The 71837-nt window shown below is 41.5% G+C and overlaps 2 protein-coding genes across 3 annotated transcripts in view; both read left to right on the forward strand.

Annotated features, from left to right (window-relative positions):
* Positions 1–13553: 13553 nt before the first annotated feature.
* PTPRE (protein tyrosine phosphatase receptor type E) lies at positions 13554–48461 on the forward strand (the record flags this gene model as incomplete). 2 transcript variants are annotated; one of them, XM_080347661.1, is made up of 19 exons in its annotated part: positions 13554–13656; positions 20387–20489; positions 20758–20831; positions 22612–22748; positions 27508–27598; positions 27985–28061; positions 28179–28215; positions 28775–28872; positions 29835–29954; positions 31522–31682; positions 35981–36116; positions 36531–36680; positions 38358–38451; positions 39212–39288; positions 40246–40380; positions 41417–41542; positions 43274–43434; positions 47197–47332; positions 48387–48461. In XM_080347661.1, 19 exons carry the CDS (start codon positions 13554–13556, stop codon positions 48459–48461), a joined length of 2091 nt encoding a protein of 696 aa, XP_080203787.1. The 2 variants fall into 2 exon arrangements, with proteins under 2 accessions (XP_080203787.1, XP_080203788.1); XM_080347662.1 differs by lacking the exon at positions 13554–13656 and having other exon boundaries at positions 20431–20489; positions 43283–43434.
* Positions 48462–61901: 13440 nt separating this feature from the next.
* The window catches only part of MKI67 (marker of proliferation Ki-67), a gene marked incomplete at both ends in the record, with an annotated part of 19405 nt that continues 9469 nt past the window's right edge, over positions 61902–71837 (forward strand). The window contains 8 exons of the mRNA XM_080348280.1: positions 61902–61993; positions 63368–63449; positions 63535–63650; positions 63890–63959; positions 65316–65394; positions 67767–69272; positions 69591–69829; positions 70528–70951. Coding sequence (XP_080204406.1) covers positions 61902–61993; positions 63368–63449; positions 63535–63650; positions 63890–63959; positions 65316–65394; positions 67767–69272; positions 69591–69829; positions 70528–70951 — 2608 coding nt within the window. The remainder of the gene's footprint in view (positions 61994–63367; positions 63450–63534; positions 63651–63889; positions 63960–65315; positions 65395–67766; positions 69273–69590; positions 69830–70527; positions 70952–71837) is intronic.

The following is a 71837-nucleotide window of genomic DNA, read 5'->3' on the forward strand; positions in this document are numbered from 1 at the left end:
TTCTAATTCTATGCAAAAGGTTAATTTTGGGCAGAGTGCCCAAGGGGAGCAGCTGCCTGTGCTCCGAGTGTCACACGTGTCCCAGGGAGGACTTATTTCCAAAGGGATGAAAGTAATTCGCTTTTCTGTTTTAAATCTTCCAATATATTTCCATTTCTCCAAATCCAGGGCAAACTTAACGTTCACGAAAGCTTCAGACTTTGACAGATGCTCCAAGGGCTCAGCTCAGCCCAACGCTGCTTTCTTGTGCTTTCTTGCATTTTCCCAGCCCAACGCTGATCTGAAACGGTGGAAAATTCACTGTGTTCCTACAGAGGTGGTTTCAGTGGTGCAGGGTTCTTGCTGCCTTTAACCTCCCCAACTGCTGCAGAGCGCAGAGCTTGTTACTAATGTCATTTTTCTATCTGGTGGCTTTTCCAGCCTACATCAGCGGTTTTCTCTTGGGGTTAACTTCTTTTTTATTTTCCAGTTGTTGTTCCTCTTTTATGATACTATTAATAATTATTTTTTTTTCAGGCTTGAGCAAAGATGAATCTTCTCCCCCTGCCAAGAAACCTTAATCTTCTGTTATGCCATAAAAAGTTGCAGATAGCTTATTCAGGAGGGATTTTTATTTTCTCAGGGCAGCAGAACAGTGTGTGTTAACGCTTTCAGCGCTTTTTGTGGTGATGCTGATTGTGTAGTCAGGGCAGTCATCTGCCCTCCCACAGCGTTTTTTTGGAGGAGTGTGGGGAGAGCCCCAGGGGTGCGGGCACTGGTCATTGCAGGGGTGCGGGCACTGGTCATTGCAGGGGTGCGGGCACTGGTCATTGCAGGGGTGCGGGCACTGGTCATCGCAGGGCTGCGGGCACTGGGCATCCCGGGGTGCAGGCACTTGTCATTGCAGGGATGCAGGCACTCAGCATCCCGAGGTGTGGGCACTGGGCATCCCAGGGGTGCAGGCACTTGTCATTGCAGGGATGCAGGCACTCAGCATCCCGGGGTGCGGGCACTGGGCATCCCAGGGGTGCGGGCACTTGTCATCGCATGGATGCAGGCACTCAGTATCATGGGGATGCTGCCCGTGGTTTTGCTGGGCAGGCTCAAGTGCCTGCACCCCCGAGACTCAACGTGGGTTCTGAGAGATGTTGATACCGGAAATTAGTTCTATAGAGTAAATCAATCTGCTAACTTAGAGACTGTCACAGGAAAAGAGAAATACCGAACACTAGTGACAGATGCTACAATATATATTTGATGCAGGCTGAGCTATTGCTTTAGTTGTTAGTGCAGGGATGCTGAAGGAGCAGCGAGCAGCCGTCTGTCTCCAAGACAGCAGTGTCTTTCAGATAAATAATTGGAGTATCAGGCTTTTGATGAATGCTCAGCAAGCAACTAAATATAAAAACAGATGTTACCCTTGAATCTCTGTGCACGTTTCCGCAGTGCTATTAAGATACGACACCAGTCACAAAGCAGGTGTTACATGGAATTATCTGGGGCATCAGTTCAACATCTGGCACATTTTGCTTCATTAGTTTTGTAATTGTTTCTTACGCATTTAATTTGCCGGGTAGCCTGGCTGGTCAATGGGAACTGCTTTGGGTTGGAAGCTGCAGGTTTTCACAAATAGCATCCAGTCATCTATTAGTATTTAGTTACACTTTGGTTTAGTAGCTGTTTCACTGTGGCTGCTGTCAGTCTCAGGAAAATATTTGATGATGTGAAGGAGAAATGTTTTGGTGAAACTTACAGTAGTTAGAGTTTTACTGCTTCTTTGTCAAAAACTGGAGATTATATGTATACACTTTCCTAAGTGGAAGCTGCAGAGGGAAAAGGGCTGCAAAGAGGATGGAGTTTGGCTGTTCTGACGCTGATGCTTTCTGCAAGCCCTTGGGATGTACAAAGGGACCATGGTCCTCTGCTCGCCTTGTGTGCTGGGTTTGGAGATCAAAAACTCCTGTTGCTTCAGCTTTAAAAATCATCCCCAAAGCTGCATTATCATCTTGCTCTCTTGTATTTTGAAAGATTCTGGTTCATGGTGTTGTCAATGTTTGGATACAGCTGGCTCAGAGTGAAGTGGTGGGTACAGCCCAGTAGATGCATGGGGTGACCTGACCTCCCAACACCAGACAAGGTGTTTAATTTACTATTAACTTCAATGTTGATAGCGTCCATTTCAATCTTCAGCTGTGAAAAAATACTTTTACCACAGTGGGACATGGGGCTCTTGGCCACCAAGCCCTGAGGACCTTGTCATGGGGGGGTCAGAGAAGCAGAAGGAGGATCAGGAGGGAGCTCGTACATTATGTGTTATGGCCAAGACTAATGCTGATACTGAGAGCAGTGTCTGAGTTCCCCGTGTCTTGATGCACCATGAAATCCACCTTTTAACTTGGGAGCTTGAGCATCCCTTTTGCTGCAGAGACACAGTTTGGGTTTGAATTGCTGCAGTGCAAAGCTGTGTCAGACACTGGATGTACCAGTGAGGTTTGCCAGCCCTGCTGGGCTGAACGGCGTTAAACCAGAACACTGCTGCCTTCCTTTCTGTATTTATTACACATTCTTGGTTTGTTACGAGTGAATCCTCAACCATCCAGATGTCATGTTCTCCTTTTCCGCTTTCTCTGAATGTCTAGACAGGGCACACACTTGTGCTTTTGTGTTTTCCCTTCCTCCCCTTCTCTCCTCCAAAATGAAACACTTCTCTGCTGAAACACAAGTATTTCATCTGGCCGTTAAGCAGTATATAATTCTTCTGTATGTATTTTCCATCGTATATAATTAGCTTTCATTTTCAAGAAGCAATTTTAAATATTTATAGAGATCTATTACAAGGGAGCATCTGTATGATGATGCGTTTTCTGCAGCTGAAGAATAAAAGGACCACTGGGACGGAACTAAAGGCAACTTCTCAGGTTAATTGTAAGATTTTATTGGTGTTTCACTCCGCTGCTCGAGGGTTTCTCCTGTGAATCAATTGCACATCGCCTAATTTATGTATGAGCCCTGGTCGAAAGGCGACGCAGATTGATTTGCTGACAATGCACAGGGAAAGGTGACTCTAATTTGTGACTTGAGCCTCCAGCACAGGCTGTTGGGAGAGGAGGATGCTGCAGACTTGCAAAAAATGTCAATGCAAATTTTTGCGTTTTCTTGGAAGGTTCTCCATATGTATTCAGTAACACATAATTAATTTGGGGTATGGCTCACAATTGTTTAGAAGATATTAATGAGGTTTGAAAATCAACTGAACTGTTTTTCCAGAAATGTTTGTTCCTGTAAGATTTTATAAGGAAGACCTGGAACTTATTTTGTTGGCCAATGCTGAATTGTTTGATGAGTGCCCTGAAAATACTGGTCTGCTAAGTCTCTATTCCTTCCCTATGTTTCTGTGTAAATTAATTCAGTCCTTTGGCAAACTTGCAGGTAAAATAGTAAATAATTCAAAATAGAGCCTTGCTGCAGAGATCTTTATTTATCTAAAATGAGACCAAGAAGGATGGACAATGAATATTTATGCGGTGAGAAACATATTTGGATATGAAATAGGAATGTTAAATGGCTGTGGCGTAGACCTGGTGATAGACAGCATGTGCTTTTACAATAATCCAGTGGTTTTTCTTTCATTTTCACCATGATAATGTTCTGTACTTTAATCTCAACTCCATCTTTCATGGCTCCATCCTCCCCTTGGTCTGATGGGCAACTCTTACCGCTGGGGCTGGTGTGAGCATCCCCGGGGACCATAACCAGAGTTTGAGCTCGTCCTCACCACAGATTTGCCCAGGCTTTTCACTTTACACTTGTAACTCATGAGCTGGATGTAGTTTCTTCTGTGCCGAGGATCTGCCTCTAAACTTTAAAGTGTCTTTTAGGATTTGGCCTGTGATCTGGAACTTCCAGTGATTTGGGGTAGAAAAGGGATTGACAGGGCAAGGCGAGGTTACCACTGAGAGCCCAGGCAATTTATAAACCTCCTCTGCCAAAAATAAGATAGACCTCTTCTCCCACGCTGTCTTTGAATAGATCAGCTCCTCTTTGTATGCTCCAAAAGCTGAGGTTATTCATATTTTCATCAAAACACTCATACGATGCTCTCCCATGCTGAGGAATGGGGGCCATGGGAGGGCTGGCTTCTCACCGATGATTAGCTTTTCTATATATAAAATATGACTGGCTTATGGTACCGCTAATGCGATATGAAATGTTCTATTAACTGTTTCATAAATTCTGCGATCAGCAGTAGTTACGCTTGCTTTCTGGAAGTTGTTTTACTAATGACTAAGAGCAGGGTGTAGTTCTTAATTTCTCTGTGCGCAGCCCCACGTTGCAGAAACCACTGCTGCAATTAGACATGTTCGTCAAAGGAAATGGTGAAAGTGGTCATACAAAAAAGGGAATAAGTCCAAGGCCAACTGCACGGCAGAAGTAAGAGAACAGCAATAAACTGAAAAAGAGTTTGTTCTTCCTGTACAAAACTCATACAACAAATATACATGTTAGGGGACTATCCGATGAGCCTGCAGAAGTGTTGCAATTTAAATACTGCAGACAAATAATTCAGCTCTTCCTTTAGCTCAAGAAATATCCTTCAGCTCAAGAAGTACTTTTACAGCAGCTTTTGGGTTTTGCATGGAAGAAGTTGGGCAAGAATCCTGTCTGTGAATGGAGCCACATTCCAGGGTGACACTGAGCATGGACAGTGGGTAAGATGAGGCGGTGACACAGGGACATGTACAGGTGGAGTGATGGTGGCATCGAGCTCCAGGCTTTGCTGTTCTGGTTTCCAGTTTTTGCCTTTTCCGCTGCTGCTGAGGCTGCTGTGCAGTGGAATTTGGGCTCAGACCTGGCATTTCAGGTCAAGGTTGTTCCTACAGCGAGGAGCCCACTCACCAGAGCTGCAGGTTGCTCTTTGGGGACAGGACTGTGCATTGCAGCTAAAACACAAGGGTGTCTCTCCCTGGGACCAAAAAAGAGAAGAACCAACTTCTCCTGAATGTTCTGGTTTCTGAAAAGACTTCTGGTTTTGCAGGGTTGGTGTTGTACTGCTCCTTTACAGCTGCGCCTTCACGAGATGACTGCGAGCAGTTGGGCTTAGTGTCACTGAAAGAAATGGTCCTTCAGGGGCTGCGTGTGTGAGTGCTGAAGGTAGGTGACAGAACGTATGGAAGAGCGTTGGCTTGGCTCTCCACCCTGGCAGAAGAACATATGGAAGAGTGGTGGCAGAGGATGCTCAGCGCATTGGGCTCCGGCCCACCTGGGGATGAGCAACCAAACCCACCGGGCGTCAGCACCATGTGGTGACAGGGGTGCAGGGATGGGGACATAGGCTGCGACAATTGTGACACAGGAAGGACAAATTCACATTGGGATGAAGTTAGGTAATTTAAAACTAGGTGGTTCCTGTGAAATTCTCATCTGAGTGATCTCCAGGTTTGTGTTTGGGAGCTTGCTGGAGACAGGAGATGTTGTGTGAGCGCAGGGCATTGTGTGAGTCCCCTTTGGGAAGGAGAGGAGGAGCCGGGGGTTTCACCGCTTAACTCCAATTCCAGGAAAAATACCTCAACAATTAAATGTCAGTACTGGAAATTGTTGCAAAGTTGTGTAGGGAGTGACGTGACTTGGGGATAATTTGAACGGGCAAAGGCTGAGGTTGTGTGAGAAGATGCTTTTGTACTGCTGAAATATATAGTGAGAGATGTGGTTAGTGTAGAAGAGGTGTAGAGGAGGTGAGAGAATATGGAGGCACTAATGGCTTGTGGTGGGGCAAATGAACCTTCAGAAATAGATGTATAGAAATGGAGCACAATGTGATGGGGCTGAGGGACCTGGGGTTTCAGCTGGAGAACAGGAGCTGAGGGGAGACCTTCTGATCTCTGAACTGCCTGAAAGGAGCTTGGAGCCAGGGGGGTCGGGCTCTGCTCCCCAGGAACAAGCGCCAGGAGCAGAGGAAACGGCCTCAAGTTGCGCCAGGGGAGGTTGAGGTTGGATCTGGGGAACAATTTCTTCCCCAAAGGGCTGTGGGGCATTGGAACAGGCTGCCCAGGGCAGTGCTGGAGTCACCAGCCCTGGAGGGGTTTAAAACACAAGTAGATGAGGTTCTCAGGGACATGGGTCAGTGCTGGGGTGGGTTATGGTTGGACTTGATGATCTTGAGGGTCTATTCCAACCAAAATGATTCTCTGATTCTCCATGTGACCTGTCAAATCAGGCGTTTTCCCATGGCGGTGTAATGTGCCTTATAGATTTCAGCAGAACCTGGAGATGTTGTGCTGAGGTTTTGACCCGTCTCAAGGAGACAATGCTTTCTCAGAAGCACATTAGGAAAAGATGGATGTGATGAAACAGATGCTTTCAGAGCAGCTATTAATTGGAAGAGCTCTACACCGAGGAATGCAGGTGTGTGGCCTTCACAGCAGCCTGGATATTATTGTGTATTGTGTCTATTAATGGCTTGGCTTGCGTGGGAAGTTTTCTATTAATGGCATTCAAAGCAATCTTGGCTAATTAGGGAAGCATTGTGGAGAGGGCGGCATGCAGATGCAGGGCGGTTGCAAAGTCTGAAGCTGGAGTCATCGGCTGCACCCTGCAAGTTGGAGGAATACTTTGCATCCATAGGAGAACTTAGGGAAGGACCTGCCTGATCCTTCCCATAACATGATGCATAAAATAGATGAATCTATAAGACAGTAAACCGGTTGTACTTCTGTAGTTTGGGTGTCTGAGGCCTTATCCAGAGCATCAGTGCTCTGGGAAGGATCTGGGGCTGAGAGAGCCCAGAAGAGAATAATGAGAATTACTGGGGTTTAGAAGTGATCTGTTTGGAGAGGCTGGAAGAATTGCTGCAGTTAATGAGTTTACAGAAGAGAAGATTAAAGGGAGATGTGTGTCTCCAAGTACAGGGAGCTCGAATGGGAATAGTTTGTAATCTGTGTCTCTGGGCGGGGGGAGAAGGAGCAGTGAGCTGACTGTAAATTAAAAAGAAAATAAAAGGACTGGAATACAGAGCCAAGGGATGCTGAAGAACTGGAGGTTTGGATGCACACTTCACACTCACGTGCCAAAGATGGGGTGGGTGTAGTTGGTCCAGCCTATGGGGAGGGAACGGCTTTGGTCACTTGTCAAGGACCTTTTTCAAAGAAGACCCTTCTTGCTCTGCTGTATTATCCAGCATTTTACAGCTATATTGGTCGTATATAGAATTAATCCTCTTGTGGTTGTGTAAAAACCTGAATAACACATGACTCAATTAATTATACTGAAAACACAGGACTTTACACTTTAGATAGGCGTTATTTTATCTTCCTCTTTCACAGTTAAAGCCTCAATTCATGACAAAACAGGTATGAATCTTTTAAAAGAGAATTATTAGGGGATTTTTGAAATTAACATAAGTATTTGGGGTGGGTGGTTTTTTTTTGTCTGGTTGTATTTTGTTTTGTTAATAACAGAAGGAACTACAGGAATGTTGTTTAAATTTTCAGGAAAATTTACATGCTTTTCTTTACATGAGTTAGGAAAGTTGTGAAATAGCATCCTCACTGCATTGACTTTGGAACTATAGCTCCTGGCTATAGCAGTATGGGCTGGACAGACAGACACCCATCATCCCACCTGAAAATAATGCTAAATCTACAAATAGTGTCAGTCATTGCATCTTCAGGCTGCTTTATAAATGATAATTAGCTTGGTGGGTTCATCCTGATGAGTTATATTTCATTGAATCTAGTAGATGTGGACTGGCGTGCCTTAGCTCAGTTTAAATCAGTGTTGGTCTCGGTGTTAAGTGGAGGTGCATTGTGACTATTTCAGAAATGCACTTGCAAAGACTGTTGTTTCCTGCAAAAGCTGGTCAGAAAACTGCAAAAACTGGCAAAAAGAGTTATTTAAAAAGTCTTTGAGCGTATATTTTTATATGAGACAGAAAATGTGTTAATCACCCTAACAGTTTTTATTGTAGCATGGAAATACAGTTTTGAATTCGAACATAATTCTCCTCTCTCTCTGAAGTTGTAGTTAATTTTTTGTGTGTGCTCTTTTCCTAATTTTGAATTTTGGCAATATGAGAAGTGACTATTCCAAGTCTGCCCAGTGGAGTTTTAGGTATGTCCCAAAATCTTCACAACCTTTGTGTTCCTTCATTCGGAGCCACTCAGCACAGCATGGAAAATCAATATCTCCTTTTTTCTTCTTCATCTCCAGAACTCTGGGGCTGCAGATAAGCTATATATGTAAAACACGAGTGGGAAATATACACTTTTCCAAAATTAAGGCTGCAGTCAAAGATCACTATGTTCCTGGTTTTAAACACACCTAAACCAATCCTCTTTTTAGTACCATTTATCACATAGAATATCTTCATAGCTGCTTTGAACCTAATCCTGGTGAGTAATAGTACCAAAAACCCCACGCAAAGAGAATAAACCAGATCCCGGTTGTATTCCACGCTGTTGTCTCCTGGTCGTGGGTGCGTTTGTAGAATCCAATTGATTTGTAAAATTCCTCACCGTTTTTAATGTGGCAAATGTCACTTTGTGATGGTGACATGTCAGCCCCGCTGTCACCGCTGTCATTTAATCCTGTTCAGAGCAGACCTGCTAATGCAGTGCTTAATCTGCTGCTGACAACCTGTGATTTATATTTGCTCACTGAAATGGATTTGAACTCGGCTTAGCCGTGGTAGGCTGGGTTTTGAGACTTGCTTGTGATGCTGAGAAAAACAGACAGGACCAGCTATGTCGGGTCAGTGCAATTTAAAAATTACTATTACAAAAGTGGTATTTTTTGTCTATATTGAAGAATGTATTGTTGAGCATAACTTCTTTTAAACGGGTAATATATTTTCCCTATAAATCCGTATTAAGCTGTACACAGTCCATGCGTTTGCCATGCAGATCACTGGTGGGCTTCTCTGGGAAAGTGACCTCCGGCACATCAGAAATGGTCATTTCTCAACGCTCTTGTCCCTTTTTGTCACACGTGTGCTCTGTGCTGCATTTGCTGACCACTTACATGAAACCAAAAGCAAATGTAATAGTTCGTCTACCTGAATTAGAGACCAAGTGACTAAGCAAGTCAGACAGTCTATCCAGCTTGATTATTCTAAATGGGAATTCATTTTATTCCGTCAGCTGGTACTTTGCCTCACTTAATTTCTTACGTGTAAGTGATTATTCTAATTTGTATTTTTTAAATCTAATTATTTCCATCTCCTTTAAATGATCTTTATTGCTGTAGAACACACAAGGAATTGTTGTCAGATACCATTTTGTGAGCGGTTACATGAAATTATACACGATTTTAAAGATTAGATATCTATCCCTTAAGTTCTCTTGCTATTCCTGAAGAGGTGGGAAACAAAACTTGTGTTGATATGTACAAAAACCCAACAGCGAGTTTCCTGTAGACAGTCCCATAAAAAACTACATTGTGATGATGGAATTTAACTCTTCCTCTTGGGGCATTTCCCAAGCAGAGAGGTCCCTGCTGGACCCTACCTGGAAATTTACTTTGGACTTAATGTATAACTGCAAGTAATAAACCATTAGTCCATTTTTACCCTGAACAAGAGGAATACTGAAAAGCTCTTTCCAACTGATGCCATTTATTCTGGTTTCTTGAAGCCTTGTGTCTTGGATTCATCTTCATGCAAGTTCCCACTTTCCCCCTGTTCCTTTGGGGCAGAAAGGAGTGCTTCTTTTTCTAGTTATTTTATAAAAACCGTAATTCGAATGAATAGTTTTCTTGAACATGCTGCAGTAATGCATCTTACCCACCTTATGACATAACAGTGCGATAAAGTCCTGCCCAAAAATGAAGCTTTTCAGCAGGATTTGGGGGTTTATGGGTGGAAAGTAGGAAGAGAATAAATGCAAAAAGGCAGAGCAAGGGGAGAGGGAGGGTGGCTTTATCCTTCCCTTCTTGGAGTTTCTGTTTTATTATTTTAACTGTCAATATTTTAGCGTATGCGCCTGCTTTTGGCACGGCCAACGTCCCAGATGCCGACACGTTTTTCAACCTTCAGTGACAAAGCCTTCGTGCCTCTCATTTTTAATTATGTTTTCTGAATCGATAGCGCTCATCCTATAGAAAATTCCCTTTTTCAGCACTAAAAAACTGGGGTGTGACCTGGGGGGAAAATAAACCCCAAACCCAAGAGTGTCTCCACCATCCTGTGTGTTAGATGGGATGTTTTGCTGTTTTATTCCTCCTTGGAAAAGCTCTCACAGCTGTAGCAATGCCACGCAGCATGAGAGAGGTTTTATTAGTGTGTTTTCTGAAGAATAAAGCCCAGGTTTTCTTCTTAAGCTGTCAGGTCAGATGAGGATTCAGTTCTGCAGCCAAACCAGAAATTAAGCGTATGGACTAATGTTGTAATCCCTGTTTTCTTATGTTGTGGAGAAGTGGTGGCTTCACACCGACCCCTCTTGCATTTGGATTTGCAGGGCTCTGCCTCCTTGGCAGGATTTGAGTCAGCTGTGCAATTTTACAGTGATTTTATTGTGTTTTTGTCATGGCATCAAGTTCTCTGTTGGACACAGAAGCATTTACCTATCACAATGCACACTTCTAAAACTGCGCTTGTAGCAGGAATCTCTGGCACCTTTTTAAGCCTTCAGATAATCAGAACTAGCTAAGAATCCTTCCCTACAGAAAATATTATTCCATGGAGTTAAAGTTTAAGTGCCTGAGCCATTTATCCATGAAATAAAGGCCGGAGGTAGTAGGATATAAGTAGATAAAAATGCATTGTATCCCCATGCAGTTATTAAAGCAGTTCCTATTTCTTTTTCCAGAGGGAGCAGCAGTTGCCTTACAGCAAAGCCCTGTAATAATAACAGCGTATGTCTTTACCTGGACCTTTTATTGCCTGATTTTTATCAACAAGAGGCTTCTTTTGTTGTATGTGGTTGTTCTTTCATGTTCAGCAGTGCTTTTCTTACCCACCTGCTCTCTCTGGAGAGGAATTATTATTATTATTATTTTTCCTAATAGGCATCGTACCTTCCTGACGATGGAAAATGCTGCTGTGTCTATGGGTTTTTTTTATTTCAAAAAATTATATCATTGAGGTTCTGCATGTGAAGTGTGTAAATATATGTATGCAATAAAGTGAGAGTATTTTTGTGTCATTGCAACTTGCTCACCTACCCATTGTACCAAGTGCTCGTTCGTGCTGAGCTCAGTCTCTTGCATCTATCTCCAGGCTGTGACACCCAAATTTGCCATAAGTTGTAATCCTTTCTTTAGCAAGCAAAAATACAAAGTGCTTCGAACAAAAAAAGAGATCCTAGAATTTGCATAATCTTTGTAGATATGTTTATTTCTAATAAATGGTTGGGCAGACTATAAACTCAAGTTATACGTTATCACACTTAAGGGAACAGATACAAGATGTCTGCACGGGTTTTGTACCTGTAAAACCCCCATAGCAGTAATTTGCTGCGAAACCTTGATGCTCCTTACACTTTCTGGTCTTCTGGAAACCCGCCACCAACTTCAGAGGGGTTATTTTATTGTTTTTTAAGAGCTGGCTGTATTTTAATGATGATCCAGTGAACTCAGCACTCGCTCTAAGTGCCAGCATTGATTACTCGAAAGGCCAGTGGATTTAAGCCGCCTTCGCCGAGGGTGTAAAACACCGTTCTCCATGAAATGCAGAATTCAGCACCTTGTTCGTGGCAATGAGCCCTTGCCCTATTGATTCCACTTCTATTCTGGCTTTATTCCACGTTTCCAAATCCTCTTCCTTCCTTTCCCCTCCCTTCAGTTTACATTAATTGCCATTGCATGTCTTGAGCTTCCAGCATACTATATTCCTTTATAATTCTAAATTGTTAATTTTTGTGAGGTTATATATAAAGCTAAATACAGTGTAGCCAATGTAGATACAGTATGCAATAAGTGTTACACATCATTATTTCTCTAATCCCAAGTATGGCTAGTCCAGGGTTAACCTGGCTGTTGACTGAGCCCGTTAGTGCTGCTTAAATTATGAACAGTAGTAGAAGGAATTGAATTAGTGAATCTATCGGGAGGAAGCTAGACTGGAAAATAAATAAAGGAATTTCAGAAAATAAAATTTGATGCTTATAATATTTTTTAATTATTCTTTCTTCACTCATATGCATTTTTATACATTCAAGCTTATCCGTGATCCCATTTTGCTTGGAAAGGAAGGATCTGCCGATGTCTGTTCTAATGACTGCCAAGTTTGTGGATTTTTTTTGTCTGTTGTTAGGCAGTACTATATCATACTCTGTGGAAATTGTAATATTAAATATATTATACTGAAACATTGAGGAGCTTTGTTGCACAGTATTACTACAGTTATAATATTAGCAATGGATGTAGAGCCACCATCTGGATGTGTTCTGCCATTTGCAAAACACAGGCAGTAATGTTCGCATGTCTCAGAAAATACTTTTAAATCAAGGAAGACTGGCTAATGGCTGAGATGGCAGCCTCTTATCATTAATATGTTCATTAGGAACTCGATAAATTTACAGCAAATTAATAACAAGATTATTTTTTTTCGACATAAACCTCTATTTAGAGGGACTAGAGTATTTTTAGACCAGCTTGTTTATCTATTATACAACTATTAATTTCTGTGCATTTCTCTATAGCCTTTGAAGCAGCAGCACATTCTCATCACACATTTGCTCTGACCTTCTCTACATTGGAAATTATTTCCTGGTCTCACGAACCTCAAAATTCTCTGTATTTGGAAGGCTCTGGTGAAATGCTTTGTAGCTCATGGACTCACAGTTGTGGCACATGTTCTCCAAAGGGACGTATCTATTATATAAAGCACCATGTAATAGATACATCCCGATATATCTATAAGAAATCGAGGTAGGATGAGTAAACTCTGCTTGGTGGTAATAGCTTTTCCTCTTTGTTTCAGTCTCCAGGCATCTGTGATGCCAAAATTGCATGTAGAATTTACGTGGTGTAGAAATATTGGTCCTGTTGATGAAAGTCACTTGGAGCCTTAAGGCACAGCCTGGCCAGGCTGGGCTTTGTGGCAGCTTAACCTGCAGCCCACAATGCTCCTATTCGTGCTCTTTGCAGAAGGTTTAACACATACAATAACGGCAGGAACCACCAAAAATATGTGATTTTTTGATTTATTCTCAAGATTTTCATTTGTTCTCAAGATTCCAGCGACTGACACGTAAGGATTTTCTTCTTCTCTGTGGGCATGACTTCCAGGCTCCTTGCCTCAGTTTCCTCAGCTGTTGTGTTTTACTGATGTTGAGTAGCTTTTCTGGCCTGATTTCCATCAATGTTGTTGCATGATGGCTGAGCGTTACCTTCCTGTTCTTGGATTTAAATCATTCTTAATGAATTTTTCTTCTATATTCTTCTCCTATTTTCCTTTTACTTGCGCATCAAAACTGAAAGTTAAATGATAAGGCAATCAGAGAGCATAAAATAAGCTTTAAAACTTTTGTTATCTAAAGTAGACATTGCTTTCAGTTTTCTTCTGACATGAGGGAAAAAAAGTGATTAGTAATTTGACCTGAAAATCCATCTTTTGCTTTCATTTTCATTTTAGGTCCAGGATGGAACATTCCTGCTCGCTCCTGCTGCTCTGTGTTAGTTTTCTCTTTGTGGAAGCTTTACCACCCAATGGAACTGAATTGCCAAAACCAACGACAACAACAAGTAAGGACATAATTTAATTGTTTGGGAATGGGAGTGGATCTGGAAGGGGACATGTGGTGAGGTTCCCCTGCTGATGTAGTCCTGGATATTTTTCCAGGTCTTTGACCCCACTGATGTTTCTGATCTCGCCAGGTGACCTGTGTATTTGATCTCAGTATGACTGGTGCTGTACGCTTCACTTTCTGTTTCCATGTATGGGAAATGCACAGGATGGCTTTGGGAGAGGTGGAGAAGCTCAGGATGTCTCCTCCTGCCTGGACTGCAAGCTCTCTGTGCCCCAGGAGCTGTCACTGTCCATCTCCAACGTGATGGGACCTGGACATGGATAATATGAAATAAAGAAATTGTCATTTAAATTATAGGATAAACATATTTAATTGTAACAAGGAACTAGACTATTTATGTGTTCTGTGTTTTCTGATGATAGAATCGTAGAATTATTTAGGTTGGAAAATACCCTTAAGATTGTTGAGTCCAACTGTAAACCCAACACTGCCAAGTCCACCACTAACCCATCTCTCTAAGAACCTCATCTCTGTCTGTCCAACTCCTCCAGGGATGGTGACTCCACCACTGCCCTGGGCAGCCTGTTCAATGCCCCACAGCCCTTTCCAGGATGAAATTGTTCCCCATGTCCAATCTAAACCTCCCCTGGCGCAACTTGAGGTGAGCTATCTAAAGCAAGGCTTGAAGAAGTCAATAATAGTGCAAGTGTTCTGCATAAGATCAGGTCAGGTGAAAAATAGAAAAGCCTTTTTCCAAGACCTGAGGGCAATCTTCTACTCACTGGTCCACCACAGCATTTTATTCCTCCTCATTTTGGTGTTTTAAATTTCTTCCTTTTGCTGTAACTATGGCCTAACTCATTACCAGTCCTGGAGAGGGGCTAATTCAGCTCAAATAAAGGTTCAAATTTATTTTTTTTAATTTGAGATAACTGATTCTACCATTATGTTCTGGGATGGGATGATATATTTTTATTTGTATGTTGTCCTTATCCTTTATAATCCTATTGGACTATCTTTGAAATCCTTGACAGCGAGGGGGAATTCCAAAGGGATTCCATGAACGTGGTAGAATGGAAATAAAGCTGATGATGTTCTATATAAACAACGTGGTGAAATCTCAATAAGCTTTCAGGTGACTGTTGTTGGCACCCAGTCTTTATAAGAGGGTGTTTTTGTCAGTTGGTTTGGTTTTTATTTGCCTGTGAACTTTGCACCCAGATGGAAGGAGAGCCAAGAAAGAATCAAATGCAAGGCATGGCTGATGTGTTGTCCTTGGTTGTCTTAATTTAAGTGTTTGGCATTTGTGTGCATCAAAATTTGAGCCTGGAGAATGGCAGAGGCTCTACTTGCGCACCAACAGAGCCCGCTGACCATGGAGAAGCTTCTAGAAAGTGGAGGATTAAACGAACAAGAGGTTCTACCCTAAGTAATACCAGTCTTTGTGGTGATTTGATTAGGGCTTTCAAAACAAATGCATTGCTAATACAAATAGAAATTTAGCTAAATGTAAAATTGCTGAGTTAAGTATAAAATTGCTGATGAAGAGCTCTGCTCAAACACTGTCAAATGGTTGTCAGTGCCTGGCTTCTTGTCCGGCACCCGGAGCACTAGAGGAGCAAGTTACTAATATTGCCCTGAACACGTAAGAATATGGGAATTGGGAAAGGGAAGTATCTCGTTAGTTGTATCGCTTCCCAGAATTCTAATAAAAATAGCAAAAAGGGAGTTTCTCCATAGATGTTGTTCATCTTCAAAGATTAATTCAAAATTGCGTTGAATTTAAGTATGGTAATATGGATAAGAGTAATCTTATCAGCTGCATTTTAATTAAATCTTAATTTCAGTGATATGATTTGGAAATTATTAGTACGACTAAACTGTTTTTTCCTAAATATCAAAGCCGTCATTGCTTTGCAGTAAGAAGCGTTTTGTCTGATAGAGAAGTATGTGCACACCAAAAATGTATTGTTGTATAGAAACTTCCAAGATAATAGGATTATCTAATAAATTTGATAGCCTAATACAACATTTTTTAAAAGAAAAATGAAGATTTTTTGATTGAAGTAGAAAGAAAACTCCTTTTAAAAGAACATGAAAAGAACTATAGGATACTAAAAAACTTCCAGCTTTCCTTTTGCATGCTAATTTGATGAACGATCCAGAAAGATAAGATGCTTTTGATTCTAAAAGGGATAGTTATAATTTATTGCATGTCGTTAGTTTAGCTCACTCGATTTTTAAAACCATTTGTGGAATTAAAATGTTGGTTTTATTCTTATTTTAAACACGGATACCTGGCCCGTATAGCTCAGTTTCTCAGCACTACTGCTATTTTGCTTCCTACAAGAGTAGCGTGAAATTGCTACTACGAAATTTCCCTTTCATAAAATCACAGTATTCTGGGGTTTATTGCACTGCCATTTACTGGAGAAATTGCACTGCTGTTTACTCAGGGTGTTCAGTTGTATTAAATAAACATAAACCGGTATTTATTTATTTGGATTTGTATAAATAAATGTATATTTCAAGTAGACAAAAGTTTATGGTGTCAAGTATGTGACAGACTATTTATATGTGGCACTGTCCGTAGCATTCAAATAATTCCCGTTTACTCAAATATCAATTAGTTATCCAGTGTTAATTACAGGCAGGACTCTTTGACTTCCTCTTTAACTTGTTCTGTAGTTTAAATATGGGGTCAGCCTAGGAGTTGCAGTAATAAAGCTTTTAAGTCCTTTCCAAATGTTTACATTTCTTTAGTGTTTCCACTACAAATACTTCATGGGTGTCATACCCATCTTTACAATTTCTTTTCAATATGGTGAATTACCATGCAGAGATAATGAATTTATTGGACGAGTGGATGGATTGAAAGGCAGCAAATGGTGCGGCTCTTGATGCCCGATTTATGGGTGGTTTAAACTTCCAAGGAGTTAGTGGGCGTCTCTGAAGATCACTGAAGCGATGTATAGAAAGAAAGAATGGAGTTTTGCCGTACGATAGCCAGAATGGGACCCAGAGATGGGGACATTCACTCTAGACTCATGGTGCTGCTTCCATGTAGAAAATGGGGCACCATCCGAACACTGAGTGTTGAAGCAGGAGGCTGACGTGTTTTCCTTAGTGTTTAAAAGCCGAAGGGATGCTTTGCTGCTGAATACTCAGTTTCAAGAACTAGTTTGGAAAGCAGACCTTCAGAAATAGGTGGGTTTGGATTGGGGGTTGGACTAGATGATCTCTAAAGTTCCCTTCCAACCCAAACCGTTCTATATTTTTTATGGTCTGGCTGTGTGGCCTTTGCCTCTGGGATGGCAAACGCGGGCACAATTCTTGCATTTTCTCCTTGCCTTCTTGCGTACTGCAGGCTGTGGACGTTGGTTTGTCTTCCCTACCTGTACTTTTCCTTTGCCATTCCTTTATTTAGTTAGTTATTTTTAATTTGGGTTTGATTTTCATAATGTACCAAACCCATCTCCTGGTTGTCCGCTGTGTGTCTACATCCTCTCCATAGCCAAGGCATGGTGAAGCACAGGACAGTTACTGATGTGCATACACCACTGTCGGTTCCCCTTTTTTCTTGTGGGTGGTTTTGTTGTTGACACATACGGAAAGTGGGAACATCTTAACCCCGAAGGAAATGGTGAGATATTTCCAGAAAGAGCCATTTGGGTGGCTATGCCAGTGACACAGGGAATGGAGCCGGGAAGAACCCGTGAGTCAACCTGGGTGGGCAGCAGGGGAACCACGAGGGGTTGCCACCGTTCTCCTAGGGATCATCCTACTCTGTTGTCAAGACAGAAGGCATGATTTCATTGTACTTCTAAAAAAAATACCCTCGGTATGATCTTGTTCGTGTGGCTGCGAACGGAAAGCCCGGTGGTTTTAGACCACAGGCGCTCTGCAGCACTGGAAATTGTTGGAGATCAGCTTTAGAGGACATCTGCCTCTTCTGCGTGCATTCACTCCTGTGTTTCAGATGTTTATTTTTGAAGCAGCACTGATTAAAAATATATTTCAGGTTCATTTCAGTCTCCTCTTAAAATCCCACTCAATATGTAGGCAGTTGTGCTGGCCAAAGATCTTTCAAGTTCTGAGTCTACAGTGGTCTCAGCCCCGTCATAACTTTAGCTTACAATTTTTGGGCTACATTGATAAAATTATCAATGCGGAGTTGGAAGATAGATAATAAATGCCACTGTTTAAAAGCACACTGTGCCTAACGTGCAAGCTCTGCAGAGGTGAAGCCCTTTGTGTGCCACTGCAAGGCTCAAAAAACAGATGTGCCCGTGTACAAGGAAGAAGGGACTGTTTGTGGGTTTTAACCTCATTTCCTTGTGAAACGGCAGGAGGAGGGGTGGGATCTTGGTGCAGAGAATTGCACTGGTCATTGTAGGGGTTCTCTGTCCTTACCTAAAGCAATGGAGATGGTTGGAGTTGATGGTCTTGAGGGTCTCTTCCAGCCAAAATGATTCTGATTCTCCTAGGTTGGACTGAGGCTTCCTGTGGTTGTCTGGGAACCATTTTTCCAAAGACCTCCCAAACATTCTGTGGGGTACATCAGCTCTTCTGAATGGATGAGATGGAGGATTTTATATTGTGTAATGAACCGGGGGAAAGTTCAACTCCCTCGTGATTCAAACGTTGTTTCCCACCCGCCTTGTGTCATGGGTCTTGACATAGAGACAATTATGAGAACTAACACAAAACCCCTAAATCCTGAAGGGTTCTGAGATGTTGAGTCTGAAATTTCTAAACTTCAGAAGTGGGCCGAAGTGGTTCCTTTTTGTCTGTGAGGGGCAAAAATAGATATTGTTTGTTTCTTTGTCAGTTCTTGGTTTCTATACAGAGTGCAATATTGCTAAATACCACACAGAAATTGTTAAACTGTTTCTGGTGAGGCACATTAATCCAGACACTCCTTCCAATAATGATTTTCTGAAACCCTGACAAGTGATGGTTTCTGATTGCGGTTTTGTCATGCCTGTCACTTATCTTTATATACCACTTAAATGTCAAATTTAATGCATTTTATTGCCTTTCCTTTCTTTATGCTGTTATGTTGACTTGAGATACCTTCTTTCTTTCTATACTCTAGTGCATCTGTGCCTCTAAAATAAGTTTTTCTGTCCACTAATACTCTGTTTGAGCATCCAGAGAGTTTCCAGCTGCTCACAAGATACAAACAAATGGGTTTGCAGAGAACAAGTCCGGGCAGTTGGTTTATCTGTATGAGCTCTTTTCTATAATATTGCAGGTGCTATGTATTCTTATATATTTACGTAATCTTGCACTTTCATGATATTTTAATGTCGAGCCTTGCGGAAAGGTCTTGTCAAAAAGCTTTTGCTGCAAGTAAGTGAAAAGAAAGAGTTTAGGGAAGTGTGAATGCAAGAGGTGTTAGGAGAAAATCACAGCTGCAGTTCTCCAAGCCCACCATAGTGAAGAACTTGTTAAAAGTGTGTGAATATAGCTTTAAAAGACAAAAAAAACAACAAAACAACACAAACCAACATACCAGCAGCAACAAAAATCAGCCTAATTTTGGAAGAATGTACATAGGTAAGATTTCTAAATGGTGCAAATGAAAGAGGCTGTGGAAGGCTGGTGTAACGATGGAGAAACTGGGAGGTTTGGACCATCCCAGTGGATGCCCCAAGCATGAGATGCTGCCTTGGGTGGCTCCTTTGGTTGTGATTGAGGAAAAATCAACCTCTTTCTGTGTCCTGAGCAATAAATTCCAGGTGTGGAGGCCTCATCCTTCCCACTTAGTGAGATCTTTTTATATATATATATATATAAACCACTATATGTATATGTATATATATATACACATATATAACCACTGTTGTTATACCAACCTGGATTTATTCACCTACTTGGAAAGTGGGGCATGTAGCAAGGTTATATTTTGCACAAGGCTAAAGGTTTTGCTTAGTTAAATAAAACATGTTGGGATTTTAATGTGTTATATGTTGAATTGTTCAGTAGAATTAAAAGGTTACAGAAGCATAATGAAACAGATGTAGAATCACATACATAAAACCACTATTATCAGAAGGGTGAGACTTGCAATTTGCACTAGGTAAACCAAATTTTTAGGAGTTTTTTGTAGTCTCCATTCTGAGTATTTGTTAAAAGTCTTATCATTCCTGCTCCTATATATTTATATATAAATGTAATACATACCTTACATAAGCCATAGAATGCGCTGCAATTTGCACTGATTGTGCTTTACAGCCTCGATCAGCTGCAGCAGCATTCTGGACCATGGAATGAGATGCCTTTAAAACACATGTGGAATCTCTGGAGCCAATAAAAGCTGCACGAAGGGTGGCAATCTTGGGTGAATTCTGTGTGATGCATCTAAGTACTGCAGCAAACCTCTTGAAATGGACTTCAGATTTAGCTTAATACCTTGTACACTTTAAACTGACCCTAACAACAACTGAATTCTTTGCTGAAGCAGTCATTCCAAAAAATATCCTTGATATTCTCAGCAAGTGGTTTGATTGTGCTTTTGGAATGAGGGCGGAAGAAAAATGTTAAAAAATAGATATTTCCATTTCAGCTTTGCATATATTAAATAATTTGTGATGCTATTAGTAAATACAAGCAGATTATTGCGTAGAACCACAAGTGTTTGATACAGCAAGCACAGTTTCTGTAGCAGATCAGGCAATCGGTGTCTGTCATGTTTCACCTTGGCTGTGTTCAACCCGCAGACTCTACAGAGGAGAACAATTTGCACAAGGATCTATTGACTTCCATGCTGATTCTGCTCCTGGTCTTCATCATTTTCATTCTGTTGGCTGGCTATTTTTTCAGGTAGGTCTGTGTGGAGCTCTGCAGGCAGAACTAGCTCAGTCTTGTTTCGATATGATCTAAGAAGGAAATGAAAACGCGTATTTATGGTGAGGCAGGAGCCTCCATCACAGCGTGGAGGAGGGGGCCGCGGCGGTGCTGGATCTCGCCGTGAAGATGAACAGAAAGAGTTTCTCCAGAATTACATGGTTGGTAAAGGCTGGTTTGGGAAAATGCTTGTGACTTTGCGGCGTAGTTGCTCGGAGTAACGTGGTGTGTGTGTGTATTCCAGGTTCAGAAGACATAGGAAAGCTGTTGTGAACTCTGGGGACAAAAAGATGCCAAATGGGATCTTAGAAGAACAAGGTACGGGGAGATTTGTTTTGCTTCTCGCTTGTTTGTGTACACACACACACTCATTTGCTAAGTAAGAATTCAATTACTCAGTTGTGTTTGCTATTTATGTGTATGTTGCTGAATTGAAGAGAATTTTTTTAAAGGTCCATATTTAAATATGTGTATTCCAGTTGTCCATTTAAAATAATTTTCACTTTCAGTTGTGATACAGCAAATGTTTCTTTGTAAATGTTTCTCATGCTCTTTACATGTATGTATTTTATTAGGATGCCAGCCGAGATGCAGGTTTCTGGCACTGTGATCTTTGTATTCAGAGAAAGGATTGCAATATTTCTTCTTACAAGGGGAAAAAATGGTTCTTAACTCTTTGTGAAATTAGGGACTGGTTCCTGAATGTAAAGAGAAAGAAGGATGGGGATGAGATAGGACAGTATTTGATGCCAGTGGCACTAAAACGAAACACTCTGAGTAGTTGGAAATGTTTTCTACTGGCTTTTTCAGCGTGTTCAGTTTGTCTGATAGTAGGGAGCCCTTCGGGTGGCTGCTCTGTGGGGCTCAGTTCAGACCTACCAAATGTGGAAGATCCCGCTGTTTCTTGCTTATAAATTATTTTGGCCGTAACGAAGAGAAAAAGCTTAACGATAAACAGAATTACATCTTTGTGTGGGTTCCACGTGGCTGTGGAGGAACGGAAGAGTAGGTTAACAAACCCGGGGGCAGTCATGGAGAAAGTTAAACCTCTAAATGTACCCGTTGGCTTCCTGTTGGGTCGGCGTTGGGCGCAGGAACCCCAAGGGTGAGTGTGGTTTGGGGAACCCCGTCGTGCCCCGGTGCTGGGTGCTGCCCCGGGGTGAGAAATGGTTAATGCAGCCGCCAGCGACTTTTAGTTTGCAAGTGGAAAATCACCCTGTCATTATCTACGTAAAGATGCTCTTTTGAATTTCCAAGTTGAGTTCTTGAGGAGATGTGAAGGTGTCCTGGGGGAGGTTGGCTAGAGAGGTGGTGGATGAACCATCCCTGGAGACATCCCAGGCCAGGCTGGACGGGGCTCTGAGCAACCTGAGCTGGTGAAGATGTCCCTGCTCATGGCAGGGGTGGCACTGCGGGAGCTTTGAGGGTCCTTTCCAACCCAAACCATTCTATGATTCCATGATTTATGTCCCTCCGTGAGCCGATGTTTGGGTGGCAAGAAGTGCCCGTAGGAATCCCTGTCCCAAGTGGTGCTGGGGCTGGGCTGATGCTGGTGTGATCTGGTGCAACCTGAGATCAGCAGCTCATCTCAGTGCAGAGTTTCTGGTGTCTGCCAAGTAAAAGATATTTTATTATTATTATTATTATTATTTCCCCTTCTCAAGTGAAATAATCCAGCAGCATGGTGATAGATACTAAAGCCTGTCCCTGCAGTCCCGGCTCTGGGGTGCAGTCCCGGCTCTGGGGTGCAGTCCCGGCTCTGGGGTGCAGTCCCAGCTCTGGGTTGGTCTGCTCATCATCAGCAGAAGGAACCTTCTCCTTTTCTAAATGAAACTCGGTCACATTTGAATCCAGTGTGAACACAGAAACCATTAATTTTACCAATAGTGGTTCTCCATGAATTTATTTTATTCTCAAAGCAACTCCTTGGCCTGTGGTTTTGGTTTTTTATTTTTAGTCCGCTTAGTCATCAATTTAAGTCTCATGTGAGAAGTATGTTTTGGCATCTTCCAGCATAAAAATTAATTTGTAGTTGGAAATAGCTTATTATTTGTTGCTCTGGACATGCCTTTAACATGTACTTTCCTTGTGCTGACAGAACAGCAACGGGTGATGCTGCTCGGTAGGTCTCCCTCGGGCCCAAAGAAGTATTTCCCTATTCCCGTGGAAAACCTTGAAGAGGAAATACGGATGCGATCAGCAGATGAAGGAAAACTCTTCCGCGAGGAGTTTAATGTAAGTCCTCACATGTGGGAAAGCAGGGGAGCAAATCCAAACACCTGCAAATATTAACAATGCTTTTAAAAGCATTTGATGTGTGATGCTGGTATCGCGGAGCTGCAGGACTTGTGTGAGTGCTGGTGCTGTTTGTACGTGTCTGTCATGTGTCGTAACCCTTTATGGGGACAAAATCCAAAAAGTTAGCTGCATTATGATATGGTGTAATATCTGCATTATGATATGGTGTCATATCTGTAATATATAAACTCTATGGCACTTGCAAGCATTTAAAGAGGGTCTTTAGGGTTTACCTGAAAGCCAGAGGAGAGGATAATTGAACAGTAATCTTTCTAGCATTGATTTTCTTGGTGGTGGTGGAGGGGTTTTGAGGAGTCAGTGTCTCACCTCTATGGGAAATACTTAGAGAAGAAAATACAGTGTGGCCTATAATATTGCCCTAGTGAGGATTGACTTTATTTTTTGCTTTGGTAATTTGACCTTTTCACTCTCTGATGTCATCCTGTCACTTCCCAATTTGCAGCACCCTGTGCCCTAGCACATGTGTTTCTATGAAGCATCTCAACTTTAAGGGCTTTTCTTTTAAGTGTTGCCTTGGTCAGAAAGGAGGTTTTATTTTCTGCGCTTAAGCCGAGCTTCAGTTGCTTGTGGTCACGTAGGTGAGTCTGAAGCGGAGTCTATGGCGAGTTGCTGCAGAGCTGGTTTCTATGGAGAAACGCAGCACGGTGACTCTGCTCTGGCACGTCTGCATTTTGGGGCCTCTTCCATACTTCTATTATTTCTTCTCACTTCCCAGCAGAAGCAGGTTGCACAGAGCAGTAGCTTAAATGGCAAATACAGAGTTGTCAAAGCCCGTGCACGCATTGATTAGACAGTCTAAGTTACCTTCTTAATTGGTAGCGTATTTATATCTGCGATTTGTTTGACGATGTATTTAAAACACATAATTTCTTTGCCTTATCAGAGAGGGAGCGTTGTGGAGATATTTATCGAAGTCGACAGAATGAATGTGAAAACTAATTTGACAAGATGTGCGCTTGTGGATTTTGCCTCCCCTGATTAATTTGTTCTGCAGTTAAGGGCGAAACAAGCCATCTATTTTTATTCGTAAAACCTGCTTTGCTTGGATCATTTTCTGCGCCGTGCTGTGAGCCTGCGGGTTTCTGTCTGCACACAAGCGCTCAGTCTGAAAACTGGGGTCCGCTCCCCATAAATGAGCAGTGATGGAGGGTGATGGTTTGTGCTCCACACAACCTGGTCTAACACGCCGGACATCTCCAGGAACGCGAATTTGAAACAGATTTAGGCCAAAAACGCCATTTCGGTAGTGCTGTGGGACAGCGGTGGCACCAGCCAAAGACACGTGATCCTAAGTGATTTTTCTGGTGAAAAGAAAACCAGCAAGTGCTGGTGGGTGAAGACACGCAGTGGATAGAAAGGATTTTTGGAATAGAGTTCTCTTAGATTTATGTGCCTAATGGGGCTCTTCAATACTTTTGATTTTAGCTGTAAAGCCTAAATTACCCTTAAGAAGAACCTTGCACTTAACCAATATAGCAGAGGCTCCTTCCACCCTTAGTGGCTTCATTTTTTATTATTTGATTCCTTTGTGAACATATGGCACTAGGAAGTGCTTTCTTCACAGGAAAAAAGCAATAAAAACAATTAAAAAACCATTCCTTTCTGTATAGTCCCTTCAGATAAGTCCTACTTCTATTTATCAAGTGTAACACGCGATAAGCTGGACGTTTGAAGTTCGTGGTGGCCAGCTTATTGCCTTGATTTTCAGATTAACGTCTGAAAAGCTTCCTGTAAGAATTTGCGTTTGAAATTTTAATTTTGGCTTAATTAAGGGGTTTCTGTGGCTCAGTGAGAAAACAGAAAGGAGCAAACGGGCAAATGCTGGGGTAGATCATCCCCCTCAGAAGCTTCAGAGGAGTTTTAGGATTCCTGCAAAGTGGGAGCCGGTGCCACCGAGACTCATCAGCTCCTCGTGATCCGTGGGGTGGTGGAGAGGATGTGATGAGGCGTCCTGGGTGAATCACATCCTGCCCTCTGCAAAGGGGGGAAAGCAGCAAAACAAGATCAAAATCAACGAGAAGGTTTCTAGGGAGATCTCAGGAGGAAGGAGCAGGGAATTGAGAGATTGTTTCCCCAGAGATAATTACTCTTCGTGCATTTTTTCACATGAAGACGCAGAACTTATGTGACTATTTATTGGGAATTTGCTGTCTGACTTTTGACGTTTGAAGGAATCGAGTTTGAAGTGCTAATTATTTCTCTTTATGCAAGACGTAAATGAAGTTTCTGTGTTTTCTAAACTGTAAATGTATTTTAATTAGCAAAAACACGGGCTTCATTCAAATGAGGAATTAAGCACTTTGCTAAAAGCAGCTTTCTTTTGCAACTTTTAAAACATTTTCTCTCCTTTCTTTTACTTATATTCACGAGTTTAAGTGTTATAAAAAGAAAAAACCCACCACCAAACCCACAAATGCACGTTGCTGTTTCCGCAGTGGTGGTGGAGAAGTTGTGCCCGCACCCCCTGTTTATCCTGTATCACCCTGACAACACAGATTGCTGCTTTTAAGGGGAAATTCGGAGCCCTGCTCTCTGCCAGGCAAGCAGGGAGCGTTGCTTTAAGCAAAGGCCCTTTTCGGTTTTTTCCCCATCCCCTGCGTGATTCAGACTGTGGGTGGGAGGTGGGAGAAGGTGGTTGTGTGTTCCCAAACCTCTGGGATTTTACCTCAGTCAAGTCCAACGCGCTAACGCTGGTTTTTAGGAGTTTGGTACGAGAAACTTGACGAAACTCAGTTCTCCTTTACGCTGTTTGCAGTGTGGGGGCAGCTCAAAGCACAGGGCAGGAGCCTTATGCTGTGTCTTATAGCATCACAGAACCACTGGGGTTGGAAGAGACCCTCAAGATCATTGAGTCCAGTTATTAACTTATTAGCTCGATCTTGTTTGGTGCTTTTTTTTTGTTGGTGGTTCTTCTTGGGTTGGGGTAGGGTTGCTTGGGGTTGGGGTTGGTTGGGTTTGGGGTTGGGTTGCTTGGTGTTAGGGTTGGTTGGGGTTGGGTTGGGTTGCTTGGGGTGAGTTGGGGTTGGGTTGCTTGGGGTTGGGGTTGGGTTGCTTGGGGTTTGGTAATGGTGGTGGCTTAGTTTGGTTTTTGGATTTTGTTGTTGTTGTTTTATGTTTTGGGGTTTTTTTGTGCCACGGAAGTGCAATAGATCTAATCTCTTTGGACTTCTGTAAAACAGATGTTTTTATATGAGGGAAGTGAAATAGTTTAGTGGGGGATAAGATTATTATAAGAAGTGTAAAATTTGTGGACATAGTTATGGAATTTGCTGAAGGATGGGGAACACCTCAACTGATACTTCTATGAATAACCTTGCCATAAAATCCACGCAAAATTTACAGATGACAACGAAGTCCAAGCACTTTGTATTGGGATATCAAACAAATACCAAAGAAGGTGCTATATCCCTGAAACACTGTAATAGTATAAACAACAAATACTAACAACAAAAGCATGAATTGGCTCTTGCAGACATTGGCATGATTGGTTATCTCCTTGTAGCTCTTCATCACATGCAAAATAAACCTTTAGAAATCAACGCTGGCACTGGCCCATGTCCCTGAGAACCTGATCTAGTCGTGTTTTAAACCCCTCCAGGGTTTTAAACCCCTCCCTGGGCAGCCTGTTCCAATGCCCCACAGCCCTTTGGGGAAGAAATTGTTCCCCAGATCCAACCTCCCCCTCCCCTGGCGCAACTTGAGGCCGTTTCCTCTGCTCCTGGCGCTTGTTCCTGGGGAGCAGAGCCCGACCCCCCTGGCTCCAAGCTCCTTTCAGGCAGTTCAGAGATCAGAAGGTCTCCCCTCAGCTCCTGTTCTCCAGCTGAACCCCCCAGGTCCCTCAGCTGCTCCATCACACTTGTGCTCCAGCCCCTCACCAGCTCCATTCCCTTCTCTCAACTCACTCCAGCACCTCAAGGGCTTTCTTATCCTAAGGGGCCAAAACTGACCCCAGGATTCAAGGTTTGGCCTCCCCAGCACCCATTCACCCTTCTGCGTGGTGGTACCACCTCAGGCACCTCCTTCTTTTCATCATCACCCTCATCCTCTTTATTTCTTCCTTGCATTTGATTGCTCTGCAAGAATGCTTTTTTTTTCTTTAAGCTTGACTAAATTTATCCGCAGCCTTAGATCTCTCTGATTACAAGCAGGGTTTGACTTGTACTCATTCAGCATAAAAGAACGGGGATGTATTTGTTTTCCTTCCTCCCTTTCCGCCAGCGTTGGGCCCTCACGTGGCGATCTCGGCGAGATGTTTGATATTTAATGTTCTTAGCGGTTGAGCTATTAACAATCAAACTCTATTTATGTTATTGAACCAACTGTTACTGCTAAAAGTAGCTGTTGGAGGAGCGGAGGGTGCGCTGGGTCGGGCGCTGTGAATCACCGCGGCAGATGGCAGCTTAAAGCAGCAGCTCTGGCATTAACCATTTTCTCAATAACCACCATCTCTGCTGGAAAAATCGCTTATTTTTCCAAATCTGCTGAACTTGTTTTCTGTAGTGAAATGTGCCAGGATGTGGTTTCCTGTTTTAGAGCAATTAAAGTTATTGAGAGAATAAAATGATGTTGAATTCTGTTGGATGCAAGGCGGTATGTATCAATGCAGATGTGCAGTCAAGAGTTAACTGCTTTCTAACATGTTGACTTTTGTATCTTTTTTTTTGTTGTTTTTTAGTCGTTAACACCTGGATATGTGCAGGGAACATTTGAAATGGCAAATAAGGAAGAAAACAGAGAGAAAAACAGATATCCTAACATCCTGCCGTGTAAGACATTACCTTTTCTATTAAATCAAACAATTAACTGGCACTGAGCATGGTGGTACTAGTGTTCATTTACTGAATATATTCAAGTAATATGATTTCACTGGGCACAAATACTTTCCATATATATATGTTTGTGCAAAACCTGTTTTGCTGTGGCCTGATCTAGTATTGATCATGGTCTTTTCTGTAGCATTTCTCAGATGCTGCACTGTAAAGCTTTAGCCCTGGCTGAGCTCTAACAAATTACACCGTGCCAAATGGATATTTTAGTGTCTCGGGTTAGTTCTTTGGGAAGCGTGTGCTCAGCCTGGCCTCCTGTTTGCAAGGAAGTAACAGATTTCATGTCGATTCACATGCAAATGTGCTTGTAATGTGTTTTCTTCCAGATGATCATTCCAGAGTGATTTTGACCCAGATCGATGGAGTCCCATCTTCAGACTACGTTAATGCATCATATATAGATGTAAGTTGCCAGTTGTCCGCTGTTGGCTAAACTGCAAACTTTGTGAATTAAACAAGTACTTTTTCTGCTGGCATATGTTGGCATTTCGTCTTCTAACTGCTTTATTTATTTCTGCAGGGCTATAAAGAAAAGAATAAATTCATAGCAGCACAAGGTAATTTATTCTCATTTCTCTATTCTGTACATTTTTTGACTGAAAGTATTTAATTTTCAGCGCGTTTTAAAGGTTATTTTCAGCTGCAGGTGGTGGCCAAATGTGAGATGGGATTTAGAGGTTACAGTTAAAATTAGGCGAGCCTGAGCTAACCCACTGCCTTTAGACCCGCAGATACTGCTCTGAGCAAAGAGCTTCACGTTCCCCTTCCATTCCCACTTTGCTGCTCTTTTTTCTTCATCTACTTACTGGTGGTTTGAAAAATGTCTCCTGATAATACAGACTAAGTGATTCTTATGCAGAAATTAAATAGAAATCCTCAATAATGCTCCTGCTATAGCCCACTTAAAAGAGCAATAATAATATTTCAAGAGAGGAGGTATCTGCTGGATGTGTAGTTCTGAATGCGTACGGCTGTGTAAAAGAAAATATGATGTTATTTAAGAAATACGTGGTATATTCCAAAACTGAGCAGCCAACATGGATCTGGGTGGGCAGAGGGTGTTTGTGCAGCCCTTGATGGGTTGGTCTCCATCACCCCCCTGTGCTCTGTCTGCAGGACCGAAGCAAGAAACAGTGAACGATTTCTGGAGGATGATATGGGAGCAGAAATCGGCCATTATCGTCATGTTAACCAACCTGAAAGAAAGAAAAGAGGTAAAGAGCTCGCAGGGTGCTGCGCGTTCCCAAAGCAGCCGCGGCGTCCGGCCAGTTGTGTTTTGACCACTTCCTTCTCCAGCCCTGTCAGCACAGCTGCCTTTCTGCTCATTAGTGCTGTTTTAATTTCCAAAATACACATTTCTACATGTAGATCTCAAGGAAGAAACTCCGATAGCTAATTTTGTCCTGTGTAGACTTGGTATTGTTTTATTTTTGCAATTTAAGGCTGCGCTCGTGGGTGGGTTGGTTAGAATTGAAGATAAAGTCTTGATTTGCCTTTTTGAGAGTTAGGGTTCAAAATTCAAAATTAAAACCCACTTTTTCTCATGACGTTGCTGCTTTTCCTTGCCGTCCCCCATTCCTCCTTGTACGTGTCTCACTCCTCCCGTTGTGTGAGACTTTCTGCGGGTCCTGGCAGGATGCTGAGATGCACATGAGAAGCGTGAAACGTTTAACTCCATTCCTGCTTCACAGACTTGGGAAGCTCAGTTAAAATATTAAGCAAACGCACCATCGGAAACATAAAAGATGCTTTTTCATTATTTTCTTTTCTGCTGGGCTTGGCAAACGGAGCAACCTGCATCCTTATTTGAAATACATAAACTGCTCAAAAATCTGTGCCCAGGATATGAATCTTGTTTCCCTATACCTAAAGCTGAAAAATAGTCAAGATATGACAGTCCACACAGTTATGCACCTCCTAACAAAATATACATTTAATAAAAGCTGTTTAATTCTAGCTAGGTTAAAAAACAACTTCAAAACTATTCTCACCTTCTCTGCATAAATTTAAGCATCAACAGCACTGGTAAAATGTTAAAGTTGTGTTTTGCAGGATGACAAACTGTGTACTCACATGCATATGTATGCACACTGTTTTCAAATAACCTCATTGTTTCATGAGTGACCCACAAGGAAAGCAGATTCAGTGGTATAAAACACATTGTATGTTTGTGCAGGAAAAGTGTTACCAGTATTGGCCTGACCAAGGGTGCTGGACCTACGGAAATATCCGCGTGTCCGTGGAGGATTGCATAGTTCTGGTGGACTACACCATCCGCAAGTTCTGCGTCCAGTCCGTGAGTAACAACGACGCTCTTACTGGGTCTTCGTTTTAATTTTTAAAGCAGATTGTTACAATCCCAAGTATTTGCTGCAGAGAAATGCAGGATATTAGTTAAATGTATTTGCAGATCAAGAAAGGTGTGGTAGGGGAGCAGACTCTGCAGGTCACACGTGTGGCGTTGGATGCAGTTTGATGGATTGCAAGAGGTTCTTCTTGGTTTTCTTCATGTCTGTAGCCAGGGCCACAAAAAGTCCATCCCGTGGGTGTCAGGGAGGGAGCACAAGAGCTGTGTCTTGACCTTTTTTGGGACAAATTGCATAAGGAAATTAGTGAATTTGAGTATTTAGAGTGGTCTGTAGATATGAGTTGGCCAATGTCAGCCAGCATTACAGCCGGATTTCTGCTGTATCCCTGGTCTCTAGCTCAAGAGGAAGCTTTAGGTCACAAGAGAGATGGTGCGGATGGCTTTGCTCTTGTCCACAGTGTGTAGCCTTGTCTAGGAACAAGTTGCTAGAGATCCTCACCTCCGAAAGGGAGGGCTGCTGTGTTTGCAGTGCAATGACCATCTAATTCAAATTGAAGACTGAAGACAATATGGGCTGGTGAGGGGTGACAAACCACATATAGTGTGTAGAGCTCCATGGAGAGCTCAGAATCCTTCAAAACACGTGTGGGTTTACTCAGCATTGGTTACAGATTCTGATCTGTGGAGCAGTGTCTGCTGATGGAGCGTGGAGATCCCTTTGGTCTGACTAGTCATTGCTGATAAGGCATCGCCGATGAAAATGCTCAGAAAGCAGAATGGGAAGGAGGAACGGTACAGACATGTACATTCTGTGCATAAGCTGAAGGGCTGGAAAGTTTATGAATGGACCCAACTGCCTTTCAGTTGTTGATCTCTGCTGAGTATGTGTTCGTAGGGTTTGGTTATCACTGATGCAGACAAAGCCACCTTAAAAAAACAACTGGCTTTCTCCAGGTCGAAAGAAATGGTCTCACCCTCGGCTAAAACAGACCGAAAGCTTGTGAGACAGATAGGCTTTCTAACCCTAGGCATAGGCTGTGGTTAGTGAAGGCAGGTGAAAAAATGCTGAGCTCTGCTGTCGTTGCTCTTGTGGTATCTTCTCTTTTATTCCTGAAGAGCAGGTCAGATGGTGAACCTGCTGGTAGGTGGCCATCAGAGGTGCAGCCCTTCTTTCATCTCTCATACTGATGTGGCATCTCGTAGCCATGCGGATCCTGAATGGTTAGATTTTGAGAAGCTCATCTGCTAAAAGACGTGTTGTCAGCATTTTATAATTCAAAAAAGCCCTAAGATTTGGTCCGTTATTAGCATAAATTGTGAGTCTCACTCTTTGCAGTCCCATCCTGGGATTATTCCAGTTGTCCCTGCAAAGGTGCATTTCAATAATCTATGGTAATTTTACCCTGTGTTTATATTTTACATACACTGTAAACTTCTAAACCTTGAGTCAGGCTCTAAGTATTGCAGGAATTAGTCATAAATAATCACAGCAGTTTGTTTATGAATCTTTGCATGAAAAATGAGATGTCAAACCTGGAGTCCGTATTCCCTGCAGCTTCACGATGGTTGTAAAGCTCCGAGGCTCGTTACGCAGCTTCACTTTACCAGCTGGCCTGATTTCGGGGTGCCTTTCACGCCTATTGGGATGCTGAAATTCCTGAAAAAAGTCAAAACATTGAATCCTGCCCACGCTGGACCAATTGTGGTTCACTGTAGGTATGTGTGTGTTCTTCACGCCATTCTCTTAGCTTGCCCTGGAGTTACGTGTGTAATATCAAGGCTAAATGTTAATCTTCTGTTCAAAGACTATGGAGTTTGTGTGTTTATGTATGTGTGTATATATGTATATATTCACTCACATATTGCCCTTTACACAGATAAATATAAATAATACGCTGAGCTTCTTGAGAGCCCAAGATAAAAGCAATTTCCAAAGATCTGTCTTTTCTGTCACTTTAATACTCAAACAGAAGTATTTGTGTTGTTTTGGTTTTGTCTCTGAGTGATATCCAGTGTTTGGTATAAATATGTTCTTTGTCAGCAAAACAGACTTGTAATACAAATCAGTTACCTTTGCCACTAAATGCTCCTCTGAGAATTCATCCCCCACATCTCCCACAATAAACTCGCAGTTTGCTCTGTGAATTATCTGTTAAATGCTTAGAAAGTTTGGAATACAGACTTGCATTTAAGAGACTTAAATGCTGCAATTTAAAAAATGTTCTACATGCCAATACAGAACAAATTCCCACTCAATTGGTCACACACACATGAACACCCTGCTCTTAAAGGCTTGTGCCAAAATGGTTATTATCGTATGTTAATGAAAGCACAAAGTCCAAATCAGCTTTAAAAGAAAAATCGCAATCTCTACAGCAGCTCTAGGTTCACAACTGGGCAAGAAGTGTCTTTTTGGAGCATTTATTGTAGCGAGGTTGAAATGAAAAGAACAGCAGCTTTGTCTTTCTGGGTCTTGTTTTTAAGGAAATGGTTGTAGACTGATGTATTTGTTTCTTTTTCTCTTGTGTCAGATGTCTAGAAATACTCCCCAAGCGTCCTTGAAGTGTGTAACTATTGAAAAAGAGCGTTTTTGTCCCAGCCAAGCCAGGCTTTTTCTTTCTTCATTTCCATCCAGGTCTTGCCTTGCTGGGATTCTTCTCCCCCCCGAGGTGTCATACACAAGAGGCTTAAAGAAAAGCATTAAACAGAAAAAGCAGATTTTAGTGGTCTCATGCAGTCATTCCTCTGAGAAGCCCACAATATTTTTATAGCCTTTTGCCATGATGTTCTGTGGACCCACTTGGAGGTGCTAGGGACAGCAGGGTGACCATGAGCCAGCACTGGCCGTTGTGGCCAGGAAGCCAATGGGACCTGGGGTGGGTTAGAAGGGGGTGGTCAGTAGGTCAGAGAGGTTCTCCTGCCCCTCTGCTCTGCCCTGGGGAGACCACACCTGGAATCTTGTGTCCAGCTGTGGCCCCTCAGTTCCAGCAGGACACGGAACTGCTGGAGAGAGTCCAGCGCAGCCACCAAGATGCTGCAGGGAGTGGAGCATCTCCCGTGTGAGGAAAGGCTGAGGGAGCTGGGGCTCTGGAGCTGGACAAGAGGACACTGAGGGGGGACTCATTCATGGGGATCAATATGGAAAGGGGCAGTGTCAGGAGGATGGAGCCAGGCTCTTCTGGTGACAACCAATGATAGGACAAGGGGCAGTGGGTGCAAACTGGAACACAAGAGGCCCCACTTAAATTTGAGGAGAAACTTGTTGGAGGTGAGGGTGTCAGAGCCTGGCCCAGGCTGCCCAGGGGGTTGTGGAGTCTCCTTCTGTGCAGACATTCCAACCCGCCTGGACACCTTCCTGTGTAACCTCATCTGGGTGTTCCTGCTCCATGGGGGGATTGCACTGGATGAGCTTTCCAGGGCCCTTCAACCCCTGACACTCTGGGATTCTGTGAAATTGGGTGTGCGCTTTATTTTGCACCAGCAGGAAATTCTGTACTTGGTTTAATCAGCAGGACTAGAGACAAAATAAAGGAAAATACAGAATATCTTAATAAAAAATCTGTAGAGTTTTAAATGTAATGGTCCAGCTGAACACGGTAATGCTGTTGTGTGTGTGCAGTACTTCAGCCTGCTTTAGAAATAGAGAACGAGAGAGGTGATACTTAATTTCCGTTACAGTTCAGGATATGACACGATTGAATTGTTGAAAAAAGGAAAGGGAAACTCATCGATAGTGAGTAACCGCCATTTTTAGCTTTTATAAGAACATCGCCTAGTCATTCCAAGCAGAAACTGCTCAATTGGAATGCTTTGGAAGTTAATAAAAGGCTAATTTAGCATTTGGAGGTAGAGAGTTGCAGATAAAATGGAGAGGGATTTCTGACAGGTTTTTTTTCCCCAGAAGTTTTTAGGAATATGTGTTTTCGAGGAGCAGAGAGTGACATTGAGGAATAGCTGAATAAGGGATATTGTACAGGAGGCTGCGCGTGGATAAAATCGGGGAATTTCCAAGGCAAATGGTGAAGTTACCAGCTTGAGCAGGAAACACGAGGATTGAGTAAAATGCTGATCTGAAGTGAAGGATCCTGGGGGCAGAGGTGCAGGGAGGGCCCGAGGACGTGGTGGTACCGGCAAAGGCAGGAGCTGTGGGTTGGTGGGTGGGTGACAGCTCATGGGACTGAGCCGTGAAGGACAAGCATGAATCAGCGATGAGTGCCCTGTGCTCAGGGGGTTTCCAGGACACGTCAGGAAGAGGAAAATCTCTTTAAACTGGGAGCCAGGATAGTAGGACTCGAGGTGGACTCATCCACGGTGGCAGAGGTCAAGTACAAACAGATCATGGAATGGTTTGGGTCGGAAGGGACCCTCAAAAGTCATCCAGTGCCCCCCCTGCCATGAGCAGGGACATCTTCACCAGCTCAGGGTGCTCAGAGCCCCGTCCAGCCTGGCCTGGGATGTCTCCAGGGATGGTTCATCCACCACCTCTCTGGCCAACCTGGGCCAGGCTCTCACCACCCTCAGGGCAACAATTCCTTCCTCATGTCCAGCATGAATCTTCCCTCTTCTAGTTTAAAACCATCACCCCTTGTCCTGTCGCAATGGGCCCTGCTCAAAAGTCTGTCCCCATCTTTCTTATCACCCCTTTTAGGTACGGAAAGGCCACAGGGTCGCCATGGGGTGGAAGCTGTGGTGGCCTGTGTTCAGTGGCCACAGAGGGACCATGGGGATGGTGTGTGGGAACGCTGGACAGGAACGTGGTTGGGAGAGGAGAGGGGAGCCTGACGCACGGGTGATTGAACACAAAGGGATTAGGAGGCAGGAGGCTCTAGTGGGGCTGTTCACTGTGAAGACGTGTGAAATTTTGGTGGAGGTCCATGGGTCTGCTCATCTCCATCGTCCTCCTAGACCTGTGGAACAAGGGGGCTTGGGGGTTTTAGTTTCACGTGGCATTTGCTGTTAAAAGTGCTTGAAAACATGGACTAAGTCGTATTATACATGCAATATTTTTTTTCTAGCGTTATTTAAAACCAAACGCTTCCTGGCTGAAAATCGATCGGTATCTTCGGGCACGCCGGGGTGGAGGGAGAGGGTTTGGTCGTGTTTCAGAAGGTGTTTGTGGACTTTACAGCAGCTGCTGAACAAAATAAGCTAACAGGAGGTTAAAGGAGAGCTATTAATCCCAAGCACAGGATGCCATGCCCTTTTCCTCTGGAAGGAAGAGCTCAAAGTCGCTGCAGTGGTGGAATTTCTAGTGATCGTGCTCCCTCTTGTGGCTGTCATAGATATATAGGTATATAGCTGTATAGGTATATAGCTGTATAGGTATATAGCTGTATAGGTATATAGCTGTATAGGTATATAGCTGTATAGGTATATAGATATGTAGGTATATAGATATGTAGGTATATAGATATGTAGGTATATAGATATGTAGGTATATAGATATGTAGGTATATGGAGGATATATAGGTATATGGAGGATATATAGATTAAAAGAGAAGTTTTTTGGATGGCAGTTGGGAAGTGTAGAATTAGTAACAAGTAACTATTATGTAAATGGCATGTGACAGCAACCATGCAGAAAAGAGAAAATTAAGAAAAAAGTAATCTTAGTCGAAATAATAATAATAATAATAAACAACTTATAATTATTATATCATTATACATTATATATTTATACTTTTATTATGCTTATTATACTTATAATAATAATCGTTATTATTATTAATAATAATAATAATATCTGGTCAAGCAGAATTTTTTCCAAAGATCTTTTCTAATATAATTCTGATGTCATTATTTCCAAGCTGTTAGGAGGTGAATTTTTGTGTTAAAAACTTACACACCTGGGGTTTGGTTTGTTTTGGTTTTTTTGCTATAGTTAAAGTAAAAGATGGAATTTAGGGGTTCCCAGTATTGCAGCCCAGTGTTACAGCACAAGTTGTACCTCTGCCATTGCCGTAGCATTTCCTGGAGCTCAGCTGTGCTGTTTTGTGTCTGGTTTTGTTTCCAAGCGCCGGCGTGGGTCGCACGGGCACGTTTGTCGTGATCGACGCCATGATCGACATGATGCACGCGGAACAGAAAGTGGACGTTTTTGAGTTCGTTTCAAGGATCCGGAATCAGCGTCCGCAGATGGTTCAGACTGACGTAAGTGGACTTTAGTTGGTTGAAATTACAACTTTTCACGGCCGGGGAAGAATGTGCTTCTGTATTTCCACTCTGATGTGCATCCCAGTATGTCCCATTCTGTTGCACACCCGGATAACTGGAAAATCAACTATGTCCAGTAGAAGAATGAGGTTAGGGAAGGTGGTAAAGGAACTGTACAGACCACCGTAACGCACATTATCTTTAGGTATCACGTCCAGGTTACCACAAGCACAAGAGAGTGGAATTTTAGAGAATGTGAGCGATGTAACAGGAAAACTCCATTTTAGCTTAAGGTATATTGTGATAATTAGTAAATGATAGACCAAATGAGATAGATGACCATGCCAGCTTTAATAGTTCCACTTCCCTGCTTGGCAATGTGCTTCTATCACTGGGTTTTGTTGGTTCCAGATGCAATACTCCTTCATTTATCAAGCCTTACTCGAATACTACCTCTACGGTGACACGGAGCTGGATGTGTCATCCTTAGAAAAACACCTACAAACGTCACACAACGCGGCGCCCAACCTCGTCAAAATAGGCCTAGAAGAGGAATTTAAAGTAAGTACGAAAGGCCTTTGGGTTTCTAGCTGTGCAAAGACTTAGACCAAAAACATACTTGAAAGGCAGCAAACACTGGGAAAAGAAAATGTAAAAATAAGTAGCCACAAGTTAAAAAATCAGAAGTATTGGTCTGTCTGGAATGCAAACATGAAGTATTCGACTTTTTCCAGAATTCCTGGGTTTGTTTTTGCTGCCCACTGCACCAGCAAGGCTGCATTAAAATGCAGAGAGCAGCATTTAGTTGTTCTGTGTATTCCGAAAAGCACTTGGATGGCTCAGGAGCCAAAAGAGCCCAGAGCTGTATATAAGAGCCCCTGATTTCCAGTGAATTGAACACAGTCTTATAGAGCAGCTGCAAAGTGATTTCACAGAGATGGGGAGTTATTTTCTATAGCTTGTTGCTGCTGCTAGAGATGCTACTGGAACTGATATGCTCCTGAAACTCGGCACCTGGCAAATACATACCTGAAAAATCAACTTGCATTTTGAAAAGTAAAATTAATCTGAATTCAAATTGAATTTATATGAAATAATTGCTGAAATGCAACTGTGCCACAGTGCTTGTTTTCTGATAAGTCCCACCTGAGAAGCAGCCTATTATTATTATTGTGTTATCTTGTGCAATCTGACGGGTGTGCAATATATACTATATTATAAAGAAATGTTGGGGCAAGAGCAGTGTTTGTCTTCTGTATCCCGGGAATGCTGTCAACACAAACTGAAGAAATCATGAGGAATATTGGTCTCTTCACCAGCAGAACCTTGAAAATGTGCAGAGCCAAGCTGTGGGATTTGGTGCCCGCCAGTCCCTAAACTCGTGTGACCTTTTCATTCCAGAATCAGGGTGTTGTGATGCAGGGAAAGCCCCGTCCAGGACTAAAGACCAGAGTTTTAATGCTCCAAACAGGATTGTAATCATAATAATTGGAATTAAATTAATATCAATATGAATTCAGTTCGTGTTTTGGCCATGAAGGAAGTGAATAAAGTTTGTAAAAGAGGCTTTTCTCAGTATTTGAGAACAGCATGGAAATGAAAAGGCTGTTACCTTTGTGTGCTGATGGTGCTGGTCAGTCTGCTGCTGCTGCCATAGAGGCTGGAAAGAAGTAATGAAATAATTTGATAAAATGGTATGCAGAACGTTTTATTAAAAGCCATTTTCCGAAGTGGCTAATTTTATGAAACTAGATTTCCATGCGTCAAATTTGAGAAACTTCTACCTTTCCAAAAGGAATGGGTGCTCTGTGCTTCTGAAAGTCTTGTTCAGACAGTCCAAAAGTGTCTTCAAACAAAACAAAACCAACCAACCAAACCCCAAACAAATAAAAAACCACACACAAACCCCAACCAAACAAGAAAACCCCCAAACCAAGAAGCAACAACAAAACCCCCAAAGGTTTAAAAACCTATCATTAAAATTGATTGACATGCCTTGGGTCTGTGTTCAGATTCTTGAATTGTTATCAGCAGGAAAGAATTATGACTGTTATTCTTAATTGATTTTTATAGACAGTACAATGAAGTGGCTTTTGTGACAAGTCAGTCTCGCTTTGACTGTGGTTGGTGTTTCGTACCCAATAAAGACACGTTGGAAGCTCCGAGTACGGGATCTGGTGAGCGAGAACCGTTCCTGTCCCACTGAGTCCTCACCCTCATTTCTGTGCTTTGTTACAGAAGTTAACGAACGTTCGAATAATGAAGGAAAACATGAGGACTGGCAATCTCCCTGCAAACATGAAGAAAGCTCGAGTCATCCAGATTATCCCGTGTAAGATCAACTTTTTGTATAGGGAAACAAGCGCTATAATTACACAATTATCTGTCATGAGTGCACACGATATCTATATGTTGATAACACAACTCTTATCAGAGCACAGCTCGGTTGGGGGGACTCAAGAATTGAGATCCTGCTTAGATTTGGAAACTGGAGTTGTGCAAATAATTACTATGTGTGTCTTAAAGAGAAGAAGTTTTAACTTCTCCTGCAAAATTCAAATGGTTTTGAAACCTGTTACACTGCTCAGAGTAGGAGGTTTTGTGCCGCCCTTTTTGCCCATGTGTCTGCTCTGAAGTTCTAGAGCACTTGATACAAACAGCACCATCCTCTCCTTATAACATGTAGTGCCCCCAAAAAGTGTCTGTAGACAATTGAATGAATTGGTTTTGACTTTATCAATGTAAAATTTATTACGGTCTGATACTTCTAAGGACTGAATTAAATAATTGAGCAGTTTTGCCTTTTAAAGCAACATATTTTCTGTGGGATTCCTTGTGTGGTCCGGAGCAGCACTGTGATGCTGCACCTGAAAACGCAAATTTCAGCCTTCACTGGCTGTATATTCTGTGAATAGAAAAACAAAACAGCATAAAAACAAGTGCACACACTCACTAAACCCTGGAGAAGATTTTTGAGATGCTCTTTGGCTTTCAGATGAAAGATTTTGTGGGTTTTGTGCTTTCACAAATGTAACAGTGGAGCAGTCAATGTGCAGTTAGCAATAGTAAGACTAGACTTTTTCTTTTTCCAGATGATTTTAATAGAGTGATTCTGTCGATGAAAAGAGGGCAAGAGTATACAGACTACATCAATGCTTCCTTCATAGATGTATGTATAAAAATTTCCATGTATTTAAATTGCAAGTCAGATGTTTTGCTGTTGCTGAAAAGTCTTTTTAAAGAGACACAATCAACTTTGCTTGTGAAGAACAGGAGCTTTTTTGTTTGGCTTTTGAGATTTCCCAAATACATTTCTTATCTGGTATTTTCAATTTGAGATGAAATGGTTGTGTAATTTTAAACATTCGTGTTGTTGTTAGATTTGTAAACTAAGGTTTTGATTAAATTCCAACAGGAAGCGAAACAAATTAGCTGTAAGCTGGCAGCCAACAGTTCCCTTATCTGTGTTCAGGTTAAGGATGTAAATGTGCTTTTCTGAGGAAAGGAAAAAGAGAAGTCCCTGGTTAGCATGAGGAAAGGCTGTCGCAGTGTTTGGGAATCAAGGTTTACCTGGGCAGATTGCATTAATTCCTGATTATGTTTCCGGCTTCTTTTGGAACCTGGACAACACCTTCCACCATGTCTTACTTTTATTTTGAATTAATGACATCTTTAAGCAGTAAAACCTCATTAGTTATTGAGGATTGTGGATAGTAGAGCTGTGAAGTTCACATCAGTAGGTAAATAGAACTGTAGCTCAAAAATTGAGTTAAGTGTTAACAACTGCAGCCCTTGGCTCTGCTACAGAATTACAATAATTTCATTGCGAAATCCTTGCGATCACCTATTACTGCTGAATTTCATCCCTTCAGCCATGACTGTGAAAAGCCATAAAATATAACGCAAGGCTGTGAATTTGGTTTTGTTTTATTTCCTGCGTTTCTGCCAACGAGCAAGAATCGGGTGGGCTCGGTGGCACTGAATTTGCAGGAACCAGCGCGTTGTTGAGCAGCGTGGCTGACGGGACCTGTTGCAGTAGTGACCTCCTCCCCGACCGTCACCTTCCATCCCTCTTGGATTTCCGTGTCACGGCATCAATGTGACACGTCGTGGGGTTTCTCCGCAGGGCTATCGCCAGAAGGATTATTTCATTGCCACGCAGGGACCGCTGCCGCACACGGTGGAGGATTTCTGGCGCATGGTGTGGGAGTGGAAGTGCCACACCATCGTCATGCTCACCGAAGTTCAGGAAAGGGAGCAGGTATGTGTCACCGCCAGGTTGCTGTGAACACCTGTAAAATGTGAGCATTAATATTAGAATCGTAGAATCATTTTGGTTGGAAGAGACCCTCGAGACTGAGTCCAACCATTAACCCAATGCTGGCACTAACCCGTGTCCCTGTGAACTTCATCTTCAACCCCTCCAGGGATGGTGACTCCAGCGCTGCCCTGGGCAGCCTGTTTCAATGCCCCACAGACCTTTCCATGAAGAATTTTTTCCCAATATCCAATCTAAACCTCCCCTTGCACAACTTGAGGCCATTTTCTCCATTAGGTAAACTACTTGCTGTCTACAAATTCCAGCAATCCGGTATTTTTTACCTTTCCTAACATGAGCTTTTGCTTCGCTGTTTGGTGTGGGCCAATGTTGCTGCTTTTGCTTGAATTGGCAGAAAACCCACCAAAACAGTGGAAAATTATGGTTTGTGAAAGGGCCCAGTTGATATTAAAAGCAAACAATTTATAGGGATGCCTGACATGGAACAGCGGTTTGGGATTTGGGAACAGCTGGACAAAACTTTTGTGGCAATGTCCCTCCCTGTTCTGCCAGTATTGGCTCCTGTGGCTTATTCTGAACCTCTCCTGGTACATTGTTAATTAATTAATGGAGTCCTGTCTACCTCTGGGTGCTGCAGTGCAAAGATTCAAGGTTCAGTGCTGCAACCAGGGTGCTTCAGTGCTGTGAATTGTTTTTTGGGGTGGTTTTGGGACACTTTAACAACATTGCATTGCTTTCAGGAGTTGCTTATTTTACTTTAAAGCAATATTTGACATCTATGTCAAATAGTAAGACTAGGCTTAAGTAAGCCTAAGACTTACTTAAGCGCTTTTCATCTTAGCGGTTTATATTATAAAAATATTTTATTAGGGTATTCTTGTTTATTAGCCTTTTCATTACAAAGCGTTTGGAGCACATTTATTATGCTGTATGTCACCTCCTATATCTCATATTCATGATAATGTAGATAATTGGGAAAAAGTTCAAGGAACATTTACAATTCCTTCTCAATTTTCAGGAAAAATGCTGCCAGTACTGGCCATCAGAGGGCTCTGTAACTCACGGAGAGATAACCGTAGAAATCAAGAATGACAGTCTGTTAGATGCCATAAGTGTGAGGGACTTCCTAGTTACGTACAATCAGGTAATTAAATTACATGAGTTTGTCGGTTTGTTTTTTTTCTGCATTTGGAGGCATTTACAAATATGACTATGTAGCCTAAGAGCTGGAATTTCTATCTAAAGATAAATGTGGTTAATCAACATCTTTGCTTGTGAAGAACAAGAGCTATTTTGTTTGGCTTTTGAGATTTCCCAAATACATTTCTTATCTGGTATTTTCAATTTGAGATGAAATGGTTGTGTAATTTTAAACATTCATGTTGTTGTTAGATTTGTAAACTAAGGTTTACAAATCGTGGGGTCAGTCGAAAGGAAGTTTGTATGAAATATTTGTGCTTGAAGCCTCATGAAGATTCTGGTCAGTAAAACATCCTTCATCAAAATGGGATGCGGGCTTTGTTTGTGTTTTGTTGTTGCTGTTATTCTTGTATTTTCTGCCATCTCGCACATAATGTTCTTTTATAGGTATTTTTAAATCCGGTGAAGCATTTCACAGCACATGCACTTGCCTCTGCCTGCCAGCTCTTCCTTTATGTTGCTCTGCTGCAGGCACCATCTCCTCAAAACCTGGTTGTGATCTTTTGGGCATCCATCTCTTCACTCACTGCATCGTTTCGTTAGGATCTGATTTGCGTTGCTCTTTTTGAAGAACAACCAAAAAATTACTTGCAGTTTAGAATATAACTCATTTAACTCCTTATTCCCAGTACAAAACTGTAGAGTGAGATAAGGACCAAGCAAAACAAGTCGATTCAATGTGAATCACGCTAAGCCATTTATTACAGAAACAAGTCTTCTTATATACGTAACTATATTCTAATCACGTGTCCACGCTCCAAGCATGGATTCGTTAAATGAGGATCGTGGGCTGTCTGTGCTCTGGAGTCTCACTGATGATACGTCCGATGATTCACGCCCCGCCAGGAGCCCGGTGATTGAGGAACGCCCCTCTTTCTCATAGCAGACTCTGTTCTTGAAGCGGCCTTGAAATACCTTTGAGCCTGACTAATTCAGCAACAGGTCTTAATCTATCAAAACCCATCCACACAAAACTGTGTCCAGAGTCTTCCTGTCAAACTCGGTCACCAGATGTCCGCTTTGTGGACATGTTGAAAGCACCTGGCATCGGCAGAGACCTCATGTTTTCGACTCTGTGTGGCTCGCAAGATGTGTAGTAAAATTGCCAGAATATTAACGTTGCATCCATACCCGGTTATAATGCAGTGATGGGAAGCAGCGAGCAGAAATGTCAGGGTGGTTAAAGAGACTTTACTCATCCAAACCTGCCCAGAGGCAACTGCATTAGCATGCTATTAATACCTACGTGAACTTTTAGTGTGTTTTTAATCAGCAAGCATAAAGACGAGGCGAAAAATGGTCAAGTTTCAAAGCAGCAGGTGCGAAGATGAGCACATTTCGTTGTTTTCATGGCATTTTGGGTTTGGCCTGTGCATGATAAAAGCTTTCAACCATTGGCACTCAGAATGAATAACCTCTGAGTATATCCTTAGTAGCGCCCAGTTGAAGCAGTTGTGCAAATCTAAAGGAAAATTATAGGTTTCAATTATCAGCACGGGGGATGAGGAATTAGGAAACAGAACTATCAGGTTTGCATGACCAATGTATTATGGACGTTGCAAACAGGCCCCTCCACTATAGTGGTGCAAAATCTATGCTACAAATGTTTAAGGTTAGGAGTGTGTTTCCATTTTGAAGTAATGACGGGCTCAATCTGGTGTTTTGCGGCACACAGGGTAACCAGGAGAAGCAAAGCAGGCTCGTTCGGCAGTTCCACTTCCACGGGTGGCCGGAGATCGGGATTCCTGCAGAAGGCAAAGGGATGATCGACCTGATCGCAGCCGTCCAAAAGCAGCAGCAGCAAACAGGCAACCACCCCATCACTGTGCACTGCAGGTAAAACATCCTGTTTGAACTGTGGGATTGTCTCTACCTGTCAGTGATCCCACCACTGAGAAATGTTGGACATCTGTGACAAGGACCTCCCCAGGACCAACCACTGCCTGGATAAGCTTCTCCAGCCTTTTGCTACAAAATATGATGCCGCTTCTGGAGTTTTGCTGAATTTCAGAGAATGCCCATTTGGTTTTAAATGAGTCACTGATTAGTTTTTCCTCTGAAAAAGAAAATACTATATTGAGCAGCGTAGGGGAAAGGGACTTGGGGGTCCTGGGGACAGCAGGGTGACCGTGAGCCAGCACTGGGCCCTTGTGGCCAGGAAGCCAATGGTACCTCGGGTGGGTTAGAAGGGGGTGGTCAGTAGGTCAGAGAGGTTCTCCTGCCCCTCTGCTCTGCCCTGGGGAGACCACACCTGGAATCTTGTGTCCAGTTGTGGCCCCTCAGTTCCAGCAGGACAGGGAACTGCTGCAGAGAGTCCAGCGCAGCCACCAAGATGCTGGAGGGAGTGGAGCATCTCCCGTGTGAGGAAAGGCTGAGGGAGCTGGGGCTCTGGAGCTGGACAAGAGGACACTGAGGGGGGACTCATTCATGGGGATCAATACGGAAAGGGTGAGTGTCAGGAGGATGGAGCCAGGCTCTTCTCATGATAGGACAAGGGGCAATGGGTTCAAACTGGAACACAAAAGGTTTCATTTAAATGTGAGAAGAAACTTGTTGGGGGTGAGGGTGGCAGAGCCTGGCCCAGGCTGCCCAGGGGGTTGTGGAGTCTCCTTCTCTGCAGACATTCCAACCCGCCTGGACACCTTCCTGTGTAACCTCATCTGGGTGTTCCTGCTCCATGGGGGGATTGCACTGGATGAGCTTTCCAGGTCCCTTCCAATCCCTGACATTCTGGGATTCTGTGATTTATGCACCACTCGAATTATTCCTGTAGCATTATCAACATAGAAATAGACTCACTGGCTATTTGGAAATATTTTGGTAAAAGAACCTGTCTGCTGCTGCTCGAGTTAGAAATAGGAGCAGCCGTACTACAGCTGTTCTCTGCAGCTTATGTTGAATTTTATTTTGCTCTCATTTGGGTTGCTGAGGGCTGCCTTGGTCTCTGGTTTGTGTCTGGCTGTCTACAATGTCACCTGGATCTTCACGCACTGTTGGAGCAAAGAGTCCCCAGGAGGCCGAGCCAGGACGCGGATTTGTTGGTGTTTTGGGACACGAGCTTGTTTTTAGCATATTCATTGTTAAAACTCTCTCCTCCTTCCTTCGGAAGTGTTTTGCTCTTTGCCGTTGTCATACATTTTCCCTAGAGAAGCCCCATGGTGGCTGCACGCTGTGGCATTGATGCCGTTTTGTGTTTGGTTCTGCAGTCTGACAGATTTTATCAGCTGCTTGTTTTGCAATGCCGGGCTTCTGAATGATAATTAAAGGGGGTAAAATATCCTATCCAGTAAATAAGAGATAAAACTTCTCCGTGAAGTGATACTTGAATCTTCAAATATAAATGAATGTAACTTTATGAATAAGTAAACACATTTCAAGTCCAGGCCTGATTTTTCAGAGTGTTCGCATGAACCTGTGAAATCTTTTGTTCTTTTTTTTTGTCCAACTACTTATAAACAGTTTAAGGAGCTCCTAAAAATTACAATTCAATTAGCATCAAGGCATAGCCCTCAATAGTTTGAAAGAGTTTTGCTGAGTTGCCAACAGAATTCAAAGCAAATCTGTTCTAAATCACAACTCATCTTCCATAGTGTGTGTGAGCTGACTTCTCTTTAGTTCCTGGGTACCTACGCTTTTTGTCTCTCCACCATCTCCTCCTTCCCATGCTCTAATAATTAAACTATGCAAGACTGCTGTGTTATTCAGAGATCCCTTACTTCTGTCTTTTGCCCAGTCTTGGCCCATTCTGTGTCCCCTTTGCCTTTGAACTTTGTCTCAAGAAATCAAGTTTGAGTCAAATTCATAAGTTATCTTCTTTTTTTAAGGGAATTGCAGAAAGAGAACTGAGCATGCAAAGAGCAGCACTGTGTTCCCGTGAGACAACACGTATTTTTCTCCTGCATTTCAAATGCAGTTTAGTTTTCCATGTATCAATACTAAAAATTATTAAAAGTAATTTAAAAAAAAACAACTTGTATGAGCTTTAAGGATTTGCTAAAAGCCTGTTTTGGGGAAGAAAGAAGGAGAATGAGCCTGGCACAAAGAGCATTAAAAATGGACTGCAAAGCAATGAGTATCTACCTCTTCTAGGCACTGATGAACAAGCAACGTGTGTGACCATGTGTGTGTGCAGATTTATTTTATGTCTCCATGTCCTCATCTTTTGACCGTTGCAGACCTCTTCTGAAATGCATCACTCATGGGTTCCTCTAGAGACCACAGATGACTGGCAGAGATTAGCTAGTTACAAATAAATCTGAACCCTCTTAGACTTTGTCTTTTATTGTCTAAAGGGAATAACACATCTAATACCTCGTACCTGTTCATTTTTCCTCCAACACAACTTCTAATGTATCCGGCTGACGATACATGCATTTCCACTTAATCTTTTCATAAAGCTTGTGCTTATCAAATTTTTTTGTATTTGATAGGAAGCAATGACATGTGATTACAATTCCCCTACTTCTGGTTGAAACACATTGAAATTTTGGATTTAATAAATATTGTGTTTATCCTTATTGAGCAGTGCAGTGAACCTTCCGCTCCATCTTACCCTCCTGTTTTTAGTAACTGTTCCCTGTTGAAGCTATTGGATTTCCAGTGCACAGCCACTGTTTTGGTGGGGTCAAATATTAATTAGTGTGATTAAAAGAGAGAAATAAATATTTTTGATTATTTTTTTTTTCTCTAGAGTTAGGCATAATAAATCAGATAACAATCACTGAAATATGGTTTGGTTCCACAGGATGATGCTCTGAAACAGAGATAAGGACAAAATATCGAGTCAAATATACTGAAACAAAAGGAACTACAGATATTTTGTTGCAGTGCATCAGGTTGCTTATTGTAGTCGAGATGGAGGCAGAACACTTGATTTCAGTTTCTTGTATGTAGTAGAACCTGATACGTAGCCTTGCGTTAGTTTGTCCTTATATGTCTATTTAAGAAATGGCTTAGATTGTAAGAGTCATTAAAATATAAAATTGCTATGAAATAATAATAATAATAATAATAATGCTTTCCTATCTGTCCACAATGCATAACTCACAACCTAATAGAGAAAAGTGGATTTGATCTCAAAAGTCCTTCTTTGCATTATAGCCAAGTTTTGCAACTGAAAACCCCAAGGTTGTGTTCCCCCCCATCCAAAATAAAACCAAAAACAGAGTGCGGGAGCACCAAACGTTGTGTTTGCTGAAGATAAATGCAGATTCGAGTTATTAATAGCAGATTTGAGTTATTAATAATGGCTTTGCCAGTTCATGCCTTGAGGCTCAGACCTTGGCTGAGGGTGTCCAGGTGCTCAGGATCTCCCACCTTCAGACAGAAGCTCTCAGTGACAAGCCTTTATTTAATAAGCCTTTATTTAGTGAGCCTTTATTTAATAAACCTTTATTTAATGAGCCTTTATTGATTGCAGCATGGCTCCGAGTTAATTCCCATTAATTCTGGCTCCCTTCTAGCATAGCCGAGGTGACAAACTAAGCCTAAAGAAGAGTCGAATTTGGCTAATAGCAGCATTTGGCTATTCTATATCACACTTATTCCTCTTTTAACGTTTTTATCCAACTATATCAAGCAAATGTGTTTCTGTTGCAGTGCTGGCGCTGGCAGAACAGGTACCTTCATAGCACTCAGCAATATTCTGGAGCGAGTGAAGGCTGAAGGGCTCTTAGATGTATTTCAAGCTGTGAAGAGCTTAAGACTGCAAAGGCCACATATGGTGCAAACACTGGTATGATGTTTAACAATCCAGCTCTTTGTCAAAGGGTGCATGTTTGTAAATATTCTTGTGGGAGGAGAAGAAAGGGGTTTTTTTAGCAGGTTGAAATAAATAATTTATGATGGCTGTGTGTGTGCAAGGTATTATCAGAAATCTGGGTTTTTACAGGTTTTTCTTGTTATGGCATTTCTAAAAATGCAGCTTGGCTAAATATTCCGGATCTTTTAGGAACTGGAGACAGTTAAACCAAAGTCTTTTGAGTGTTGTGAATAACAAAACATATGAAGTAAATGCCTTTTAAGCTCTGTACCAGTTGTTCTTTCTTACCTTAAACTGGGCTTAAATTGGCTTGCGGTTGATCGCTGAAAGGGAGAAATGTCTTTGACTTCTTTGAAGTCATCTACAAGTAAAATGTGAAGCTTGGCCCAGGCACTTTTCCCCATTGAATAAACATCCAAAAGCCTTTTTGAGACTTATGTTTTTGGAAAATACAAAAAAAGCTGCTATTTTGTATTTTGACAGCAGCTTCCATTCAGTAATTTGAAACTTCTTTAGAAACCATTCTTTCAAAACGTGTTTTTCAGGGAGTTGTTTTTTCCATCCTATGGATGATAAGAAAGGGGTTCAAGTAGAACTCTCTTTAGCCAAGATGGGTTGGACCAGATGATCCTTGTGGTCTCTTCCAACCTGGGGTTCGAGGATTTGATGATTCGATGCTTCTATGAACTGGATTATCCACAGTCACGCTGAGCCAGGGATGAAATATTTCTTTTGGGGTTCTGGCTCTGTGATTTAATAACGTTAGTTAAGGGTGTAATTGCTGCAGATATTCCCAGCTGAGCCTGCAGAGATGCTTCTGTAAAACCGAGTGAATTCAGATGCCGGTTCCATTTCTCATCAGCGTTAATACATTGACTCATCCTCAGCTACTGGTCCAAGTCATGGCCCAAGTAGAACGAGTTCTATTTACCACCAGCATTTGTTTTCTCTGATATAGTTGTAAGGCGCAACCAAAGTGCATCTTACATCTTACACATCATTTTAATATATTTTTATTGTTTTTCAGGAACAATATGAATTCTGCTACAGAGTGGTACAAGATTTCATCGACATATTTTCCGATTACGCTAATTTCAAATGAAAACTCCTGCCTTATTTTTTAATTTGTCTGTATAAATAGTTGTATATTCTGTTAATTTATTCCATGTCATTCTGATTGTTGACTTTACTGTAAATATGACCTTGTGTTTGCTCTAAAAGTTGCATTTGCTGTATAAAGTTATTTCGTAAATATAAATATCTTCTAAAGTGAAGTATAATGTTCATACACAGTATATAAGTATAAGATGATATAGAAATCTTTATTCTAAATAACAGTAAATTAATTCTTGAGGGTCTATTTCTTTGAAGTTTTCCACTTCTAAGTATTTATCAATAATGTTATCTCCCAATTCTTGAAACTTTACACAGGTGATTTACATTTCGCACTAAAAAAAAGTGAATTGTGGTACATATGCTTAAACTAAACATGTTTTGGCCATGAACTTTTCTCCACTATGAAAACAGATCTTTCTTTGGAGACACATTCTGATAACCTGCTCATGCTTGCTTGTAATTTATTTCACAGATGGTCTCATTGAAGGCAAAGAGGCTTCGCGTGAAGTGCTGTTAATGATAATGGGATCAGAATGTGGCTCTTCATGTGTAATAATGTACAGTCCAACTGAAAAATATAACTGCTTTTAAAGTCTGTTTTTAAGAACCTCCAGGTTATGGCAGTTGTATTTTGAGTCTTATTGTCAATAGGATATAATCAGTATAAATACAGATTTGAATTTTTGCTTCAATATAGCTTTCAAAGTCCGTTTATTTTGTTTTTTCCTAAATAATACACCAGCTTCAATCAATTTAGAAAGATAACAATGTGAGTTTATCACTATTTTGAGAATATTTTGCATATCAGAAGAGTATATTTTGCAACACCTGGACTTGTCTACTTGAAGAGACTTTATAGCCGTTGTCAGAAATGGCGATAAATGGCAGTATCTCTATATACACGTGCATAATTTCCCATTGCTTTGAGAAAAGGTGAAAGGGATGAAGTGTTATTCTTGGATTCAACTCAAACATTTTGACTCAAAAAAGATTTTACTGACAGTGTAATGCTAGCAACATTAAGCCTTGTAGCAAAAGCTCCTTAATGTTCTTACCCTCCCGTATATATTATCAAAAAAGGAACTATTCCATTATCTAAAAGGAGTATATCATTGTGTACATAGATATATTTTTAACAAAAGTACTACTGATAATATAATTGGTGAAATAAAGTTTAAGAAGTCTTTATTGTAGCCCTGAACAGGATCCGCTTGGGGGTTAGAAAATCCAAAACTCACGGGGCATCCGAATGTTGAATAATTAAAAAGTATATATTTTCCACTCTTGAAAATGAATATATGGATTAATGAGCACAAAGTCTTATGAATATGTACTTTAATTGCGTAACTAATATGCAATAGTTCTGTCTCGTCCACTTGGTTGAGTTTTTTCAATGCAAACATAAAAGCCTTATTTAAAATAAGCAGCTTACACAGATCATTTCACTGTTCTTGCACTATTTTATCCCATGGCTGTTTTTATGTCCGATAATAGATCGCGTTACACTCCGTAACAATGCAAGGGGACGGGAAGGTGTTCAAACCCCTCCTTTTATTTCATTTTGGATGGAAAAGGTGCAGTTTAGAAACTTCTGTTTTGATCGCTGCCATTTGCTGCTTCTTGTCTTCCCATCGCTGCACTTCTGTATGTATTTGTACAGTAAATTGTGCACTTAAACAAGATTGTTTAACGACTAAACCTTTGTTGTGAGTTGCTATGAGAAGATACGCTCAAGCCGCTGAGGGTGTTGAGTAACGACAACAAATGCTGAGTAAGTTTACGCTACTGCATGCGGTAATTTTATCAAGTTTTCAAAAGCCATCAAATAAATTTGCTATGGAAACCGCTACAGCGAGGTTTTCAGCATGATCATTTGTAGCACAGGGAGACTCAGAGAGGTGCAACTATAATAGAAAATAACGCAGAGGAGTTCCCACCGTTTTGCAAGGCCGTTTGTTTTATGGCTCCGTTAGTTCCCAATGTCAGGATCTTTTCAAACATTCTGCCTATGATTGAAAAACTAATTTGTCTGTTGGGCAACTTTTTGGGTCCCTTACTTAAAAGCTGGGATTAAGGGTTACCCGCGGGGTTTACTCCAAGGGTTCATTCTGCAGCTACTCATAGTTACAGCCAGGAGTAGAATGGAGTTAAACTGATACATCATACACCGAGTGGGTACTTGGATTTTAGTTGCTAACTATATTAAGATATGTAGGAGGAAACAGAAATAGCTATAATATGTTTCAGAAATCACCAATATAGTTATGCAGTGGCTTTTTTTATCATTTAAGAGCTTGCTTTCCAGTTTGTGTGTTCAGTTTGTGTGCTCCTTGCAGCAGCCAAACTGGGGAGCTGGATATAGATATATATGACTTTTCTTTTCAATTTTCCTCTGTTGCATGGAATGACTTTAAAATGCCAAACAGTCGATTAGAAGCTGTACGTTCTGATCTGTGTGTGGTTTTGGTCACTATGTGACTTGGCTGTTTTCCCGTGTTCAGATGGGTTCCAGTTCACCTCAGCATTTAAGCATTCGCTTTACGACATCTCGCCAGACATTTCAGTCCCGTAGGTTCTGTGTTCCCGAAGCAATCCCTTAAGTGCTTTGCTGAATTGGGCCTTAACGAAGAATGCATACTGTAATTAGCAGTGGTTTTTTAGGGTATTTTTACGTATCAGTTTTTTAAACTTTTCAAATGAGCCTGACCGCCTGTGTTCGGTATTTTGAAATGTTTTCATTTCCCCAGTACCATTTTTAATGTAAAGTTATCGAAACTTTTCTGTATAACCAAATTGTATTTAATTTGTCAAATCTTTATAATATATGTATGTATTATACAGTTTCAGCTATTATTATTTTCTTTTATTACATTTATAATTTGATCTTCCTGTGTTTTTAATGCCGGTGAATGTTGCTGAATTATTTGTATATGCAAATTGCAAGATCTAATACATTCTGATGCAAGAACAAAGCTTTGGTTTTATTCTCAAACTACATTACATTCCTTAAATCTTTTAATTTGATTCGCATACCCTGTGTGCATTTAAATTCAGTATTCTAAAGGAGGTGAAATCCATTATCTAGATAAATTATTTCTCAGTACTTATCTGCAGCTGTTTGGAAGGAATATTCTGATTCATGTCATAACCGAAGTGTTATGCGTGTAAAGTGCATATAAACTCATGGTAGCGATTAAAAGGTCAGGTCTTGCTGAGACCTGACAGTATTGACGTGAGGAAGAACTTTTAATGCTGAGGGTGGTGAGAGCCTGGCCCAGGTTGGCCAGAGAGGTGGTGGATGAACCATCCCTGGAGACATCCCAGGACAGGCTGGACGGGGCTCTGAGCAACCTGAGCTGCTGATGTCCCTGCTCATGGCAGGGGGGACACTGGATGACCTTTAAGGGTCCCTTCCAACCCAAACTGTTTTGTTCCTCTGTGGGAGGTGGGAGCAGGTTTGGGCCTCTGAGGGAGATGGGATTTCACAAACTAGGAAGGTCAGGGAGAGGGTTTGCTCACAGCTATGTCAGTTTTAATAATGCTGTGATATCATACCAAGATAAAAATAGTAGCTTAACTTTCAATTGTGTCACCTGTTGTTAATTGGAAGCCCACTCTAGTTAACAGCAATTTCTTCATTGGTTTTGACAGGCACATGGATGACCCACTGTTGTAACCAGTGTCACAGGAGGTTTATGTAAACCAGGAGTAACTGCTGAAAGATCACAATCCATGTCAAGTTCATATGGTGGGGGGCTGGAGCACAAGTGTGATGGAAGTGGCTGAGGGACCTGGGGGGTTCAGGAGCTGAGGGGGGACCTTCTGATCTCTGAACTGCCTGAAAGGAGCTTGGAGCCAGGGGGGTCGGGCTCTGCTCCCCAGGAACAAGCGCCAGGAGCAGAGGAAACGGCCTCAAGTTGCGCCAGGGGAGGTTGAGGTTGGATCTGGGGAACAATTTCTTCCCCAAAGGGCTGTGGGGCATTGGAACAGGCTGCCCAGAGCAGTGCTGGAGTCACCAGCCCTGGAGGGGTTGGGCAGACGCGGAGATGAAGTTCTCAGGGACATGGGGTAATGGTGGACTCGGCAGCATTGGGTTAATGGTTGGACTTGATGATCTTAAAGGTCTTTTCTCAGGGACAGGGGTTAGTGCCGGGGTGGGTTATGGCTGGGCTCAATGATACTAAGAGTCTCTTCCAACCAAAATGATTTTATGATTCATATCATTGAGATTTGAAAAGACTGAGCGTTGCTTGTCCAGTACGATTTAATGAAGCAAAATTCCTGTGTTTGACCCCATTGCCCTGTTCCATCTGGTACACCCAACGCCCCACATTCAGGAGGTGCCTTTCCAGTGTAGATAATCTTCTGATTGTTTTTTCCACACAAGTCTGGAAGAACGCTTAGCTTGCAAATCCTTCTTATCTGCTGCTCTAACGCTGAAGTGTTTGACCCTGGTAATCGCTCTGCTTCCAACACAAATGGAACCCTCCAGGAACACCTGTCGCAAGGTGTTTGCCAGTAGTAACTTTACTTAAGTGTTGCTTTCTAAAGTCACCAAGAGCGTGTGCATCCTGTTTTGCTTCCAGAAAAACATAGATTAACTAATTAAGAATTTGCCTGCAGAGTTTTAAATAGCGGGACACGCCACACTGAACTACGGAGCCTTTAGGAAGCTGGTGTTCGGGAAAATATTGCTGTTTCTTACTGTGACACTAAGTAGCACTGCGTTAAGAGTAATCATTGTCAACACATGAAAAAATGTTTGGTTTTTTTTCTTTTTTAATAATTCCAGATGAGCTGATAAAGTATTTTGTGTGATTTGATGATATACTTTTGATAGATACGAAGACGCACAGCTTGTGAGCGCTGAAAGGTAACGTTGCGTGAGGGCAGGTGCCTTTTGTGGCTTCAGAAAATAGAAAATCTCAAGTATTGTTCAGTTATTTCTTAATAATTGGTTAATTTAAATGATTATTGATAATTATTGATTACTCTAGATTTCCATGATTTCTAGTATAATAGAACTATACAGAAACTATGAAACCTGTATCTTTTGCAGTCTTGTTTATATACAAAGATTCTATTTAATTGCATGTAAAATGCAGATTTTATCATTGTGCACGTCTCCAGCGATTCATTTTTCTTGGCTCAGCTGATGAGAATGTGTATATGTTTGGTGGGTTTTTTTTCCTACTCCTAAACATTACAAAGAAATACCATAAAGGCCTTGTGTTTCTTTACCAGGTTTTTGCATTTGACATCTTGTGATGCTGGGAATGGTTTTGTCTTTAAAAAAAGCACACTCTCCTTGTGAACTGTTAATGAAATACCGGTGTTTTAATAGCTTATTTAAACAACATAAACTAAGCAAGATCAAGGGCGTGTTTGTTCTGTATAGGGCATATATGTCAAGTCTAAGCTCTGCTTTCCTTCATGCAGAAATTGTTCAATGCGCCTGAGAATTTTTCAAGCAATTGAACTTCACTGTGAATGTTCTTCATCTCAGGTATTAAAGGATTATGTTGTAATTTAGATAGTTTAATAAGAGCTTTCTTCTGATGAATTTATACATTTTCTATGCTACTTTGCACCGAGGAGGGGAATTTCTAAATTATTAGTCAAGTTGCGACTATGCCAAGGAAGTTCTTCTCACAAATCATTATTCTTTTCCTTCACCTGTTTGTGTTGCATGAGAAATTGTTCCAGAGTTTTCCCAAACGTCACACTCAACCTATTTGTATATGTTGAACAAAAAGATTGAAGTTGTGGCTTCATGCCAGTTGGGTAGATGTGAAGAAAGCAAAACTCTACTGGAAGAGCTTGAGAAGGAAATGACTTATTTTGCTTCAAAACTTTATCCAAGTATTTTCTAGTTGAGGTATTTCTGGTAACTATATGACAGCCTATGGATCAAGAACAGGCAGTTTCCAAGGATGCAACCCATGGAATCGCTTTCCTCCCTCACTGCAAAATTAATCAAGGTTGATGTAATTTGCGGAATACAGTACAATCTTGCCCCAGTCATAAAAAACAAGCGTACAAATAATTAACTCTTACACTAATAGATGTGCACCAGAGCTGAATGGGCAACGCAAAGTCCCCCTTATGGTCAACTCAAGGATTACAAGTGATCAGTTGATTTAGTGGCAAAATTTCCAGGTGTAAGAATTGTTCCCAAATTAGAGCAACAAGACTGGGGAAGGGACTTGAACACAAGCCCTATGGGGAGAGGCTGAGGGAGCTGGGCTTGTTTAGTCTGGAGAAGAGGAGGCTCAGAGGTGAGCTCAGCACTCTCTAGAACTACCTGAAGGGCAGTTCTAGCCAGGTGGGGATTGGGCTCTTCTCCCAGGCATCAGCAATAGGACAAGGGGCCATGGGCTTCAACTCTGCCAGGGGAAATTTAGGCTGGATATTAGAAAGCAATTCTGTGCAGAGAGAGTGGTCAGGCATTGGAATGGCTGCCCAGGGAGCTGCTGGACTCACCGGCCCTGGAGGTTTTTAAACTGAGAGTGGACATGGCACTTAGTGCCATGATCTAGTCAATGGACTGGAGTTGGACCAAGGGTTGGACTGGATGATATCTGAGGTCTTTTCCAACCCAGTCCATTCTGTGATTCTGTGATTTTCAGTGATTTTGTATCCACAGTTGGTGATGATACAATTCTTGTTGAGCAATAACTTGGGTATTACCTGAGCAGTTCTGGAACTTCATAATTGGAAAGTCTGATACACAGAACAGAGACGTCTCCAGTCCCAGGTGTTCACTAAAAAGTATGAATTTACCTTTAAAAAATGATATATTTCACCACGACATTGTGTAGTTTGCTTTCCAGTCACCTTTCATGGCTTTGAAGATTTTAGTAGAAAACTGGTTTTCTAGATGGACTCTGATTTTGAAAATATAGAAGTTTTTGCTTTAAAATATTGGCGTTTCACATCATAGATGGAAGTTTGATCTATCTCAATTTTTTTCTAGTAGTGGTTTGTTATGCTGTGTGTTTTCACCATTTAAAAGAAAAATGCTATTTCAAAGTATTTATTAAATGTGAATAGAAACCATTTTGGAAAACATCCCATAAACTAATGCAGATTCCTTGCACATAAAATAATTTGTAAAAATTAGGTTCTGTATGCGAACACAAAAATTCAAGAAATTGTAGGTGCTATCATGTGTCAGTGTAATAAACCATCATTTTAAATGTATTGCAAAACCTTAAGGTTTCAGAGATTCGTCATACAATAGCTTCCTAATCTCTAGACTCCTCTTTACACAGTGTTAATAGCCTGAAATATGTATTTTTCAGTGCCCAGAAGAAGTGACGAATTACATCGAATTGAGAACTCATCTGCGATGGCAGTGTGGCTGAATTTGCACTGATCACACCTACATTAACACTTCTTTTTATTAGAAGTTAGCAGTTTAATCATCTAGCGTTTAGTCATTAACAGGTGTGGTTCTGTCTGAGCTTTTTTTACTTGTGGAAATTCTAGAAGCAAATTTTTATCATGATTGTTTTGCTTGTTCTTCTTTCATTTCACTGATATTAAAGTTACTGCATGAATTTAGCGCCTTATTTATCTAATATTTATATACCTACTAAAAGCCCTAATTTAGTAAATGCTTTAACAGGAACTTGTGCTTGCTTAGACTTTCAGTTAAATACCAGGAGTAGCACAAATAGAGAAATAATCTTCATTTATTCCAGTGCTTCCAACCTCCCTTGTTCAGAAACTAGAACAAATGACCTTCTGTGGTCATTTGTGCGTGTATGGTATGGACCTTCATATGAGGAATTAAGATGCTAATTTTTCTAATTCTCTTTATTTTATTATTGCTCTTGTGCTCTTGGCTCAAGACTTTGGCTTTCTAGGTTTTTTTATATATATGTTATTATGTCACAGTCTTCCACTGATAACCCTGATCATTAAGTCCTGAAAAGGCTCCCAGAACCATCCTGATGGGTCTCAGTGAAGCAGCTTTTTTCCAGTCCCCCTTTCATTGGTTGAATAAGTTAAAAATGTCTAAATAACTGGCAAGGAGATTCAAGGACTGATTTAAAATAAACCATTTGTCAACATGTTTTTTGAAAGTTGACAGCTTTACCTTCAACATGTATGCAGATGGAGTTGGCAACCAGTACTCTTAGTAAATTAAATATTCACTGATACAAATTACCTGAACAAAAAATTTATACCTTTGAGAAAAATGTCATTTTTTCCCTCCTATATATCTACATTTGCAAATGTTTGTATATCTGCTATTTAGGAGAGCACTGTTCTCTGGACAGATTTAAAGGCAGGCTTAAAACCTTTATTATAATTTGTGTTTTCCTCTAAGTCTTGCCGTGTTTGCAGAGCCGTTTGTCACAAAGGAGGTGACAGGATTCTGTGCGGTAAGTGCACTAATAAAACACGGGATGTCATGCGAGAAGACGCAATTATTGGCACACTGTAGATTTTCTTTGATTTTGTAAAATCACCAAAGGCCTTGTTGGCACGACAGGGCCCATATAACGATAGCAATAAAATTGCCTTTTTGCCGTCCCGCTCGGTTTGATCAGATGTGGGCCCGTAGAAAATGTAAAGAACTAGGTTTTCAAAGAGTTTTACTGGCATAAACCATTTGTTTTAGAGACATTGTTCAAGTATAAATAGTCTCGTAAAGACCCCCGGGAAGGATCTGACTTTACCATTTGTCTGTTGATAATGAAGTGTTAGAATTCAGATTTTGTCTGAATGTTTTACGTCTAAATGCAAGATTGTCCAGTAGCCAAAACTATAATGACAAGCTGAAGGTTTGAGAATAAGGTCATGACTTAATAAGCTCAACTAAATTAAAACCCCACCAAAGCTTATACAATAGACTTCAGAGTAATTTAATTCAAAGGGGAAAAAAATAATTTAAAGAGCTGCTTACATCTAACAGTATCACATCTAAAGTACCCTAAAGTCATTGTACCACGTAAAATAGTATTTGAGGCAAACGAGATAATTAAATAAAATAGCAGTAATATCAAAAGGAATTCTGCTTTGTGAAAGATCTGAACGGTAGAATTGGATCCCCTGAAGCACAAAAGATGGGATGACCTTGGAAAAGGCCTTTCTCCCGTTATAGCTCCTTCCCCACACACGCATAGAACTTCGACTTGGAATTAGGGCCGTCAGATTCCATATCTCAGTAATGCATATTTATTATAAAAATTTAAAAAATCAGGCATCGCTCAACAACCTGTTTTCCCTGGAGTTTCTCCAGCCCTCTTAGGGGGGAAGGTGCAAGAATGGGATGTTGGGTAGAAATAAAGGGATTGAGGGAAGCTGTACATTAGTTATGGTAAAAATAAGGTTTGCTTTTTGAAGGGGTGTGATAAGTGAAAGGTTTTAGCTTTATACGGGATGTATGAAAAACACCGCGCGAGTCAGACCCCACGCTGCTCCTTCGGGATGTTTTTCCGCTGGTCTTATTATAAAAACCAGGTTTAAGTGTTAGTTACCAGATTATGTTTGGAGGCTAGGAATTTGGGGGAAAAAAATATCAGAAATTCAATCTTACCTATGTTACCCAAGGTGTATTTTAAATATAATCTAAGAGTAAACTGCTCTCTCTTTTTATTTACAATTTTTTTTGTTTTTAATTCCTGGAAGCCCTATTTTTGTGTGCTTATTTTAAATTTCTAGTTACTTCTCCAGCAACAGAAGTCAATTTGGCTTTGATTTTTGTGGAACTGTGGACTGAAGCTTCCCTGACTCACTTGAAATTCAAAAACAAAGAGAAAGCAGATGGGTCGCTTGCCTTTAAAATTTACTATTGGGCATCACATAGAGGAGACTCGGGAGGATAAAATGAGGTGGTTGAGTCTGTAAGGTACCTTCATCTCCTTGGCTATCTTTGAATTATGGCTTTTTCTCAGGAGATTATTTCATTGTTTGGAGATTAATTTTCAAATGTGTACAACATATACAAATGTATACTGACCCCCAGGGTCAGTATTGGGTTCAGTCCTGTTTAACATCTTTATTGGTGATTTAGATGAGGGGATTGAGACCATCATCAGCAAATTTGCTGATGGCACCAAGTTGGGAGGGAGTGTCAACCTGAAGGCAGGAGGGCTCTGCAGAGGGATCTGGATAGACTGGAAAAATGGGCTGATTCCAATGGGATGAAGTTCAATGAGGCCAAGTGCCGGGTGCTGCACTTTGGCCACAACAACCCCCTGCAACTCCAGGCTGGGTGCAGAGTGGCTGGAGAGCAGTCAGACAGAAAGGGACCTGGAGGGACTAATGGACAGGAAGCTCAACATGAGCCAACAGTGTGCCCGGGTGGCCAAGAAGGCCAATGGTGTCCTGTCCTGTATCAAAAATAGCGTGGTCAGCAGGACAAGGGCACTAATCCTTTCCCAGTACTCTGCATTGGGGAGGCCACACCTGGAGTATTGTGTTCAGTTCTGGGCCCCTCAGCTCAGGAAAGAGATTGAAGTGCTGGAGCGGGTCCAGAGAAGAGCAACAAGACTGGGGAAGGGACTTGAACACAAGCCCTATGGAGAGAGGCTGAGGGAGCTGGGCTTGTTTAGTCTGGAGAAGAGGAGGCTCAGAGGTGAGCTCAGCACTCTCTAGAACTACCTGAAGGGCAGTTCTAGCCAGGTGGGGATTGGGCTCTTCTCCCAGGCATCAGTAATAGGACAAGGGGCCATGGGCTTCAACTCTGCCGGGGGAAATTGAGGCTGGAGATGAGAAAGCAATTCTGTGCAGAGAGTGGTCAGGCATTGGAATGGCTGCCCAGGGAGGTGCTGGACTCACCGACCCTGGAGGTTTTTAAACTGAGATTGAACATGGCACTTAGTGCCATGATCTAGTCAATGGACTGGGGTTGGACCAAGGGTTGGACTGGATGATCTCTGAGGGCTTTTCCAACCCAGTCCATTCTGTGATTCTGTAACACATGATAGCAATACCAAAAATATAAGCTTGATCACGCATGAAGATGACAACGATACTGGATTTATCTAGGAATGGGTCTTTCTACGTTTGTATGACTAAACTCAATTCTTGTTCTTTGTAGTTGATTTTTAATTGATTTTTTTTTATTATTTTTCCCCCTTCTGGTTACTTGCAGTTGATTTTTATTGCTTTTTCCTTCTAGTTACTTGTCAGTTGTGTGGGTTTTGGTGTGTGTTTTGGTTATGTTTTCTTTACATTTTAAATTCGTCTTCCCTTTCTGACTTCAGATACAGAGCAACACACTATTTGTCCTGATTCTTGTTTGTTTTCCAGATTCTCAGACTCGGGTCTCAGTGTCGGTTCCTGTCAGGGAGCAGAGACAGGAACCAGATAAATGTAGATAAACAACAGTAACTACATGACTAAAATGTGTTTTAAAATCCTAGTTTAGTTTTTAACTGCTGCTTTCTCCCATCCTTGCTCCTTTTTTAAAATTCCTCCTTTAAAGCCCCTTACTTTTATGTTTAAGAATATTTTAATCTAATTACCAAAAGACTGGTGCAGAAAGCAGATAACAGATGCTTAAATTAGCTTAGAAACCAGTTGCCTAAATTAAGCTGAATATAAACTGCTTCTGGACCTTTTCTTTAATAACTTGTGGAATTCTTAGCAGGTTCAAGTGACAATAGTAGCTAAAAAGGTGCGTATTTAGGACCCAGAAATCATCCAGGTGCCGGGGCCGGGGGGGAGTGTCTCTAATCCCGCGGCAGGGCCTGGTGAGAGCGGAGAAGATTTGTTTTTCGTTATTATTATTTTTTAGAGCCCTCAGAAGGGTGCGCGACCGGAAGGTTTAGAAACCGGCGGGAGGAGCCGCTCTGAGGCGGGAACGGCTCCCGGGGGCGTTTGAAATCAAACCGCCTCCGCGCTCCCCATTGGCTGCGTCGCGCGTTCACGTGACCGCCATCCGACCAATCGTGAGTCCCCGCGCGCCTTTTCAAAAAAAAGAAAACAAGCCCCGCAGGTTTAGCCGCGCATTTCTCCTTCCGGTAAGCCGGCGGCCGTTACGGCTATAAAAGAGTCCGGTCGCCGAGGGGGGCCTGTCCCCGCCGGCAGGCCCCGGTGTGTCCCCGCCAGGCACGGCGGCTGTCAGCAGGTGAGGGGGAAGGCGGGGGTGCCGTTCGCACGCCACCCGTGCTGTTGTTTCGGTGGCGCGGAGGGATACAGCGGCGAGTAGCGCGCGTGGGAGGGCCCGGGAGCTGCCGCCACTTGGGCCCCTCAGCCCGGGGAGGAGGCGGCGGTGCGGCCGGAGCCGAGCGGGGGGGTCAGGCCGAGCGGCCGCGGCTTTACTGCTCCATCCTCTGCGGGACGTGCTGGGTCGAGTCTCCGGTGGCGGAACTTCGGCCTCTGCAGCTCCTGTGGCGTGTTTGGGTTGTAGGAGTCGATGAGAAACGTGAACAGGGTGAGCAGAACTGAGAGCGGACGTTGCTCGTAACGAACAGGTAAAGGCTTTTCTTACGGGGGCTGTCAAATACGTCCTGAGCTGGGTTGTGTTTGGCTGTTGGTTTTTTTTTGTTTTTCAACAAGTGTTTTATGGTATGGAACCCAGCAACAAAGTTTAGCAGGATCACTCTTAACTATGTTAAGCTCGTTTTTTTAACCTGCTGCTTTTAAACGTCTGAGCTTCCATAATGCATTTGACATGTGCTTGAGGACTGTCTTACTTTTTGGCACGCTCATATATCTATATCTATATCTAGATATATATACATGAAAGGAATAGCGTATCTACTTGTGCAAACACTGGGGGTTTGGGGGTTGTTTTTTATTTTTATTTATTTTATTTTTCAAGTTAAATGCTGTTCTTCTTTCCCTGTGTCTACGCGCCCAGGTGCACTTGCTGCCCTCCCAGCTGGACCAGCTGCCTGTCAGGACATCTTAGAAACAACTAAACTTTCAGCTTTCCTTTCAGGTGTTTTCCAGCGAGTAGTAACAGCATCAAGTTCTATTTCAGGACCATACAACTGTACCAAATTAATCTCTGTTTACTTTAAATCCAGCCTAAAAATTTCCGTGTATATAAAGGTAATAGCTGGATTTAGGTGAGGAGGGTGTTTATATGGAAACAGTTTTAAGTTATGGGATGAAATATAGCATGTGTTAGCACTGAATCTTTACAAAGGCTCTGATTGGCAGCAAGTACCAATTGCAGATGTAAAAATAGCACAATTAGGTTTATGTGAGCGTGTGATGAAAACTTCCCACCCTCTAAAAGCATCAGTTTCTCCAAATACGTGGCACCTTCCCCTGTACGATTACAGTGGTCATTTATGGTGAATAATAATAATTCCCACTAAGATTCCTCTGCTGTACGTTGGAAAATGCCTCTTGAACAGAAGTAAAAAAAAAAAATTACATTGATTTACCTTCATAAACATTATTTGGATCAATAATACTGACATTCTTTTGTAGGTAAGTTTCCTTCCACTTGAAGATGCCGCTCTTTGGGAATATTATTGTAATTAAGCGGAATGGGACGGACGGGATTGCTTTTCCACTCACTGCAAGTTCTTGTTTATTTGGAAGGTGAGAATGAGTTGAGTACTCGCGTACATCAAAATAATATTAGTGATGTTTTTCCTGCGTATTATGTACTTTGTACTTGCAAAAGTAAATGCTTGTTTATTTGTGAATGATGTTTGGGAGGGAGAAGGTGACATTGGACTAAGATTAATTGTAAGACTAAGAAGCTGAACTTAATTTTTGTTGCTCCTTTTTGTCCTTTCCTGGCCAGAACTACTTTTTTTGTTGTTCTTTTTTTAAATTTCCGGAAAAGGGACTGGCACTAATACCCAGTTGACAAGCAGGCAATTGTATTCTTTAATCCTGAGGCAGTTTACAGATAATTGACTTGTGAAGTGAGGTACATGGCTTGTGTTTGACCATCAGTGCTCTTCCCAAGTTTGGTTGGTTGTTTGATAGTGGGTTTTGAGGTTGATCCAGCTATTTTACATTAAAAACTAATATTAATATACCTGAAGAACACATATGAAGACTTGACTAGATGATATTACTATAAATAGGCTTCAAATAAAGTGTTTTTACTTCTTTTAGACTAGGGCTGTTCAACACTTTACTGACTGATAGATATCTTAAATAACTAGTTATTCAGTTCTGAGTTGGATTCCATAGTGAAAGTTTATGGGAAGCACTTCAGTGTCAATAATACTGTTCTTTAGCAGATGATACTTAATGGTATAAAGATGAAGTTCTGCACTGGGAAGAGATGTCAGGAGGTTCTGTGAACAGCAGCTCTACTGTGACAGCTGCTGTGTTTGCTGCCCATGACCTACAGTGTGTCAAAAACATTAGAGATTACCTTAAAAAAAACCCAAACAAACAAACAAATCACAACAAGAACAATGAACCGTGAACAACTGAGTCCAAACACTTGGAAACACGGTCTTCACTTACTAACAACTTTTCAGAAGGCAGCTGTGGCCTCCAGGTGAGACCAAAGGTCCATTGACCTGATATTCTGTCTTTGAGAGGGATAAGTAACAAATGCTGAAGAGTGAGCTTAGGAGCTGGTATTTTCTAAAAAATATCCCACAGGTCTTCAGCAACTTGCGAGTCAGGGAACACGTAATCTCAAAGCACCGGGTATCTGTTGTAGACGTGTCTCTTTTAGCTGGTTGTGTGTGGCTTTTTTCAGAATTGACATATTTGATGTGTTTTTTCTGATATGGATTCTCTGATATTACAAAGTGTGAGCTCCTGTTATTTTTTACCGCAGTTGAAAGACTTACGTAGTTAATTTTCTTCATGTTGCCAAATTGAAGAAAGTATCATGCTGCTGTGCAATTATGAGCTGAAAAGTTGGGAAATCACCTAATTCTACAGCACTCAGATTTTTGTCTTTTATGTGTCTTAAAACTCAGATTGTATTTTCACCCGCAGGAGAACAGAATGTGATATTCGCATCCAGTTGCCTCAGGTCTCGAAAGAACATTGTAAAATTGAAGTAAATGAAAACAAGGAGGTAAGATATATGTATGTATTTTAATGACATGTGCAATGTGTTGTTGCACCTCATCAGATGGCTGAAATGTTTGTTTTCTTTTTAGGCAATATTGACTAATTTAAGTACAGTAAATCCAACGCGGCTGAATGGTGGTTGTTTTCAGCAACCTGTGCCTCTGAAGCATGGAGATGTGTTAACTATTATTGATCGTTCTTTCAGGTGAGTGCCAGTACCAAACTGTTAATGCCTCCATCCTAAAGTGTGTTCTGCAGGCAAACAGCACCCAGAGCTTTGTAGGAACAGGCCACAATTTTTGATATAGTTAAAGCCTTTAAAAGTGATTTGTATGTAGTGTTGAGGGAAGACAGCTATTTCAAGGTCATGTATCTTAGTAATGGGAATTTAGTCATTAACTATTTGACAAACAAAATAATTGTCTTTTTAAATATTTCTTCCAGATTTGAATATCCTCTCCAATCAACTCCAAGAAAGAGGCGTTCTAGATCTCCGAAAGCTGAAACACTGCAGGTAATTTTGTGACCTTTGGCTTATTTATTGCAAGTATGCTTGGAGTAGAATTGTAGAATAAGATCCTAGAATTATTGAGGCTGGAAAAGACCCTTAAGATTATTGAGTCCAACCATTAACCCAGCACTGCCAAGCCTGCTACTACCCTGTGTCCCTGAGAACCTGATCTACCTGTGTTTTAAACCCCTCCAGGGCTGGTGACTCCAGCACTGCCCTGGGCAGCCTGTTCCAATGCCCCACAGCCCTTTGGGCAAGAAATTGTTCCCCAGATCCAACCTCAACCTCCCCTGGCGCAACTTGAGGCCGTTTCCTCTGCTCCTGGCGCTTGTTCCTGGGGAGCAGAGCCCGACCCCCCTGGCTCCAAGCTCCTTTCAGGCAGTTCAGAGATCAGAAGGTCTCCCCTCAGCTCCTGTTCTCCAGCTGAACCCCCCAGGTCCCTCAGCCGCTCCCATCACACTTGTGCTCCAGCCCCTTCCCCAGCTCTGTTCCCTTCTCTCAACTCGCTCCAGCACCTCAAGGCCTTTCTTGGTGTGAGGGGACCAACACTGAACCGTTTTCAATTCCTTGTTCTGTTTTAGGAGGAATATTATTTTTAGCCATAGACTACCTTTCTGTTTAAAAACACAAACTCCTTGTCAGTTTCTGGTAGTAGATACTTAATAATCTGTTATGTTACTAATTTACTAATACAGGTAAGCTATTAAAAATTAATCCTTAGCTTTTTTGAAGAGGGTAGGATGCAGGAAACACAGAGTATATGCACTGGTTACCCTTGTACTTTGAATGGGAAAGTGTGCCCTGGAGAAATGAGCCTTTTGTTTGTTTGTTTTTCCAAGAGAATCTGTTCTATGTGCTAGTGTGCCGATGTATTGCTGGAATTTCTAAATGTCAAACTAAGCCTACCTTTTAATAAATTATTTTCATTAGTGGCTTTTTTGTTGTTCTCAGCAAAGTTTTCTCCCTTAAAGGGGATGGTGTTAGTTTGTGAGTACTGTGGCTATTTAAAGATTTTTTTATCATTATTATTTTTGTTTTATTTAAATAAAATTTTCCTATGTCTTATGAGAAGGTGAGATTCAAACGTGCCTGCATCTATTCCTTATGGTACAGCTGCTTTTAGAGCTGATAATTTCAATGGTAAAACAAGACTTGAAGTCTTGCTGTGTAGGTCCCCAGATGTGTTACTGGTCAATGTTCTTAAATTTTTGAAATATTCTAAGATTTCATTTGTGTATTTTTAATCCTGTTTAGTAAACCATGCATACGCTTATATAAATCTAGTGGTTTGCAGTGTACAGTTGAAAGCTAAAGTGTAAAATATTTGTTGCTCTGCTGTAATATTGTACAAATTTACAGGTTCTTCATGTTCAGCAGGTGGCAGAGGTGGAATTGTCACGCAAACAAACTTCAGGATGTAAAAGTCTTCCTGCTTCAGGTTAGTACTTGTTTTATGGGAGGTTTGTTTTCTTTTTCTCCCTGAACTGTATTTATTGTTAGAGGAAAAAATATAGTTGAAAAAAGCAAAATAAATGTATTTTAAGTCTTTTCAGTCCGAGTGCAACACACCTTGCTGTGTCAGTGTATTATCTCATACTGAGATGTTGTGATTTACCCAAGTCCTGCCAGAAGAAATCAGTTTAATTGCATCATGACAAATGGGCAGTGACAGCCTGGAATTGGCAAAATCCATATATATTGCTTCAGGTGATTTGTGCAAATTCAGTTTATGAAGATCATAGTGAAGAAGGGAGTTGAATACACCAGCTTCGCAAATGCAGTACAAAAGTCAGCTGAAACTGATACGGGAAGCAATTTCTTGTTACATTTTACTTTCCAGGAGCATCAAACAAGTATAATGTAGCAAACTCACCTTTGTGGTTAAAATTTAACTTTCTCTGCTGACCTAGAATACAGCTAGATCACTTTTGAGCTAATATTGCGTTAGCTCATGTATTCTTTCCTAATAACAAATTCTATAATTTTGAAGGTATGCGGGAAAGGTTAATTTTGCTGATTGAAATACTAGTTTACAACAGCTGTTTCCTGTAGAGCCACTAAAAATCTTCTAGAGCTACTATGTCCAGACAGTTAAAGATTATAGAGTAGTTGAATGCTGGGACTTCACCTTCCCATCCTTCTTGTCTTAAGTAATGCTACTGTTCATGGGAAGATACAAGGTTTGTTAATTGGAGGCGATTTATCTACAGCCAGGTTTGATTTTTATGACAAACGTTTGTTCCAATGCCAAATCCCCCCGGCTGTTTCAAAGTGTTGCATTTCAGTGGGTTGTTGTGAGTGCATCTGTACTCCCAGGATTTGGGTGATCGGTTCCCCGAAACGATAACAAGAGTCTTTGCTTCATTGTTCCATAAACTTCAAGGGAACAACTTGTCAGTTCAGTAAAAAAAAATACTGAAGTACTTGTGTGCGGTTGAGTAAAGGCTTTCATAGGAAGATGTAGTTTTCCGGTTTTTCCCCTGGTTCTCTTTCCCACCCTCACTCCTTTTCCCCTTTCCCAGGAGATAACTGACAGGCTTTTCCTTGTACGTCAGGTTCTCCACCTTCACCTTGTTGCAGGGAGTGACTTAGGGTTCTACTTACTGCAGAACAACGTTTAGATTTCTCAAAGAGAAGTGTGACTTTGTTTTGTTTAGCTGTAGACATTATTTACAGTCCAAAGCCTTGCAAGTACTCTTGTCTGAATAAACCCTTTTTTAACAAAGTGCAAAACAGGCCCCGCTTTGCAGATGTCTATAATGTCTCCGTGTTAGCCTTGGATCATTATTTTTTCCCCAGTCAGTTCCATTCTTCCCAGCAAAGAGCTCACTGGACCTTATCTTGCAAGTGTTCAGTGTAGTTTGTAGTTGTTTTTGCTAAATATAAGCAGAACTTTACAGCTTAAGATTTCAACAAATCCAGTTTATGAAGTAACGCGAAGCAGAGAGTATATTAAAAATCGCACAACCTTATACTTCTCGATGATTCATTATATTTAGTGTGCGATAGACAAATGACTGATAGGAAACAAATGGGGCTCATCTACTGACCTGCGAGTAGTAAAACCATTGCCATACAGCTTATTTAGCAGGGAGCGCTCCAAGTGGGCTCACCCAGGCTGCCAGACTTATAGAATAAAGTGGTTGACGTGTAGTCACGTTGCACACAGTGGAAAGGTCTGGAAGAGACTCCCTGCACCCACAGCTTCTCAGTATTAAATGGTTTGACTGGAGGGGAGGGAGACAGTGCATCTGCCACACACCTTTACAGAGATTATTTTCCATCACAATTAAGAATAGTCAACATGTATCGGCATTTGTGCCAGCAGGCTGGCATGCTGATATAAAGTAGTGTCATGCTGATATCAAGTAGCGTTGAGAAATAGACCTTGTAGAGGTATAGATTTGTTTGAGGTCTCAGTTTCTTGTGGCTTTAAAAGGCACCTTTTATCAGATGCAATCTGTTTACTTGCTTGTACCTCTTGCTCATGGGAAACACAAAGCAAAGCATGCAACTTCAAGACAAACAAAAGCATGAAATAGCAAGTGCCTGCCTGAATATGGGCCAAATTCCAGATTGCAACCTAAAATCTCTGCTCAACATTTCAATCCTAATGCTTCTATTATGAGAGAAATTGTTACAGAGCTTTATTTAAAGTACTTTATCCTGAACCCTGGTTGAATGTCTTGGGAGAGGAGAGGAAAGGAAGGGATGTTTATCTGTATTTATGGGACTTAGATTTGTAGCTGTGCAATTTTGAAGTAACTCTACATCTGTATTACTTTGCGTTTTCCTTTGCTTACTTTGTAGATAATGGTGAGTGTGAAGGAAAAAATGCCAATGAAAATAAGCAAAATACAGAGGAAAATATTTCCAAATCTGTACCCATCAAACTACAAACACCCAAATCTTCACACAGAATACATCAATCTACTAGAAAGCGAAATGAAGCATCTCCTTTTAGTGAACTCTATGAAAAACTGAGACGTGAGATTAAAGTGAAGAAACCTCTGCATGAGGGAAATGAATCCCCAAAAGCTGCAAAAGAAGATGGTAGGAGAGTTCTGCCACAACCAGGTGCTCGAATTTCATCATCAAGTTGTGTTTATGATTTGGGAAGCCAGACTAAAAAAGAACTAGACAGAAGTGAAAATGTGGGAGAATGTAAAAGAAAAGTAGAGCCAGATGTGATCTGTTTAGAACTTAATCAGATCTCAGCTGTAGGAAGTGCTGCCAGGAAGAGTTTTACCAGAAGTCCTCGAATTTCTGGTTCAAAGGAGGTGTCAAGAAATAGTGGTAAAAGAAGTGACGTGCAGGATCATAGGGAGCCCAGTACAGCAGAGAGATCTAAAGATACTGAAATAACACCCAAAGCCAGTAAGGAGAAGGATGGAAATGCAGCATTTCCCCGGCAGCTGTGCACTATACAACTCTTGGATTATCCAGATAAAATACCCAGCTCTGCAATAGCGTTCGGTAAGCCAGCACCAACAACTAACACGGCAAATGTTTCTGGAGTAGATAAATATGTTCTGTCTACACCAACATCCAGAAGGAAGAGTCTTCGGTCTCAGTTCGTATCACCTACCAAGGAAACCACTGGAGTGAATCCTGTAAATACCAATACTCCAACTCGACAAGGTGTGTCATTGAAACCTGAGTCTGTTTCAGAAATTTCAGCCGAAACTCAAAGGGAAGATTTGATGTGGAGAAGTGAGAGCCCCAAACAACTGCCTTTGACAGAAAAGAAATCCTTGAAACAAAGAAGAAATAGTAAACAATGTACACCGGGAAAACTTGTGCAAGATGAAGTGCCAAAAGAAATACACGATCAGGCAAATGCTGTTAACTCAAAAGAAGGATGTCCTGAAACTCCTGCCAGTTATTGTAACTCCAAGAGTCCCAGAAGAAATAACAGGCAAAGTCAAGAATTATCAAACAAAAGTTTCTGTTCAGAGAAACTGGCTTGGGAAGGGTTAACACCAGAACTGGCATCTCCTGCGAGTCAGAAATCTGGCTCTGGAAGGAAGAGGAGTCGGGCACGCCGGAGCTCTGGGCTGCAAACCGGGGAAGCTCTGGAGGCAAACGCTGGTCAAGAACATCACGACACGACCACAGACAGAAAAGACGGTGGAACTAAAGAGGAGGCGGCCACAAAGGGGGATCTTCAGAGACAAGATTCGAAAGATGCTGGTGTTACAGGACTTCGTAGGTTGTCATCAAAGAGAAGGTCGTCTGGAAGTGTGCCTGTTCCCAAAGACAATGTGGCTGCCTCAGAAATGAGCATTTCAGGCCTGTTGGCTGGAGAAGAATCAGGTAAATATATTTAATTCCCTCGTTTTTGTACTTGAGAAATTATCTGAGCATTTTTGTGAGAATATTTCTGCTTACATATAACGTGGAACTTGTTGCTGAGCTATCAGTTCTGAAATATTTATTATGTAGTTATATTTGACCATAAATTTATACAATTTTATATAGTTTACTTTATTGGATATATTTATCTTTAAAGTAAATTATCTTCTGATATGTTTCCAACTTTAAAATACAGGAGCGAGCACTCTTTTCTATACTGATTAAAATGTTGACGTGGATTCTTCAAAATATACAAAGATTTTCCATCGTTATTTTTAGGCCAGACGAAAAGCATCTCTCAGAAGAGGAAAAGCGTGGATTTGTTACTTCAGCCATTAGGAAAAAGAAAGAGGGTGTCTTTTGGTGGTCATTTAAGCCCAGAACTATTTGATAAAAGTTTGCCTCCCAACTCGCCCCTGAAGAAAGGGGCGATTCCTGCCAGACGGAGCGTTCCCTTCGGAAACTCGCCACGGGCTGTGCTCAAAAAGTCTCAGGGATCGAAGCTTTTTGTGGCCCAGGTAAATGTGAAGACTAATCGAGTTGCTAAGACAATGTGAACACAATTTATAAATTCTAAGAAATTACAGAACAGTTGTAAATCTTGGTTGATGTATTTTGAGAAGGGGAAGGTTTAATTAATTGCAAATTAAAATGGTATTTGAAATCAGTGTTTTTTAACTTCTACATTGTAAGAAAGGGCTCAGCTTACACCTTATATATACCTGTATTTATACAGATGTGTTTTTATTCACCTCACACATTATTGCTCATTCTCATGCGTACGCATGGATATATTTGTGTGTGTTTGTGCTCTGCAGTGGGGTCTGCAAGCTCCAGTTTACCATAAATAACAGAAAACAGCCATTTGTTGGCAGACTGTGCAAACCACTGCCACGTGGTTTGGCTAAAAGTTTGAAAACATTTGCTGCCGATTTAAGCTGCTTGAAATGTGTGTAGTGTACTTGATGTGGATAAAACTTGAATAAAGTAGTGTAATAATCTCAGTTAGTTTGTGCAGTTGAACTTGAATTTGTCTTTTGAGACTCTTGAGATCTAAAACTAGTTGCGAGTTTGTTTTCAGACACGTAAGGCTTTTTTAATTGATCTGGTAATATTTGATGCTATAACGTTTACTTGTCAGAGATGTCCATGACCATTTGTCATTCTGCTGTGCACAGTAACAATTTTATCTTCTATGATTTTGTTTTTCTACTAGGAACTTTCTGAACACTCACAGAAAGAAAAAACGTCACCCAAATATTTGCCAACCCAGAAGTCCCCGGCTGCCTCATCCCCCATGTCTGGGAAGGCAACACCTACATTTACTTTAGATTCTCCGGCAACTTACACAAAAGGACGTTTCTCCATTTGTTGCGTCACAGCACCGTTACCAATTGCAGAGGAGAAAGATGCTGTTGCAGAAGACGTGAATACAAAGGGGAAAAACTGTGCTCAAGTGAAAACACCTAAATCTTCTCCCATTAACCAACATGATAAAAGCATTTTGACGGCTACACTCGACAAGCAAACGAGAAGTGCACAACTTGCTTTGAAGGGCACTCCCCTGAAGAGGAGAAGTGGGGCTGTAGCCATTATCAACGCAAAAAGAAGAAGTGGGGCCTCTAGTGCCAATCTACTAGGTTTGTTTCAGCAATTAATTTTTAATATTAATTTAAATGCTTTAAAATACAGGAACAAAACTGAAGTTGGCCATTATTCATTATGACTAGTCCACCACATGACTGACATATCTTCTGGTGGTTTTTGGACTTGTTGGGAGCAACTGGGAATTGCAAAGTGTTACATTCTTTTGTATTCATAAAACAAATTGCTAAAACATTTAGAACACAAATCTTGATGTTCAGAAGTTGAAAAATGGTAGAGTTAAGGTTTTCTTTGCAAGTTTAGTTGCAATGCTGATCTTTCAAGTCCTTGGAGCTCGAGTAGTATTGAACTAAATCAAATCATATCGATTACATCCATTTTGATATGAAAACATGCACTTTACAGCAATCTAGCTCCAGTTTGTTTTCTTTGTGCCTTTTTTATACACAGTTGGCAACCTTAGTCCACGAATTGGACTGCACCTAAGTGTTGACAGTGTTATATAACACATAGAATTAAAGAATAGGGTGATACCTAGGTGTTAATTTGAATATTTTGAATCAGAGCATTTGAATTTGAATGTTGAACAATGGTTTGAAATAGCAACGGCACTGAAAACTTAATTATGGGAAGCTCTGCTTCTTGACATTTTTGTCTTGGAAGAACCTTACAGATAAGACGTCTTTGTCTTATGCTTTTATAAAGTAAATCAATTTTACTCTTTTGAAGTCAAACTTAAGGCTTCCCACCAACACCCCCATTCACCCAGGAATCTTTATGACTTTTTACCATCTGCATTTTTTTGTAGTATCATTTTAAACTTCTGAATTAGATACTACATACAATGTCTCAACGATGGGCTCATCATCAGTATTATTACATGAGATAAAATCCCAGGCCATCACAATACTTACTGGTTAA

This window comes from Nesoenas mayeri (genome assembly GCF_963082525.1).
Source record: "Nesoenas mayeri genome assembly, chromosome: 7".
Taxonomy (NCBI): domain Eukaryota; kingdom Metazoa; phylum Chordata; class Aves; order Columbiformes; family Columbidae; genus Nesoenas; species Nesoenas mayeri.